Below are 72,089 nucleotides of genomic sequence, written 5' to 3' on the forward strand. Positions count from 1 at the left end.
CACTCACTTTGTTCCATGTAGCAGTTTACAAAAGAATTTAAGTTCATTATACTTTATGTAAGTAAGTTTAATTTTACAATTTGGGTACTTGCAATAATGCTTTTGGACTTTTTGGCGCATGCGCACTAAAACGGTGCATTTTAAGTTATGAATCAGGGTTGAATTAATACTTGATAAAAACAAACCATTTCCTATTTGTTGTCGATTCGTTTCCGAATCAATTCTTTTTTTATATATTTTTTCTATTTATATAAACTTTACTTTAAAAATATTTTTATTCAATCAATTTTGATTGAAAATATTATTTTCGGTCGAAGTTAGTGCAGGATTGCCATAAACTTTGATATGCAAAAATGAACTTTAAACGTTTATTAAACTATTGTTTGTTTTATTTTAAAATATCATTCTTGAGTAAGTTTTGTAAAAAAATTTAAGCAGAGTTTTTAGAAAGCATTACGTTTTGACACTTTCTCCTAACTTTTATTAGGAGAACACATTTCTACTAGCAGTCGATTACTAAAAACAAACAAAATACAACACGCTTGAATAAACAGCTACAATTAGTAAAATACTGATTTAAACTAAAATCTGATCCATATGATTGTTAAATGTATAGGTAGGTTATTCTTAAAAAAAACCTTGCTCTAAGAACTCAATGATTGAATCGCTGTTGTCAAGCTTTAGGTAAATGAAGCAAAATCTAACTGCTCAGTTTTAAATTTCTTTAGTTTTTATAAAACGGAATTGATTGGGAGTTGTAGAAATATGTGTTTTTTTTTATTTTATCGCTGTGTTAAACAATTATTTTTGTTTAAAGCTCTAAAATATACTTTAGGTAATTTTTAAATGTTGTTAAGGTAAATCAGCAATTGTTAACACAAAAAGTTTAAATGAACTGAATTAATTTAAACATGTAAAATATGTTCTAAAAAAAGATTTAAGTTGTTATGTTAATAGTGTATATGTATAATAAAAGATTGTTTTTATTGTTTTTATAAAGTTATACTAATAAGTTACTGACATAAAAAAGCTTTATAAATTCTTGCACGTATAATATTTTATTATTAGATCATAAATTATTTTTAAATTTCTTTTAAACAGTTATTCTCATAATAATTTATAGCTGTGATAGTTAAATTATTGAGTTAATTTTTTGTGCACAATAATTTTCAAAAAGTGTAATATTCAATTTTAACTACGTAATATACCTACTACTGTATAATCTAATCACTCAATGAGTAAAAGAAGTACAGTTTTTTAACTGTATAAAGAAATTTAGTTATCATAAAGAGTAAGTTTTCTAAACAATATGCAAAATTATGCTTTAAAATAACCAAAACTATTAGGGTAGAATTATGTATTAAATAAAAAATTTACTGTGTACTACCTCAAAAAGTGACCCATCGTGCAAAAGTGATACCGTGCTATTCTGACCCGCTCCCAGTAAAACTGCATTAAAAATATAATTAATATGCTCAAGTAGGAACTAAAATTGAATATAAAGAAACACTTCAATGTTTTTTTACGGATTTCATTTAATATGCGCAAGATATTTAAAATAAAGTTTAAACTAGTTTTTTACATAAATAAAGTATTTATTCCACCTTGTCAGCCAAGCAAATGTTTAAATAAATTGTAAGTAAAATAATAATATTTTGTTATGTGAATTAAAATAGTTTATAGCTTAAGAACATTTATTTAAGTATTTTATAGTTTATTTACCAATTATTTTCCTTACTTTTTGTTTTCTAGTACTTATATTAATTGTTAAGTATAGTTCTTTCAAAAGCCTAATAAAGATGTTTTCTAATTTATCGCTAACTACAAATAAATTCTCTAAGTATAATTCGTAATTTACTTTAAATGGCTGCCAAGCTTTGTTTTACAATTTACTCATTACTTAACGATAATTTTAAATAAAAGCAGCTTTGAAAGATGTACTTCCCTTTGAATTCAGACTTTAAAATTCCTAAAATGCGTAATCAACAGGATGCTGACTATATAAAATTAAATTTTAAACATTTTATTAAATATATTCTTAATTAGTATTTAATTCGATTACTTAAAAGTATTGATCGTGCTAAAATGTCAGTCTGTGCTAAAGTGTCATCTGTGCTAAAGAGTCACTTCATGCTAAAGTGTCAGTCTGTGCTTTAGTGTCTTTTCGTGCTAAAGTGACGCTTTGCTTTTCTGACATCTACACGTGTATTGAAAAGTAAAACAAAAGCTCACGTTGTAACTAAAACTACAACTGCGGTCCACAAAAATTTATTTTTAAAACTTGGTCCGCGCCCACGGAATTACTGGTAAATCCTTAGGGTCAAAAATATTACGTATACTTGAGGTTTTTTTGATACATCATTTAAAAAAATTATTTGATAAATAATGCATAATAGGTTATTATGAAAATAGTATATTATTTTAAACAATAACATCATAAAAGATAACTAAGTTTTTTCTTAAAGTTTAAAGAGCCTTAATTTCTTTAAGGGTTTATTTAAATGTAATTGATTATTTACATAATAATAAAAATTAGCTTAATTTAATTGTGTTTTTTTTAATCTGAATAAAAATTTAATAACTGTAAAGCAAGACACATATTAACTTTTTGTTTGTTAAATAATAATCTAGAATTACAAACTTAATTAAACTTCTGTATAAAATTTAATAATTTTTGGTCATAAAAGATATTGTTTTTTGTCTAATCTAAATAAAAAATGTCATATTTATAAAACAAGACGAATGGTTTAAGACATTTCGTATGTCAATTTGATAAGAATTGTAAGTTCTATTGAATGTTTTGTTTGTTTTATATAGATTAAGAAGTAAAAATTAGTAAGACTTTTAAGCCATAAAAGTTAATTATTATTATTTTATTAAAGATAAACAAAAAATCTAAAAAAGCAAAACAAACCGTTCAAGGTGTTTTTTTTTGTAAATTGAATAAAAATTGTTTGTTGCGGTTATGTATTCAAAATACGCGACTGTCTGTTTTTTGATGTTTGCAAAACTTCATCTTTTAAAGATTTAATGTTTTTTTTAAACGAAGTTTTTATTTCTTAGTAATTAAAATTACAATCTTTCATATGAAGGGCATTGTTAAATTTTGTAACAAAAACGCCTTAAACCTAATGATTAAGACATGAAGTATTTAAAATTTATAATGATTATACCGCATGCTTATAAAACTATTTTATAACAGTCTGAAATCATAAAATGTATCAAATTTAACTTAAACTAGTACCATTTGTTTAGCTTTTATAGATTTAGAACATATCTTTTCAATTAAACAAACACAGCTTTGAAAAGTTTTAAAACTACTAATTGTTAAAAATAAACTTTATAATTAATAGATTAGTTAAAGCAAAAAAATCTAGTTATATTGATTCCTTAACTTGATTGTTTAATCTTTGTTTTGATATTTGTAAACAAAAAATATCTTCTTTTGTTTAGCCTTTCAATAGAACATAAAAGTCACTTTGTTGAAAATTTGGTTAATTAATTTTGATTTCAACTAAAAATTTTACTTTATTTTTAACCCAAAAGCTGCACAATATCGCGTTCGCTAATAAATGTTTGTCAAAAACGAAAATTGACGTAGCTGGCTTACAATCAGATTGCAACTATAGCCTAATTCTAATTTTGTATTGTTTATGTTTGTACTTATCAAGTTTTACGACTTAAAAAAGTAAGTTTTAACGCATTTTATAGACGTATTTCATTTACCACGTGATAATCTGATAGATATTTAACTAAAAAATATCCGAATTATAACAATCATATTATAATTAAAAACAAGCAACATTCATAGATAAGCTAGTTTTGAATGAACAATAATTCTAATCATAATTTTTTTTTCTGCTAGTTTTTGTTTTATAAACTCAAAGATACAAACTATAAATTAGTTAGCTGGTGACATAGTTTTCAAAAGGTGCAAAAATAAAGCAATGTTCAATAAAATTCAATAGCATAAGTTTTATGTTCTAATTTACTTTATTATTAGTCGTTTACTGTTTTTAATGTTTCAATAACTGATTATTATCTAAAACTAAACCATGTAAGAGCTATATCATATTAGCAAGATGAATTGAATGTATGCCTGTCATTGGTTAAAATTACACTTATTATGTTGTTATTTGAATTTTTAAACTTTTACTTTATTGCTTTTTTAACATTTATTTGTTACTGTACCTTACATTTTAGATTTTTAGTCTATATAACATTAGAACAAGTTTTTGTTTTAAAAATAAAAAGAGATAATAACTAACAAAGTTTGAAATTAATGTACATTATTAAAGAACTATTTATATTACTTACGTTTATAAGTTAGGTACATAATTTTTAAACCAATTTATTTACAGACATATTTAATTACAGTTTAAATTCCATAAAGAAGTTAGATATTTTGTTTGTTTTCCTAAAATAGTACTTAAAATTCCTTACTTTTCGAATATACTAATTTTAATTGTGAGTTAAAACAGATAAACTACTTTTGTAAAATTTATATTTTTTATACTTAAAAATTCTATTTTTAAACAAACACTTCTTTAAATAAATTATTAAAAATTTATACCTATATTTAAACATACTTATTGACTTTAGAATATAATAAAAGTTTATTATTTTGCAAGGTTTTATAAGTTTTTACGCCAAAGTTATTTAAAGTTCTTATTATATTTATATTGTAATTTTTGTTTGTTTTAGATTTAATGAAAGTTTATTACACTGTGATTTTAAAATTCTAATTAAAAACGTTTGTAGGTTTATTATGTTATTTCGTATAATTATATTAAATTCAATCATCTCGTTGACAACATATTAAAAGGTATCAATGGTGTGCGACTCGATAACCGAAATTTTTTTGTGCACTAGGTCGTAAAATCAAATATTTTAAGCATCTTTTTTGTCGTTGAACAAGCTATAAATATATTACAATTTAAAAGGTTAAGTTTTTCTTCAAATTTTTAGCCTGATTGATTAGGAATTACTAAAAATGTTATGAGATTTTATTTGAATTTTAAATCAAGATTTTATAAAATTTGTTTTATAAGTTAACAGTCCTTACTTTTTGTTTATACTTATTGTGTTATCCCTAAACAAAAATTTATTTTATTATACACTCATAGAAGTTTTATATATTTTTTTTAAAATATATTTATTTAGGATAGCTGTCAAGTTTGCACAAGCTTATAAAAATGCACGAGGGGACAAAACTGCACGAGTGTACAAAAATGCACGAAGAAACTTTTGCACGAGGGGATAAAATTGCACGAAGATAATTTTGCACGAAGGGTCACTTTTGCATGAAGACACTTTTGCACGAGCAGACAATTTTGCACGGAGACATTTTTGCACGGGTTGAATTTATTTATTTATTTACTATCACTGTTACCCCTATCCCTTATCAGCAACTTTTTTTTTATAATTTTTTATTAATTTATCTTTCAGTTTTTTTTTTGTTTGTTTTTGTTTTTATTCATTTTCTTTTTTTATACTCTCGTGCAAAAATGTAACTCGTGCAAAGTTTACTCTTGGTGCAAAATTGTCTTCGTGAAAATTTCTTTTCGTGCAAAAGTATCTTTGTGCAATTTAGTAACCTCGTGAAATTTTGTCTTTGTGCAATTTCGACCCGTTCCCATTTATACAGTATACGCTGTATGTAAATTTTTTTACATATGATATTAATAAATAAATTTTCTAATTAGTCAAACACTAGTGTATTACATTTTTAACAAAAATATTCGAAAATGCGATATATTTGTGTTTAAAATATATAATTTAATTTTAAAAATAACTAAGTAACAAATAAAGAACTAAAACGTTAAGTATATATTTATTCGAGAACAGAAAATTAATTTTTATTTTTTAAGCAGATTTCTAAAACAAGATAAAATCTTAAGTACAGCCAAATTTTACCTGGCTCTGGGGTTGGTAAAATATATTAAAGTATAACAACAATATTTTTTTCTTGTCACTAAATAGTAACTAATTACTAACCGCAAGTTTAAGTCGTATGCAGCCGCTGCAATAATATTTGTCAATAGATTTTATCATTTTTTTTTGAAATTTATCATAAAATCACTGCAGCATTGAGTTATGGCTGAAAGTCACACAAAGTTTAGTATAAAAACAGGTGCCGTAGAGTTTAGTGGTATAAAACTTTCGACTGTGTTTTTCGTGTTTTTCAATATACGCAAATTTTAAATTAGCATTTATGAGAGACTTTGCACAACTTGTAACTTATAGTAGCAATTAGACTTAATTAAACTAATTTAGTTTTTGGTTAATATTTATTTGATTTTTTTTGTTGAAAAATATCAACCTGGAAAAATGTCTTGCAAAGGTTGCTATTACCTTTAAGATAATCTAAAGATTTTCGGTACTTTATATCACTTCATCTTAAAACATGAAAATATTTTGTTTAATAAAAATAAATTTTACTTCAAACTTTGATTTTTTCTATAGGCTTAACTAATATCTAGCATTTTTTGATAGTTTTTTTGTAAAATATTTTGTTAAAAAAAATGGATAAGCTCATATAAATTTTTAGAATTTTTTAAATAATATGGTAATAATTTTAAAAAGTAAGAACCGTTTAAATGTTTTATGTATTTTTTGTAGAGTTTTTAATTATTTAAAGTAAATAGAGTTAGTAAAGTTTAGATATGGTTCGGAAAACTACGACCTAAGGGCAAAAGCTTTGGCCAGCGCTCTAAAGTTTAGCTATAAAACAACTAATGTACAAAGAACAAGTTTAAGATTTTACACAAAAGAAGTTTACAAAATGATCTTTGTTTTGCATGTGAGTGAATTGTTCACTCATTTTTGCTTTACGAAAATACTTTACAGCATTCAGGCCTGTTTTTGTAAAACTAGTTGGTATCTATTGATTTTAGAGTTTTAAGCTTTACTAAAAAATGTTATGTTTGCACCTTCAGACGTGAAATTTATTTTAATTAAGACTACTTTAATTGACATTTTTTTCATATTTAATGAAATAATAGTCGTTTTAGCAGCGCAAGATCAGACTGAGGCTTTATTTTCGCTCTGATCAAAAGTCGTTAGTTAAAGTTCAGTATCAGCCTGGCCGTAATGTATTCATGACGACCCTTAGACACGTTTTATTTTGAACATTTTCGTTTCCGTGTTCTAATAGTTTATCAAGATTAAGTAAAGTGAAACAGGTGTGAAAATACAGCTGATGGTCTTGAAGTCTGATGCGAAGATTGATGATTTTATGACGGAGAAAATAATTTAAGCTAAGTTGATATTTGTCAAATCATTATCATTAGTTAAAGTTAACTTAATTAGAAATTATTTTTGCGTGATTACTTGAAAAAAACAAGATTTTTTTTTTTCACTGAGTCTATTGAAAGACTAAATTTAACCCAGAAAGTTTTATCACATTTAATTTGTAACTTGTTAATAATTCTAGTTGCTATTTTAATTAGTTATTAAAAATGGGAACAGAAGACGTAAAACTGAAATCTTGCAATAAAATTAACCGTAACAGGAAACAAAAAGTAAAACTAAATTCATACATAAAAAATATGTTATATGTTTAGATTTTTTGAAAAAAATAAACAAAGATTTTTACTTCTAGAAGGATCTCTTATCAAAGGATAGTTGACCTTAAATCTCGTTTGACGAAGTTACTGGACTTACGGAAATGAAAATTCGTATACTTGCTCATGATGACCTTAGTAGGTGCACAATTCAATTTAAGGCTATCAATTGAGTAATTATGACGTCACAGCAAAATCACGTTTTTAGCAGGATTAGTCTCGTTTGACTAAGTTAGTGCACGTACAAATATGAAAATTCGTATACTCGCTAATGAAGACCTTAGTAGGTTCACAATTTATTATTTCAGGGGTTGGTAAACTACAAACCGCGGAACAAGGCTCAACAAAAAAATACATCGATGTTCATATTAGGTAAAATGCAACTAACGTAGTAGAAGCAAATTCAAGCTGTTTTATAGTAAAAATTTTATAAGTTTGTTTTTCTTAGCATCAATTTGTTGTCTACTTAGTTGTTTTTCTTACATGTATTTCTTACGTTTTAAAAAACACTGCGACCCGTGAACAACTTTTTTAAGTAAATTTGGCCCGTTTTTAACAACATACTATTAACCTAAATACTTTAAAATAAATAATAAACTCACCAATAATATTTCAAATTTACGCAAACAAATGTTTATGACGTAGTTTTGAAATTTAAAGTTTAAATTTGATTCTTTTCAATTAGATGGAAACAAAAATGCCGTGGTTCGAAAACTACTTGTCTTACCCTCCGTTTTACACTCAGTACGCATGCGCTGAAAGAGGAAGGAGACTGTTCAAGGAACAGTGCGCCAATTGCCACACTGTAACAGATGATGAGAAACACTCGCCGAAAGGTTTGAAAAATTATCAATTTGTTAAATGTATTTTAAGTACACTCTGTTTTTATATCAGAGACTTAAAGCTCAATCTTTTGTATTTAAATTAATTCAGTGCGTGTTAAAAAAAAATGCTCGTCTAATGTTAGTGAATTTGTTTTAAGCATATGATGCAATAAGCAAAACATTAATTAACTAATACAAAAAAATAAACAACACCAACAAAACCTGTCATAAGGCTAACAAAATCAGTAATGAGTAATAAGTTGTTAATTTTCAGGACCAAGTCTGAAGAATGTTTACAAAAGAAGCCCAGCGTCAATTCCGGGGTGGGAATTTAGCGAAGCTAACAAGGATGTGAGCTGCAGGTAAGATAAAAATAATTAAAATCTAATTTAAGCTACCTGTTTTAAACTTTTAAAACTTTTTTTTTAGACAAAGCTTACACATTACAACTTCACAGTGATATTCTATTAAAAAACTCATGTAAAAATTCCTTACATTAAATATTTTAATTATAACGATTATAAGCAGTTTAATGCGTTAAAAAATCTTTAGTTTTTAATTGTTTTGAAAGCCTTCAAACATAAAAAAATTAGGCTTTTTAAGTTTACGTAAAAAGGAAATTTATTTAGTATATTTAAGTGATTAGGTTTATCTTATATTTTTTGAAATATCTTGTATTTACGAATTACGTATCTAAAAATAAGTCTTTCCCATAATGTGCTCTAGTGAAGAGTAATGTGTAGATTTTTTTGTACAGAGATAGTTTTAAACTATGTAAAAGAATTTATTATTGTTATGTAATGTATTCAAAAACTAAAAAAATTTTTTTTTTGAATATCAGATAACGTTTAAACACATTCTATTTTAGTTTACACCTGTATTAAAGTTACGACAATTCAAATTCTGACTAAAATTTAAATAGTTTAAACTCTTATAAATAGTTTGAAAGATCCACATCTCAAAAAAAAATTATATCTGAAAAAAACAGCGTCTAACTAATAAAACTATAACAGTATATTTTTTTTATTTTGAAAAGAAAAAAATTATAATTGCTGAAAATTGTTATACTTTGTTAGGTTTTAAAAAAAAGATAGTAAAATATATAAAAAAAAATTTTTTGGTATATGCCGAAAGATGTAGTGAAAAAAAATTATACGTTATAGTAATTACAAGTTTTAGAAAAGTGTTCGAATTTTTTTGATAATTTTTAAATTACCTTATAAGTTAAGTTTCACAAATCATTTAAAACAGTCATTCTAAATTAGCAGTCATAGTTTATGCAATTTTGTTATTAAGAACTTCGTTATCTACTTGTTTTAAAACTGAAGCTTAATTTAAAGTTAAGTAAATTTTTAAAGTTTATCATTATTTTCATTATTTTACTAAAATATTTTCATTTATAAAATTTATGAAGAAATGTTTATAAGTTTTTATCTTATAATGGAAATGCTTCAAAAGCATAAAACTATAAACTATTTTCGTTTTAAAAAAGATAGAGAGTTTAAAATGCAATATAATTAAAAAGTTTTACAATATAAAGTTTAATATTGTTTGAGTTTGCAGACTGTCTTCATTTGGTTTATAACTTCTCGAAAATTACAAAACTGTTTTTGTTTAGTTATATTTCTAATAAAAAAATTGAGCAAGTCTAAGCTTTGAATGTAGTCAAACTTTTTTAAAGTGCCTTTACTTTGAAATGTTACTCAAAATCAAACTACTCTAAAGTGACATGATTAACATTAAAAATGTTTTAGCCGATATTCAATATATAACATAAAACAAAATATTTTATAAAAAATAAAAGTGCTTTTGATAAGTAGTTTTACTTGGTAACAAACAACGAAACTCTAAGTGTTTGATTTTGTACAGAAAACTATTTTTCTAGATGGGGTGAAAAACAGCTGTTTGAATACCTGAAGGATCCGAAAAAGTTTATGCCTGGCACAACAATGAGACATGATGGGTTGAAAAAAAGCCAAGACAGAGTTGACTTGATTGAATATCTCAAGTCAATATCCGACAAAAAGAAATAAATGATGTATAACAAAACAAACAAATGTTTTGTTATAAATAAATACTGGCACACTTATTGAAAAAGAACCGTTTTTTAAAGCTTAGCGCAATTAGCAATGGTTACAGATTAGAATTAAACATACTTTTAAACTTTTATATCTAATGAGCTTTTAGTTGTACAAGAAAAAAATGAATTTTTTTTCAACTATTACTTAAATTGGTTTAATTGGTTCAAACAGTTATAATAAATATGCTGGATTTCGTAATCTTTAATGTTTTACGAATAGAAAGTTTGAGAGGCAATAGAATAGAAGTATAGAAAAAATCAAGAGTTAAATTTCGTAAACGTTTTCTCTCTGATTAAAACAGAATTAAATACACATCAAGAACGAGAAACTGTTTAAAACTTTAAGAAATAATAAAATATTTAAAAGAAGTTCTACGGCAATAAAAAGTGTGTCATACTGTGTGCGGCTGGTACCAGTTAAGAATAAAAAATTTAACATAGCCTGTAAAAAACATAAATGTCTTTAAAAAAAGAATAATATCTTTTATAATTTAAGTTCTGAACTCTTTATTATATTTCTAAATATATGAATTACACACATATTTGTTGACTAACTGTACTTACGTGCATCAATTTTAATGTACTGTATTTATAAAGTTTACAATGCAGTTATCAATTTCTAATTATGAATTAATTTGAGCCTAATCAACATTATAGTATTTCTATTCAAAAATTAGACTTAATCTATATGCGAACTAAATTAAATATACACATATAAGCTATAGCTGACAAAAATATTTATGAAATGGTCAAATTGTATATACAAACTACTAAAAAGTTATTGATTAAATATATTAATAAACCACAATTCTGAATGGTAGTTATTATTGAAATGTTAACATACTTAAGGTACTTATGTATAGGCGTCTTAAAAAAATTATACAAAACCATAGTTGTTAAAGTTGTTTTTTGAAATTAAAACTTATTTATTTTTTATAAGATTATATAGTTAATATTAGTTGCTGATAAATAAGAAAACTTTGCTACTAAAAATTTATATTGTAAAACCACAAAATAATTTATATTAAAAATATTTTTTGTATGCTATTTAGAAGGACTTATATCTAGTGTAAATATTATTTTATAATTAGCTGTTGTACATAAAATGTTTTAAAATTTTGCTTAATTGTTTAAAACCTATTTTAAATACACATTCTGTTTGCCCAATTAATTATTTCGCATAATAGTTATAAAAGTATAGCTAACTTGCTTTTAAAAAGTATGATTTCAAAATCACAGGACATAGAACATTTTAATGTTTTTTTCAGTTTTTGTATAGTTTTTGTATATAATACGCTTTTTTTTACTATTGTTTGTTTTTCATTAGTAAATTAATTTCAGTAGATAAAAAAGTGTAGCAAGATCATTTAGTTTCAAGACATTTACAAAACTTTATCTAGTTAATAACAAAGAGCAAGAACACAAAAATGAAAATAACTGTTTTTAAAATACCACAGATGTTTTTGCGTTAAAACTTTATTCCAACTAACGGCGTTTCACTGCTTTCAAAAAAACTTAAGAACAGATCTACGGAGTCTATAAAATAATAACACACATTAGAAAAGCATGTACAATTATGTATAATGTTTATATGAGTAAGTAACTATAAACGAACTTTAATGTTTAAAAACGAACTCAATTGAAGCAACATACAAGCAAGCAAATCAATATATTGAATATTGCTTACAAATGCTTATAAATAAATATTGCACACATAAAATAAAAATTAGTTTTATTTAAAATATAATTTATTTTATTTTAAATTTGTGAAAAAAAAAATGTTTCTTAAAGAATCTAAATAGTACTAGAAAAATAGCACTTCATTTATAAGAAGGCAAAACTTATCCATTTGATATAATAAGATTTATTCAAGTTTACAAACCATTTAAAATAAGTTTGACTAAAAAGTGTATTTAAAAATATAAAAGTTGAACTTATAGTATTTAATTCATACTTCGTTATTTCAAAGCAAACATTTCTCATAATTTTTATTTATGAGTACAATAAAAAAGGGCTTAAAGTATAACATAAAAAACTCATTAAAATTTCTTTAAAAAGTTGTTAATGAGGTTGAACAAACACTTTTCAGTTTAAATACTTTGGATATGGATTAAGTGAAAAAAGTTTTAAATACATTTACTAAAAGTTAAATAAAACCATTTTGGTACAATAAGTAGTTAAGCAGTATCAAGCCAAAAACTAAAATAAATAAGTAAAACTGAAAATATTAATACAGAGTATATGTATAAAACTAAATTTATTTTTAAATTAATACCAAATTAAAAAGGATAGTAAACTGTATAATTATTAAAGAAAAAGAAAAGTATTTTATAACTTAAAAGTTGTACTGACTTTTATAGAACATGTTGTTTTAAGTCTAGATATTTTAAATTTTAAAAACTAAACAAATTGAGTATTAACAAAGGTTATGTTTTAGTACATTCTTTTATGTTACCACAGTAAAGTTTATATAATTTTATTTACTAAAACTAACAATCGATCATCGTAATTCTATTTATATGCATTTCAAACGTTTCATATAATTAAATAAAATATGTTTTTATAGTTTGTGGCATCTAGAGCTGTGAATACTTTAAAATGATTTATTAATTATGTTTTAGATATTTTTTTTTCACAAAACTAAATAGTTTAACCTTTTGAAAACAGCTTAGATCTATTATTAACATTTAAAGTAACAAAATAGACCAATTTAGTTTTGTATTTTTATAAAAATGTAGATTAACAATAATTACAGGAGTGTGGGCATCTCTTTTTAATGAAACCGCTCCAATTTCCATCCTCACACAAGTTTTGTTTTTTCCACAAAACACAACTTTTTTTGTATCTGTCGTTGTCGTGACATTTTTCTGTTTTTTTGTTTTAAATCTTTTTTATTAAGTTTTCAAAAGCAATCCATTGAAATTTTTTTATTAATGTCAATTACATTAAATTTTTCATTAAGTTTCAGTGAAACTAAAAGTGGTTTAAATTTTTATTATAAAGTGGAATTATTATTTAAATCATATTTTAAGATCTTTTTAATCACAGACAGTGTAATTAAAAACGTTTAAAAAAGTAAATTAAAAAAAACAACCAAAACATTATAGCCTATGGAAGTTATACAGTTTTTTGAAGTATAAATGAAATTTAAAATACATATAGTTTAAACGAAGTGAAAAAAGTTTTAAACTGTAATTGAGAGATTGATTTAATAAAGTGCAGTAGTTTGACTTATAGATTAACTTGAAAACTAACTTATAAAATCATTTGAGCAAAACTTGCAAGAAAGAGGACAATTTTTCCTCATCCATTTTTCGTACTTTCCTTTGCAGTAATCAACTTTCCAAAGAGAGCATTTTGAAAAACTGTCCTTGCAAGCTACTATGAATTAAGTAGAAATTATTTCGTTTGTAGAAACTTTAAACATAACATAAAAAATAGTAATACTTATTAAATTTTTAATTAATAATTTTTTTTTAATATTTTCAGTTGGATACAAAGTATGTTTTAAAATAAACATACAACCACTTGTTTCTTAACTACTAGAGTTATTAACTTTAATAAAATCAGAGTTTTTGACTAATTACATTTGTTTAAACCAATTTACTTTACTCCTAAAATACTACTGAGCTTAAATTTATAATTTATCAATAAATTTAAAGGGATTTAAAGTACTTTTGTTTGACATTAAATAAGACATGTTTAAGGTACATAATTCGTCAAAGTAGTAAAAAAAACATTTTAATTTTTTATATTAAAAACTATTGGTTTCAAAAAAACATTGTACCTACTTACCGATTTAAAAGTTTAAAATGTTTTATGTTAGATCATTACGCTTACAGGTACAGGGATACTTTTAAGGCATAAGAATATGTTAATATTTTGATTGCCATTTTATATCACATAAAAAAGATGTTTACAGTCGTAGAAGTGAGCATGTTAAAGTTTATTAAACAAAAAAAAAGCGCTCAAAATATTTGGTCCGACGACTAGGTGCTCGAAGAGCCATTCAGTTATCGAGTCGCACACCACGGATACCTTAAAAGGTCTGGACATAAAAAACGTTTACAATCGTAATAGTAAAGGTGAATGAAAAAGCATTAGCCCTGTGACGTTTTACCTACCTACATAAAAACACGAAGAAATGTTATGACATACTTTCTGATTTTTAAATACTAAAAGAAAGCTAAAGGTACTTTAGACTTTATTTTAGACTTTTACAGTCTAATTTATAAAAAAATTAAGATTTAAAAATATATGAAAAAATAGTGTAGAAAGCAAATAAATCTTTATAACTGCTTAAAACAATCATATTTCATTTTAAGTTACTTACGTTTTTTTTATCTAAACTAATTTAGCTTTGATTTTTACCCTTTCTCAATCTAATAAGTATATCATCCCAGATTGATACTTACTTTAAAAAAAATTATAAAGTAAAAATTTATAAATAAAAACACTAATCAATAAATTTTCTGCTTAATGTTAATAAAAAGATTGATGCTTTATAGTATAATCACAAAAAATTGATACAAATTACATTATATTTTTTAATTCAAACAGAAATTCAGTAAGATCGTCAGTTCAATTATAAAACGAACTTTCATCAACAGTAACTACTTTAAATCTCGGAAATATGAGCAACTTCTAAGTACATTTCCCTAATTTAGTTCTAAAACGTTTTAAGTTTTCTGAACATTAAAAATTTCCCTAATTATAGAGATTTACTTAAAAAATAATAAAACTTACCCATGTTTTTACAAATGACACGATACTTTTTCATTATTTTTGAAGTTTCAAAGTATGTTGAAAACCTAAAATTAGTAAAAGTGTATTAAATAGTAAACTTGAGTTTTCAAAAAAGTGTATATATAATCTGTTAGCCTTTGAAATTTTATTTTAACAGTATTAGCTTTAAATAAATGTATGTACCTTACTTTATTTCATATTTTTAATCAGTTAAGAAAATAACTAGTTTATGTGATAAAATAAACTATTTTTGAAAGTTTTTAAAAACTACAATAATATTTTATTAGGAACTTAAAAAGAATTAATTAAAACACCAGGAACTATCTTTTCAACAATAACCAAGTATGTTTTTTTTATACACACTACTTTAAAGAGCTTGTATAAATGTTATTTAAACAAAAAAAGATGAAAAAACTGCTTTTGCCTTGTTTAAATCGTTTTATACTTGTATATATATAACATCTGGTCAATATGTACAAGTTTTTTGTTAATAAGATTTAAAACTCACGTAACATCAGCTTTTGAATTGCAGTTGGCGTGATTGTTAAGAAGTGCACTTATAATTTTACTGGCGTATATAACTCGGTTTTTTAAATTACAAATTACAGCTTCTTCGGCGCTTGACTGTAGCTTTTGCTTGATTTGAGCTAAAAATTAAACAATTTAAATAAAAAAACATTTCGTAAAAACCTTAATACTTCTTGTTGTAAAAAATTGTTACTGTTGCATTTTTTTTTCTTATTGTGTTAAGTTTTGTTTAAATAAAACTAAATTTAAAACCTCTATTTTTCTTATAATTTATAGCTTTCTAATACAAGATTTTACACATTGATATCAGTTATTTTTTTCCTGTTTTATGACAACTTTAATAATAAAGTATACGTCAATAAATATAATGTCTAAAATAAAGTCGACATTGCAAATGAGTTTTGTAACTAATAAAAATAAGTGTTATTACACATAAAACTTGTTCTAGAACAAATTTTCCATATTTTATTTGAAGTATTAAAATAAACAGAAAATGCGTAAAACTTAACTAACTAAAAATTTGCTTATTTCTAAGCTAGTTAAATTTCTACAACAAAAACATATTTTTTCTATTTATTTCTTTAAATCGTACCTAAACTTAAATTAATTCGCCTTAAATTCTTTTACGGAAAAGCGTAATTGTTAAAAACTAATAAATACTGGTTTGAGAAAAAGCATATTTAAAATATTTTTTTTTTAAATTTAAATTTTTAAATAACCTTTTAAGTAAAACCAAATTATAAAAAAGCACTTCCATCCGAAAAAATAAAAACAAATTTACTTTTTGCAGTGAAAAATCTATTAAAAATAATAGATTAGCATGAAAAACTGATTTGTAAACTATCTTTTACATGCAAACTAAATAAAAAACTATAAAGTTTAAAGACTGATTTAATCTAAGCATTAACTGTTTAGCTTGTCAAAAAGTAACACGTTTTAATTACTTGAGGTTGACGTAAATAAACTTTCTTCTACTTTTCTTATTTGCAATCCAGTTTTAAAGCTCAGCTCATCAAGATTTTGACACAAGTCTATCAAAAAACACTTTACATTGACTAAGAATAAAAGTAATACAAAACGATACATTTTAACATTTAATCAGTTTAATAAACATCAACATTAACAAGCATTGCCTAAAGGAGCGACTTGACCGGTATTTTAGCTTACAAACAACTTTTTTCTGTTTGTTCTCTTACTGGTTTCACAAAAAACAACTTTTATTGTATTAATATTAAAGAAAATATTGAGGTTTAACTATTCAATTTTGAATTTTTTTTATTTGTAACACTTTTTCGTAAAAATTGACTTTTTAATGTAGTACTTTGTTGACAAAAGCTCTTTTTTTATTATTATTTTTAGATTTAAAAATAAAGTTTTCATTGCTTGTGTTTTTAGATGAAAAAATACATTTTCTATTCCTTTCAAAAAAAGTCAAATAAACACCTGTTGCTCATAATATTTTTTCCGAATTTAATGTACTTTAAATGTTTTTCTATCAAATAAAGAAAAATTTTAAAAAGTAAAAAATAGTCGAGAATAATAAAAGAAACAATCTATAAATATAAAAACTGTTTGTTGAAAAAAGTCAAAAACCATCGGTATGGTAAAATTTTTCAACCGATGTATACTTCAGTAAGAGTTTTAAAAGATACGCTATAAACTAAAAAAAGCCGATTTCAAAACACTTATCAGTTAATAGTAAAAATTAATGTTATTTATGAACAAATGTTTGTGAACTTCAACAAACTCAAGTTTTTAGTAAACTTCTCTTATAAATTGAGTTTAATTTTTAGTTGTAACAAATCAATTTAAAGTAATATTTCAAAGTATTTTAGCTGCATACTTAATATTCAAAAAATCCTATTTTCAGTCTAATTATAGAAGCATATTTTTTAAGAGTTTTTTTTACTAATAATTTTGTTAATTGTGGAAAATTAAAAATTAGCAGCGGTCGGCAGTATTTTGCAATTTGTTTTTGTAAAAAAATTGCTCGCGGGCCTCGGTTTATAGGAAAAAGTTATTTTCGGGCCGCAGTTACTTGAAATAAATGTAGTAGTAAGTAAAAAATACAGTTTTAAATCAACAGTTAGATAAAATAAGAAAAATTAAACCACTAGCATTTACTTACTTATAAACAAAGAGCTTAATTGTAGTTTTTTATCATAAAAACATTATTTATGTTGTTTTGAAAAATTATGTTTTTAGCTGAAAAATACTTCGTGGCCGAAGTTTTTGATCCCTTAGTTATTATTTTATACTTTACACTTTGAAATGCTTAATATAGTAAAAAAATTGAAAACAAATAAGCATATAGTTATGTTTTTCCTGTTAGATAAAGTTTGTATGAATAATTTACTTAAGATGTAATTGCATAAAGTTTTAGTAATACAAACTATTTAATAAACAAAAGCTAATACTTGTTTTGGATAAAATAATTGATTAAGTGATGTAACTATAAGTATGTAGAAAATATCTTCTTTGTTTTGAATTCGTGATTCAGTGCTTTCACGCAAATTGAAATCTGTGCACACTAAAAAATAATAAAAAAAGTTCCGTGCACCCAAAATTCAAAACTCCCCAAAATTATAATAACTATTTTCCCGTAACATCTATTGTAAATTTTAAAACTCCCCTAAAATGTACCCAAAACTTTTTTTTGCTGTTCATCATAATCTCCACAATACTTGGTGTAAGTATAAAAGCAAATTTTCGCGCACCAAAAAGTTCTCCTGCACACTAGCGTGCAGTGGATTGATGCACACCGTAAACATCACTGGTTTAGAAAATGATTTCGGATTTTAATATTTGTTCAAGGTTTCCTTCTTTCAAAGTTTCCTACTTATTTAAAAAAATTTCTAATTTTTTTATAAATTTACCTTATTTTACTACTTTAAAGTGTTTTCAAAATAAATAATTTTAATACGTTTTAAAGAAGTAAATAAACTAAAAAAAACTAAACCAAAATCCTGTTTATTAAAGTTTTCACTATTAAAATTACGCTTAAACAAATAAAGTATCTTAAAACTTTTTAAATGGCTACTTTTATACAAACATTAAATTAAAATTATTGCGATTTAAAAAAAAGTATTAAAAAGTGATCCATTTATTCACCCATCTTAAAATACTTTTGCAATGTTTCATTCAAAATGTTTCCTTTCTATCGGTCAATAAACTCTAAAACATATTTAAATATTAAACTTGAAGAATAAAAAATAAATATTATATACTTTCAAGTTGAAGTGTTGACCTATTTAAACGACGGTATATATAGTATTTGATTGTTAAAGCAAAACTTTATTTATTTTAAATATTAACATAATAATAAATAAATTTGTATTATTTTAAATATTCTAAACACTATAAATCCTAGAATTAATTTTATTAGGAAGACTAACAACTTGTATAAAGTTGTTTTAAGTACTAACTAATTTTCCAATTTATAACTAGAAAGGTTAATCTTTTTTTATTTCAATAAAGGAAAATATTTCAACGCACGAAAAAAAAAAGTTTAATTTTTATGAATAATCTACGCAAAATTCACTATTCTCTAAATACTTTTTCTTAAAGTATTTACTTTTATTTCTAGCTAAAATATTTCCCTTATTTTCGTTCAGACTTCACTAAAACTATGGCAAAAAAGAATTTAAAATGTTGGTGTACTATTTTAATTCTAATCTGAACTAAATTACGTCACATTTTTCTATGTTCTTAATACCCATCCAATGTTTATGCATGTAAAGTAAAGTTATTTCTACTAGGTTGCACAAGTTTGGTGAAATTAAAAGTTGGACTATTTATTTTTTCATACTTGCCTTCAAAATACCTAAAAGATTAAAAACAACAGAATTCTTGTATAAAGATTAATAGCTGAAATTTTATCGACTAAATGAACAATCACAGCTACTTAATAAAAAAAGATCAAAAAATGTATTAAAATTAACGGTACAGTACAAGCAGTTGGCTATTTAGCTTAGGTGATTTTATTTTGTTTTGTCTGTAGATAATAATATGATTAGCATTTTATAAATTGACATGGTCTGAGCTGTTAAAAAAACACGCCTTTTTAAAATTTATAAAAGTAAAGTAAAATAAGTATTTTATGTCTTAAGCCTTCATCACTGTGGCTTTGTTAAACTGTTAGATCTGATTTTTAATTAATTTTCAACCACACCAGTTAGTGTTTAATCTTTCATTAAAAAAAGTCGAAGCGACAATGGATTGATTATAAATATACAACTCAAAGGAAATTTTTGTTTGATGATATTGCGGAAAGAGCTTATTTTTTGTTCTTTCTTTCATTAATATACAAGCTTAAATTAAAATTAATAAAAATAATATGCCTATTTATAGTACAAAAAAAAAAAAACATTTTAAATAAACATAGCCTGCAGTAAAACTTTTAATAAGGAAGAAAAAATTGTTACAGTGAAATTATAAACGTGATATTTTTTAAAATTTTCTCTCAGAATGTTGAAAAGACAATTTTTTCTTAACATATATTTTCTATTGCGTTGGGAATTAAATATAAACTGAAATATTTTTTTTTGGTATGTTATAGTTTATAAACAAAATCACAACAGTATGTTTTTGAAGCTTTACATCATAAAAACTTTAAACATTATACAACGGATAAGCTTATTAAATAACAGAAAAAAAGCACTCAAAAAAGCACTAGTTGGTCCTAGGACCTGGTGTACGAAAAAACCTTTACTTATCGAGTCGCACACCGGGTCATAGTTTTATGTCTTGATATGATAAAAATATTTAAATTAAAAAAAAATCAAAACTTACCTAATATTGCTTTATTACGTTTTATTTATAAAATAAAATATTTTCTTTTGATGTATATGGTAAAGTTCATAACAAGTTTTACTTTTACATAGAATACGTCAACAACGTTCAAACTAATTTTAAGCTTTAAAAAATTGTACTATACAATCAAAATTTTTTGGTAATAACATGATAGGCTTCAATAAAAGTTACTGAAAAACTTATACATAGTTAAAACATAAAACGAAGTAAAAGTAATTACTTTTAAATTCGGCGACTCCGCAGCAATAATATTTTTGATAAAAGCGAAAAATGGATAATATTACTCGTTTTAACAGAGTTTAGTTCAAACAATTTTGTAATTTTCATTTTGAATGGTAACCAAACTTTTACACGCTAAATTTTTAAGATTGTTTTACAGAGTTTTACTCTTTACTGTAAAGCAATACTTACGATTAAGAAATTACATTCAAACTAAGAACTTATAATTTTGAAACAATTTACCACTATAATACTTTTTTTCTTCTCGTTTTGTTTCTTTTTAATTGTTTTTAACCAAAACAAATTTAATAAAAAAAACTTAATCTTAATTTAAAAAAAAATTCTTAAAATATTTTTATGAATTTATTTTATACAGAATAAAAGCTATCTAAAACACATGTTTATTCTTCTACGAAGTCAACGAGTATCAATAAATTTAACATATATTTTGCTCAATTACGCAGAGACCATAATTTGCCTCTTCGCAGTCTCTATCGTCATAAAAACCGTCGTCAAAAATGACAGCACAGTTGCCGTTGTCTCCGTCTACTATAAGGTTTCCCCAAGCAGTTTTTGTTAAGTCATAATCGAACACTTTTCCCGACGACCAATACATATATGTTCCATCTTGATAAAGATCAGTAAGCCCGATCCAAATTGCTCCTAGTCCGTTGTTCCACGCAGAGTCGACAATTTTTTGCATTTGACCATCAAAATTTGAAGTTATTTTTTTATTAAACTTTTTATTTATGTAATAGTTAGTGAAACCGCTTTTATGGAAGTTAATTTTGGCAGTAGAATTCTTTAAATCAAAGAAAATTATTGACTTCTGTGTGTTGAACTAGTTATACAGTTTTAGAACTTTTAAAATGCTGATGAAAACTTTTTGCTTATTTTTAGCAGATAACGCAATTTGCAATATACAGTGTGCAATACTTGAATTTCAGAGTTTGTTTTTAAAATATTCAAAACGCTATACAAATATCGAGAACTTGTAAAAAAAAGCTTTTAACTTTGTTGAAGTTGTGTTTTGGTAGCTTAAATGTTGTAGCTTAGCTTACAAGATATAAACGAAATAGAAATTATACTAAATGTTATATTAATATTAAAACTCCTGCACAATAGCAAAGGAAACTAATAAGGTTTAAACACCAACAGTTTTGTTGTATTTTTAATAAAAGTAAAGTTTGTTAATCGTCATTTTTATTTTTAATTGCTACATTTATAAATTGATCACTTATGAAAAAAAAAAGAAATTAAATATAAAATAGTTTTTGTAAATATTTTTGTACTTAATATCTATATTAATAAGTTTTATAGCTGAAATTTTGAAAAAGTTGAAATTTTTACAACAATATGAAACACAGAAAAGTTTTATCAAAAACACTTTAAGCCTTGGATAGAAGCCTATTGAAAAAAATTCTTAGCAGAATAAATCTATCCGACCATAATTAAAAAAGGATATCTTATTTTAAAACTAGCAAACGTACCTTTTAAAAACAAATTTAATCTAGTATTGGCCTAATTTGAAACTATTTATTTGCTAACTATAATTTTCCATACGGTTTATTGTGCACAAATTCATGCACTAAAAACACTAAACTATACAATTAAAATGGATTTATAAACAAAGTTTTGCTACTAGCTATAAATTTTTAGTTACAAAAGATGATTTTTATAAAACCAAAATTTATAAATTTCAAGCTAAACAATCAAGCTTAATATTTCAAAAACATTTTTTACTTATTTAGTCAAGTAAATGCTAGAATTAAGCTTAGACTATTGTGTAGATAGCATTATTTACTCAAAGTTTATAAGGTTAAATTTAGCTTTTAATAAATTTTCATAAACAGTTATTTATCAAACATATTAAAATAATCTTATATTTGTTTGATGATATTACATTAGTTCATGAACAACAAAAATAATAGTTTTAATATGCCATATTCTATTTCAAACTACCTTTTGTTAGATAAAAATTTCTTCTTCGTTAACTTTTATAACTTTTTTAGTTTTCAAACTTTTTGCTTAATTCTTACTATTAAAGGTTACATATATTTAAAACCTGTGGTACTTGATACCGGTTTAACTAATTTCAACTTCTTGCACAATATCTCCTCCTAAAGCCAAGCACATTCCACGTGCTTTGTAAAAAGAAGCCTTAGCTGGTGTTAGAATAAACATTTTACCGATACAGGTGTCTGTAATAAGTAGTATCATGTTTAAAAACTAACTAACCTTAATATATAAATAGTTTTTATCTTTTACAAAAACTGGTTGAAATATTTTTTAAAAGTAGAAATGTATATTTGCTATGTTTAAAATGATACGTTGATATATACTTCAAAAAAACTTGTATCTCTATTAAATATAATAAAAAACACTTTTAAGATTTACGGTAGTAAATTTTAATAAAATATTACTCTCACATTTTTTTTAAATTTTAGCATAAAGTAAGTGGTTTTAAAAAGGGATATTTTTTCGGTTCATCACATTAATAGTTTTCAAAGTTATCCATAGCTTACACAATAAATCAGAAAAAATAATATTTTAAGCACTCTTTCTAACTAAGGAGCACAATTTTATACAGTAAGTAAATTTTTTAAAACCTGCATATTGAACATAATTCTAAAAATTTCTATAAACTTTAAAAATCAATTGTTAAAACTATAAAAATATGAAGTATTACTTCCTTAAGATTATTTTCATTACTTATCGATATAGCTGTAAAAAGTAAGTTTGTTTCTGTGCAAGCTTTAAGAAATGCTGCTTAACAATACACTTAAAGTATTGCAGCTTCAAGAAACAGAAACTATTTAAGTTTTAAAACTTGAACAAATAATAATAAACCTATAATTTTATTTTACAAACATAAAAAATACCTTGAACGCAAGAATCCGTACAAACATCCAAACATGAAGAAAACTTAGCAAAAAGTGCAGTAAAAATTAAAAGATGGATCCAAGTTTTCATTTTTTGTATCAAATCTATGCTACATTTTTAGTTTAATCTTATTGTGTTTAAATTAGTTTAATGTTTTATTGTATGAAGTTGATAATAGATTAGTTGTAAAATTCTTCAAACTTAGCTTGAATGAAGTTTTTTTTTATACGTAAGCTTTAATAAAACAATTTGTTATAATATCTAAAAATTATAAATTTAATACCCAAGTTTTAGAAATGACGAATAGTTTAACATAAAATAATACTTTTTAGGTTGAAATGTAAAGTATTAGATTGAACTGGTTTATATACTACTGAAACTACAGTGTAAAAGAACCACATGTTGCTTTTAAAGTAAAGTTTCAGCAGCTTAGTTTCCAAATGAAGTGCGTTTTAGTTTCTACATCTGTCGTTTGCTTTTTAATAGTAACAAAGTAAACATAAATATATATCTAGGTCATGTATAATTTGAGGCTCAGAACATTTTTGTTTCTCTTTTTATAGCTTTTTTTTTTGTTAAAAAAAAATTGATATATGCATTTATTTTCTAGCTTAAAAAATTTTGTTCTCAGTTTTACTAAGCTGTATACAAAATATTAATTTTTCAAACTTAACAAATTAAGTTTGATAAGTAGATAATAAAAAACTGTGTAATTTGCTAAACTTTATATTTGAAAAAAACAAACAATAGTATTTAAAGCTCTGAATGTAAAAATCTATTTACGAATTAAAAATAGTCGACCTTTATAACTTCAAAATTTACCTAATCATTTAAAACTGACACTTGTTTTGTGAAAAAAAAATATTATAAGTAAGTTTTGATAAAAAAGATACTCTGCTTGATAACATATATGTTGATAATAAATGAGGTTTATCAGAATAAACTGTGCTATTTCTAAGATGACTATTTCTAACTGTTTAATGAACATTGATGGTTCAGCAATATATAGAAACTTTAGTGGTTTTAGTGCAATTTAAGTTTTTTTTTAAAGTTTTCTAAAAAATTAAATATTTTAATTAACACTAAAAAAATTAAAACTTAAATAAGTAAAAAAATGTATTTGAAACCAAAATATAGAGTTTAGTTACAGTGATAGTGACCTAAACAACTTGTTTGTAGATGTAAAATATTTTTATTGGTGAAACTTTTTTTTTACAAATATATTGCACTCGATTAAATCGAGAACAATAATAAACAACAAAAGTACTTAATTAGATCAAAAAAATAATAACGAAATATGGTTTTATATGATTGTAAACTAGAGTAAGAGTAAAATTTTCGCAAGTGCAACAACAAAATCAAAGTTTTATTTGAGAAAAGAAGAAAGAAAAAATCTAAAATTGTTTAATAACACTAAACACTGTTTGTATTTGTATACTTTGTTTTTTGAAAACTTTTTAAATCTCAGTGTTAGTAATTTATACACAACAAGTACGGATAACTTGGTTTTGAGGACACTTATGAGTCAAGCAAACAAAAACTCATTTTTGTTAGTGTACTCAAAAAATAGTAATGTTTTAAATTTATACCTTAAAATTTTTATACCTAACTCTTTGAAGACTAAGTACTACAAATTAGAGTCAAAATTTTAAGCTTTTGGTTGTTTTTTAAATATAATTTTCAAATTTATGAAAAGACGTTTTCTTAAAGCATTTTATAGACATTTAAAAGTCGATTAAAAAAGTAAAGCAGTACGAACTCTTGTGAGGAACAAAAAATAACGACTTTGGTTGCAGTAAAAAATAATCTATTTACATAAGGAGCTTGGTTAAAAAATTTAAATAGTTGCAAAGTATAGGAAGATCTAGTGAGATGAGATAGTGAAATACTGAGAAGGAAACAAAGGCATATAGCAGCTATAAAAAAGGAGTTTCTTGTGTACAAGCTAGAGACGAATAAGAAATGATCTCTGTAATGCATAAAAAAGTTTAAGGCATTAGCTATTTGACCAATGTTACCAGAAGTATTTTTGTTTGTTGTAGATTTTGTTTTAATTTGTCATGATAGTCTTTAGCTCCCACTAAAATTTTACGTATATTAGCGTATATTTAAAGTTTAAATAAAATCCTATATAAGCTACCACATTACAATATACAAAAAGTTGTTTGACTTAAGCATTCATCTTTTGTTGGGAGTTTTTTTGAGTCTGTAAAGCTCTTAAACGTTTAACTTTTTAATTTAATTTATTTTTTAATTTATTTTATAAAAAAGATTAAAAGTTTAGTGAGTTTTATTATGAAAACAACCTATACTAACTAATGGTTAATAGTAGAAATATAGTGACAAGTGTTTAAATTTTAACCATTAGTTAGTATAGGTTTTTTTCATAATAAAACTCACTAAATTTTTAATTTTTTTTTAAATTAAATAAGGAAATTATTTTTGACAAAGTTTAGTTTTTATTTTAGTGTTAACTTGATAAAATACATATATCGAGCTGCTATAATAGAATAATTATTTATAGAAAAATTTATGAAAGTATTTGTATACACAAATTAAGTGATATTCGCACAAAATTCTTAACATACTTAAAAATTAAATTTTGGTAAAACTGATACCTAAGAAACCAACACGTTTTTTGAGAAACCAACACGTCAACCGTCAATTTTAAAAAGTGAAGGGTTGCCACTCTATAAGTAAAAGAACTAACTGTAGACAGTCAAGAATTAAAAAAAGAAGTGCGGCTCCGGCTTAAATAGTCTTTTATGTTATTCTAATCAATTTAAAAGTTACTGACCCACTTTGAGCTAGAACAGGAATTATGAAAAACTGTTAGTAATATGATAAGAAATACAAACTAAAAACTGCAGTCTTCCAAGTCACATCTTAATCAAACACAGCAATCTCTTCTTTTCGAATACGTACTTTGAAAACATTGTTAAAGTTTGTACCAGTCTTAATGTAAAATTTCATTTTGAAAAAAGAGTTAGATATTATTATGTAGCGCTGTACCTTTTAATTATTCAAGTTTTAACAACGTTATAACCTTAGTACCTCTCAACCAATAAAGTTTTGACGTTAATGCTAACATTTGTTTTTCTTGTTATATTTTATCACTAACGTGTTCAAAGTGACTCTAATTGTCAACTTTTTTAAGGTTTCTATTTATAAATAGTTTACGGCTTTTTAATCAACAAAAATGCTTTTAGATTCAGAATTTAATTGTTTTTTAATTTTTTACTCTATACTGGACTATTACGACAAATTATAAAATTTTAACGTTGTAAATACAAAATAATTTTATTACAGTTTAAATTACTTAGATATTGTTCTTCAAAAACCTTAGCCGAAAGTATCAAACAATAATTAATGTGCTTTGTTTTATTTTTTGATTAAGTTATGCACCGGAAAATAGTTGTTAAAATTTGAATTGTCGAATTCAAATTGTCAGGTAAGAGCTACAGACATATTCAAGATTTTAAGCTAGCTTACTCATTGTCGAACTTTTAGATTAACATTAACTAAACCAACTTATTTAACTTAAAATAGACCTACTTTTAATTAAAAAAAATTACAGCAAGAAATTTTAGAAAGTAACTTTTAAACTTATAATAAACCTATTTTTCATTAAAAAACTGTAACATCTAATTTAAGACTCGTAATTTTTTTATTATTTGGCCTAAAAATTTGATTCTTATAGAGCCTCTTAAGTTTTTAAGAGTTTGTATCGATAAACCCTGACATTTTGTCAATAGTTCATTAATTTTATGAAATTACTTTTTACTGCAAAAACAATTTTTATAAAAAATATTACAATTTTAAATAACTTTCAAAAAAATGCGGATTTTTTTTAATTCACAAACTTTTCAAGCTTCACAAGCATTTAAACTTTTTTCATAAAGTCACCTTTTATGAAACAATGTAATTTGCGCAAGATATTTTCTCGTAATATTTAGTGTAAGTTTCAAAACTACCCTTAAACACATTTAAGAACTTTTTTTTTGCTTTTCATCTTAAATTCAAAAATATCTAGTATAAGTTTGTAATTGAAGCTTCATGAACCCCTTTTTTAAATAGAGTAACTTACACACAGTTAGTTTCTGTTATCTAAGATAAAACTTACTGTAAGTTGTGCTTGAAGAATTTAACTTAGATAATGCTACAACCACAATCAAAATAAAATAATGCTTATTCACTTATCCGGACAGTTTCAGTCAGAAAAATTGAAAAAAATTCAATCTTAAACTCTAACATTTTTGTATGATACAAGTATTTAGGCTCTTATGCTGTAAGAAATTTTAGAGTGATTTTATAAACTCTACAGTTTTGTTAATTATTATGACGTAATAATACTACTAAAGATTACATTCTATCTTTGTTAAAAACTAGCTTAGTTATCATTAATCTGTAAGCATGTAAAGTAAGTCAGTTTATAATTTTTTTATTTTAATCTATTATTATTTTTAAATTGATATTTTCATTTAATCAAAAAACTATCTTTTTTAAAAAATAATAGTTAGAGCAGTTGGAATTACAAATAATAAATTTTACTTGCTTGACCCTCAAAAAACGTATATCGTTGCAGAGGGATAGTAAGTCTGATGTTTTTCTAAATTGAATAAATTAATCTAAATTTTAGCCTTTATTATTTATAGTTTTATTATGTACTCACAATTACTATGTATTCGTTTTTATTATAACACTTTCATCATGCATTGCATTATATGGGGAAGTTATATTATTTTATGAAAAAATTGATTTTTTGTACTTATCCGGATTTTTGGTTATCCGGTCATGTTTACAGAAAAATCTTGCCCAACGTGTCCGGATAAGTGAATAAGCACTGTAATTATAAAAAAGTAATACATATTTTAGTAGTTTGCGTTTCTAAGAAACATTATTGTCATTGAAGGAAACGTTTTGTATGATTAAATTAGATAATAGGATTAAAAAATATCAGTATTTGTATATAATATCTATTTCTATTTAATTTTAAAGATACAAACCTCATTGTTGGTAATATCATAAGAAAATCTTGATTTTTTTAAGAAAAAACAAAAACGTTTTCAAGCAATAATTGTTATTTATAAAGTTTTATGGTTTGCACAAGTTATTGTTTATTAGACTAACAAAACAATATTGTAAAAGTAAATTATTTTTGGATTTAACACTGTTTTGCAAATAAGGATTTATATCAAATTAATAGCAACATTAATCAAAAGTTTTTTTTTCATAAAAACTTTTACAGAATTTGATATTAAACAAAACTTTGAAGGCATAAATATACAGTACAAAAAAAAAAGTAAAATAAACTAAAAACAAAAATATACAGCAAAATATTTTTGCCAAAAAGTACTGTGAATAAATATTTATATTGTTTTAAATCAAACGTAAAAATGCAATATAAAATTCGACATATGGAGAAATTTGTTAATCTTCGTTGCAACATCTAAAGATTTTAAACTCAAATAAAAAGGTTAAAAAAGTGTAAGTTATGAAAGTCGGGTGAAAAAGGCAAGAAGTTTTCTAAGAAGTAGATTGCATTGCGAGCATGTTGAAAATAAATAGTGTGAATGTAGCGGCTACAACAAAAACAATTTGCACTTTTTCTTTGCCGAACTGACGCATGTTTCTGTGTGTTAAACGAGTTGACACACTTCAACGGAGTTACTTTTTGCAAGGACTTAATTGAATGTACTATCTCGTTTAACACAGAGAAACGTGTCAATAAAGAAAAAGTGCAAATTGTTTTTATCATATATTCCAGCGAACTTGTTTCGCGAGGATCTTTATTAACAAATAGATAAACTTTGAATTTTGAATATTAACACCGGCTATAACGACAAATCGTCCATCTTGGCTTTGAACACCAGCTCCGAGTCGCTGTCTTCGGTGGAGGACGACTTCTCGTCGTTCGAATCTACTGTGACGTCACAATCCGACCTGCTGATCTTGTGCTCGTAATCTTCCTCGGCAATCCGGTCGATCCTCTTCTGCTGCCTCAATATTTTCCTCTGCAGCTTCCTGATGAGCTTGGCCGACTTGTCCGGTTCGATTATTTCCACGGGGGCCACCACTTGGTGGCGTTGTTGATCACCGCCCCCGTCGACTTGAAGGTTCGTTTCCTTGTTGCTATGCGGCGTTGTTTCTGTAGCTTCTTTAAGCTGTTTTTTTTTAAATAATTTTATTTGCATTTAATTATTTTTAGTTTGTAAATGGTGATGAAATTTATCATTAAAAAAAAAAAAGTGAATTTAATTAAATTTTGTGGAACAGAAAAATATTTGTTATTTGTTTACATTTATTTCCTACTTTAAGACCTTTTATAAAAGTTAGGACAATAGGCATGAAATTAACTTTCAAAGTAAAATTATAAGTAAACAATTAAACGTGTATTGTTAACTTTTCTAAAAGTTAGATTATTAAATTAAATTTGAACGCAAAATTGAGTATTTCAATTAAATATTAATAAACTTAAAGTTATTAAGAGATAAATAGTTAGTTGAACTGTTAAATAAACTTGTTATAAAATGCCGAGTATGCTAATTACTGGTAATTAATAATAAACTGGCAAGTAACAAGCAGCTGTTTATTTAACGTATATACGCGTGTTGATACAGATGTACATAAAAACAAATTTTATTAATTTACTACAAAAACAAGTATCTGTGAAATGTTATGTGATCTACTTATTACGTTTATCCAGTTTAGAAAAATTGTTAATTAACATAACATGATGGTGTATTAAAATATATAATGAGAAAATAAAAATTGAGTTAGAAAGTATCGACTTTCCGTTGAGTTACTTATAGTTTGTGGTGACTCAAAGCTTCCAGCTGGTTTCTTTTCTTACTAAATAGTTTTTTTCCTCTGTTCAGAAGCATTAAAATGCAGCTAAAAACTTCACTACATATTATATGTACAGCTCTATTTAGATATGTTAAACATTTTTTTGAAACTGCAGTTTGTAGTTTTCAGTTTATGACGTTACTACGAGTTTCAGAGTGCAAGATTATTTATTTGCACTCTGAATTTAATATAGTGCAACTTTATTTATTAGAAATTACTTATAAAAATTGGTGACTTTTATCAAGTCTGCAATCGTGTTGGATTCTGAAATATTTGCTCAATTTTTTTTATGATTACTTATGCATAGCTTGCGTTTGGTAGAAAAAAATTAAAAAGTGTTTGTCAAAGTGATTATTTTATTAAAAATTGCACCGATATAAAACTATTGATAAGTATTATTAAAACACTTTACAGGTTGTCGATTTTAAATTTAGGTAGACTTATAAAAAATAATGTAAAGATTTATATATACCAATAACTATAAAAAGTGTTTTCAGCTTTAAACTGCTTAGAACTTTTACAATTGTATTTTTTGATGAAAAGTTATTTTAATGTATACTCCTCTTTTTAAACATAATTCATAGAATACTTGCTATGATTCTTACAATATTTGAATATTCTGCTGACAAATGATCTTAAAAATATCTAATATCAGATTTTTTACGACATAACAAGTACATGTTTACAAACACATTAGTTGTATGTCTTTTTACAAACAGTCAAATTAAACTTTCATTTACCTTTGTATTATGTATAATACGTTAAAAAACTTATAAAAAAGGATAAGCACTGAAATTAAATATATATTTGAATACTTTAATAAAGTTTTAAGGCTTTTAAAATTAATAAATCAGCAACATCTAAAATATAAAAGTGGCAACAATAGATTTTTATTTTTAGAAACAACTTAAACAAACCTAGGAATATATAAACTTAAATAAAAAAAATTAGAAAGCATACTATAACTATTACAGACAAAACACTAGTTATTCGTAACTTTGTTATTATTTCGTACAAAAACTAACAGAAGTTGTTGTTAGTGATATTAAAACTAAAAATAATTAGTTGTAGTTCAAATAAGCTTAGTTTAGGAAAAAGCATTAACAAAAAGAAAGGTTTTGTTTAAACTCTTAATGTATACCTCTAAAAAACATGAAGAGTTTGCATTTATGTCCTCCTGTTATCAATTTTTTCTTTTAATTTACAAGAAAATAAGGATTTAATAAACACTAAAACAAAAAACACTTAATTAAAACAACAAGAACAATCAATATATGTAATTTTCCAAATAATTATTATTTGTTCTAAGAAATCACAAAAGTAGTTCATTATATTACAAAATCTAAACATTATTTATGTAATAATAAATAAATACAAACTTTATTTGTTAGATCTTCAATAGTTTGCTGAAATTCTACTTCTTTCATTTCTTTCTCAATTGTTTCTATTTTCAATTTATTCACACATTCTTTTAGCTAAAAGTTATATTCAAAAATTATTTTAGTCACTTGCAAAGGTTGAGAATTAATTACAAAAAATGTTATAACTCTAAAGTTAACGTTTTTAAAATTAAAAAAACATAAATATAAAAATCAATATATTTGTTATCTTAAACCTTATATCAGTCATATAGATTATGTTGTAAAGTATATTAATGTTTGATATATCTATTTAAAACCTTAAGCACTTATTTTTATGCTAAAAAACTAGGCATCTTAAAGGCAAAACATAACAAGGTGGGGAAAAAAACCTAAAGAAAAAGACAATTTTGACTTACAACAAAAACAAACGAGGAACAATTACAAAATACCTGACTCTCCATGGTGGCGATTTTGTCCTGGTACTGGTTGATCTGGTGCTTGCAAGCCATCTTCGTCTTTTCGTTGGCGTCCATGGCGTCTCTGAGCACTGATATTTCCTCCTCGCTTCTGTGGAGTTGCACTTTGCACGAGTGGTTCTGTTTGCAATACAAAACAGTTATATATTTAAGTTTCTCAAATCGCCCTTCTTGTGTTTCAAATAGTATTTGTGTTTTTTTGTCTTTATCTTAATTGCTATTATAAAAAACTATTAAGTTTCAGAAAAAATCAACAAAGTTTTTTCATTTAACTTATTTTATTGCTTGAAGTACTTTTAAATGCGTCGTCGGCAATCAAGTTAAGTTTTTTTTTTTTGAAAATAGAATACAAAAGAGTAAACTATAACTGCGATATTTGTAAACAACTAACTCTTTTTGTTTTTACTTAAGTTAGTTAGATAACATAGTTATTTACGTTAACCTTGCGTTTGAATGATGGAACAAAATATCAATGAACAGTTTTTTAGGTTACTGTAAGTTACAATTATAACAGTATTGAAAACTCATTTTAGCCTTTATTAAGTTTAGATCATAATATAAAGCATAAAACGTTATGCACTGAAAAGTATTGTGGTTTCATAAAGTGAACTTGTCATTAGCCTTTATGTCAACGCGTGAAAGACTACATTAATCATTTCTGCAACGGCAGATTTGTTTACTTTTCTAATTATCACTTTTTATTATTAAAGGGTTTTAATAAACTTAAAAGTGTTCTTGAAGAATTTTTTATTATTTTTAAAAGTCAGAAGTATAACCATTTAAATTTTGTAAAAAATAGATTTTGTCCAAAGCATGACAATTGTTACATAAACTGTTAGATTAGAAAAGAATTAAAGCTTTTTTTGTTTTGAATTGATCAACTGTAAACTTCATACTTTTTTTGTATATAAACACAAAACAGTTTGTAGCTGTAAAAACAAATTTATCACGGAATAAGTTTTTACCAGCCTATTTTTTAAGCATTCAAACTTTATTAAACTAGGTGCTTTATAATACTACAAGTTAATAATTAACAGAATTTGATACAAGAATTAAATTAAATTTTGTATTTAAAAGTTTTATACATAAAATGAACATAAGAATACAAACTCATAGCCAATACACAAAAATACTATTAATCTTAATTGAACTACTACAATATACAACAAGGTAATATTGAAACTGACGCTGGTTTCCAGCATTGTGATCTGCTGCTTGAACTCGGCGTTGTTCAGCAGAACTTGCTGGTGCTGAATGCGCATCTGCATGACCTGCTGCTGCAAGTCGAGTATTATCGACTTGTTCTGCTTGTTCGTGCTGAAGTTGAACGTCTGCGTCATACTACTGTTCATCTTCTCCATGTGTTTCTGTTGATGGGAAATTAATATAAAATAAAAAATGTGTTAAATCTGGTTTGTGAAAACTAACACTGGAAACAGACGTTGTATTTGAATTTTATACCTGATAATTAAATTTTTATTTTAGAAAATGTTTAAAATTAAATTGCTTTCATAGTTTTATTATATGTTAGGTAGCATCTTCTCCATGTGTTTCTGTTGGTGATTTGCATTAAATGAAAGCTGGTTTGTAAAAATAGTACTGAAATAGAAGTTAGACTTGATTTTATGGTAATATAAAGTCTTACTGTTTTTGAATTTAGGAATATTTTTATAATTAACATATATACAAATAGCATTTGTCACTTTAAACTCCTCATCTATGGCTTAAAATATTTCTGATAACAACTTTTAGTTTAATAATTTAGCTTTCTTTATATTAAATTAAGCAGACTTTATATTTAAACAGCATAATAAATTTTTTAAATTCTTTTAAAAAGTAGTATAAAATGATAATAGATCTAAAACATAAAAAGATAATTAAACCTGATTGTACAACTTATTATAATCCAGCAAATACACGCAACAAAACATTTTGAAACTATTAAGTTATACTTATTTTAGTTATAAAACATTGAAGATAATAATTAAAATAAAATTTGAGTATAAATTTAAACAAATCAAACAAATTATTTACAATTATTACATAGCTTTAATAAATAAAATTTTATGTTTGTACCGATTAACAAAACACAAAGTTTTCTTTTTTTGCATTTTTTTTTATTACTCGAAAAGAGTTATTTGAATTTATTATCACTGTTATTATTATCAATGTTTTTAATAGATTTTTGTACCAATGAAAAAAAAACAAACTCAAGTAAAACATACTTTGAAAAATATATAACTGCAAAATTAGTTTTATTTGTTTAAACAAGTGGAATACTTTTAACTTAACATGATTATTTTAAACCTTTTTAATTGATATAACAAATAGACCAGTTAAAAGTTTACACAAATACAAACTATTAGTTTTTATCAATTGTTCACGTAGTATAATGTATTACCTCTTCACTTGTCTACTAAAATAACCAATAAAGAACATGCATATCGCTTTTTCGAGCATAAAACTTCTTAAATAACCATAGTTGTACAGTTTTATAACAAAAGTAAATTCTATATTAGTAAACTTATAAATGCCAGAGACAAATTTTAATCTAAATAAACTTCAAGTTCATTATAGTTTTGATATAAGTGACAAAGCATTTGTTTGAAAGGTTGTTTTTTGTAAAAACTGTGCTTCTTTATATTATGTCAGTATATAGTATAGCACCATAATGGAAATATATATCAATAAATCTTCACTTTTAGTACGAATCTATTGAAGGTTTGTTAAATTTTAAAATCAAATGCTTTTTACATATAGTTAAAAACTTTTAAGATCATCACAAAGTTGTGCTATAATGTATAATTTAATAATAAAACTTAAATAAGCTGATAAAATATATCAAGAGACTGATATTTTATATTAAATATAAACTCGATAAAATCAAGAAATTTCCACAAGTTTACAATAATAAAAAGTGGCATTATTGCCATTTATAAAATAAGTATCCTCTTTAATTACCGATAAAAGTTTTCAAAAATAGTTTTAAAACAAGAAAACAACTGAAATCAATCGAACTAACATTGAAATTATTGTTGAGCTGGGACACATTTTGTTTCAGTTCTTTCAGCAAACTGCAACTCTCAGCTTCCCTAAGTTTCGTAGCAACGAGTTCTTCCTCCAATTCTCTAACTCGTGATTGGTCCGTCAGTTCCCGGTTACGCTCCGATAAATCCACGCACTTTTCCTGTGATTCAATAAGAACTAAATGTGAAAAAGTGCAAAATTGGTCCACGACAGTTTGAATTTTGAATTTTTTAACTCTAATAACTTTAAATTGTTGTGAAATATTTTTTCTAGTAAATATAAAAGCAATGCTGTCAAATTATTATTAATTAGATGTATTTTTTATAACTTTCCAGGTAAAAATATGAATTTCCAATAAGAACTAATAATGATTACCAACTTTTAGGTTTGAGAACTTGTCTTCCAGTTCAGCCTCCTTGTTTTTAAGTAAAACCAATTTTTCCTCCAGTTCCTTCGTGTAACTTCCTTGAATTGAGCCGACATCGGATTTCGTGCAACTTCCCGATTTGTTGCTGATGTCGGATTTCGTGCTGCCCACTGATTTGCAGTCGAACGAGATGTTTCCTGTTAAAACAAACACATAAATGACTTGATAGTTTCAAGCACAAGTATAAACATTAAAATAAAATGTTAAAAAACACAGACAATGTTTTTTTAATTGTTAAATATTTATTTATTTAAACTTTGTTATAAAATGAAACTTGATTGTCTTCTTCAAATTTCCTTAAAGTCTTGAAAATAGTAGAAAGTACGTTAAGTTACACTTATTCACAGATTTATAATTCTTCATAAAAACTAAAATACAAAATGAATTTATGGAGAACAAAAAAACTTTACTTTTGAGTACAGGGCGGCCTTAATAAATTCAAGTTCTGTTTTTAGACAAACAGAAAACATAATATTGATAAAATTTATTTAACTTTTACTAAATAAGTATACAACTAATAAATCTAAAACTTTAAAAAATAATTAAACTAAAAATCAAGTAAAACTAAGTTTTTGTGTTTATTAAAAAATATTTTATAGCTAAGCAGGACTCAGAATTAAAATATTTCATTTTAAAGGTTTACTTTTTTGAACTTAATATACATATTGATAGCTTAATAGTTTAATCAGTAAGTTTAGTTAGCTGATTTTTAAATAATAGTTTAAATCAGTTCACATATACAAACGGAATGTTTGCTTTTTATTTTTCTATTTTAAGTAAAAGTATAAGGAAATTTAAAAAAAACAGACTTCTTTAGTATTTAATTTATTTTTATTTGTTTAATGTAACTATATAAAAAAATTTAAATATTTGTACGCACATTGTAAATAAAATTGACGTATAACACGTGCCGAAGACAAGCGCTTTAAAAGTTTATAATTACAAAAAAGTAAAGTTGATTAAACACAACGTAACATGTTTTTCAAGTAGCTAATAATTGAATTCGCATCATACAAACTGAACAAAAACTATCAATTTAAATGCTAAGCTTGTTTGTATGTAATAACCTGTTTTATCTTCTACAACGTTCTCGTTACTTTTTTCGTCAGTACTTTTTACTTTGCCTATTCTTCCCTGTCTTTTAGCTAGTGCCAATTCTTTTTGAAGACGAATTTTATCTTCAGCATCAATCGCCCTATTTAACCGTTCCTGTGTTTAATAAAATATATATTTAAAAAAATAAAAACAAAATAATTTAGTTTAAAGTTTATATAAGTTTGATTGTTTTTATGATTGTATTTTTAAATAATGCTTCATTTGAAATCTTATATAAAATAATTTGTAATTGATAAAGCTTTTACAAAATATACCTATTGAAATATTGTAGCTGTTATTTTTTTATATTTTAAACAAAAACTCCTTAATTTCAATTTTATACTCATAAGTTATTACCAAAGTTTTCAAAAAAGATCACACTATAGAAGAAAACAGAGTTACAGATTTTGTGCAAAAGATACTTCAACATAAACTAAATCTCAAATAAAGCTTTAATAAGCTAATTAGTTTTTATAAAGTAAGTCTGATGACCAACTGATTTTTATCTGTGTTTCAAAAATTTTGTTAAAACGACTTGGTTTGAATTGAATTTTTCTTACAAACTTCATATTAATCATTTTACAACTACTTTTGAAATCAAGAGATAACAAACAACTGTATTTTTATTTTGAACAAAATTTAACATTTAATGTTTGATTACTAAAACAAACAGAAAATAATGTAAAATAATTTACTAACACTCTAAAAAAAACAGCAAACAGTTTAACTTAACTGTTTTCATTAACTTTTGCACATGTTTACTTAACAAAAGATAAATATAACAACTTGTAAAAAGATCAAAGCGATAGTTTAAAACTATTTTTCAACATTACCTTTTGTATATTTCGTACTAAAGCATAAGTTGGTGTAATAATTCAATTTTATAAGATAAAACTAAGCTTAAAAACAACTTAAAACAGACTCTTGGAAAAACATAAAAATATGTCAACAACAAAAGTAGTTATTGTTTTCTTTATACAGACAATTTAAAAAATTTTAAATGTGTATTCTAAATTTAATTTTAACATTATTTACAAAAACACCAACCATTGGAATTATTTTTTTAAATAAATTGACAATCAAGTGATCTAAAGTTGTAAGCTTGACAAAGAAAACATCAAAACTTACAAAAGTAATCCTAACTAATGGATATTCCCATAACTTACAAGTTAAAAATCAAAATACAACCTGTATGAGTTTGTCGGCCAAATTCAGGTTTTCTTCCTCGAACGCCTGCACTTTTTGCAACAACAACCTGTTCTCCGTCTTCAGTGTTCTCATCTCGATCATGTCTTCAGTTTCCTTCGATCTCGTGTCGCTATATTCCTTCTCCCATCTGTTTTTGATGTTTTAAATAAATTAATTGTGTTCCTTATTATAATAGCTAATAGAAAAAGTTTTTGAGTGTTTTAAAATACCCAACTCGACTGATATATTATTACGTCATTGAGCTTAAAGTACGTATTATTTTAATATTGAAATTTAGAATACACTTTAATCTGAAGCTATAAAACTGAGCTTTTTAAGGCCATAGGGGGGTCCAACACTTTTTTTTACAAAAGTTAACTTTGGCTTTTATACAAAAGCTTTAAGTACAAACTACAAGTCAGTTTTTATAGAATTCAAAAATATCATTTACGTTTAGAGATATTTTATTTTTTATAAAAAGTTTCCGATACAAATGTATGGACTGCAAATTTTTTGGAGTCAATTTTCTTGGAAATTTAGAAAATCACTAAAAATCTATTTCCTTCTTCATTTTTCAAGCAATCTTCTTCAAATTTTAAGGAAATGTTCCTTATAGTATGAAAAAAAACGTTACTTATGAATTAAAATAATTTAAAAAAAAATTTTAATTAAATAAAAAAAAGTCGTTTTTTTTCAAAAAAAATAAATTTTTACTTAAAATTTTTAAAATTCCAAAGTAACATTTTTTTGTCATTGTATAAAGATTAGGCTGTGAAAGTTTGAAAAAGATTGCTAAAAATGTAGGAGGAGATAGATTTATAATGAAATAGTCTTTTTTCGCTGTTTTAGTTTTCCCTTCCCAAAGGGCCTATTATGCGGCCCAACTTTGACTTTTCAATTCTCAAAAAATGTTTTGAATTTTTTAAAACGGTAAAAAGCAACTTGGAGCTTAGTAAAAACTGTATAAAATTAGATCAACTTGTAAAAAACATGGCTTACCCCCCTATGGCCTAAATTCATTAGTTACAATATGCAAAAACGTATACAAAATACTTGTTAAACAACTTGTATAACTTGTACAACAACTATAAATAAACTGATTGTCAATAAATTCTAAGTAAAAATTTAGAAATTATTTGCCTTTAGTGAGACTTAGTACAGACATAATTCAGTGTTTAATATTTTATTTAATATATTCAAAAGAAGACTCGCAGAATAAAAACTTCACGTTTGCTTAATACTAAAATAAATAAATAATTTTGGGCATCAAACGTGCGAGAATAAGTTTGTTTATTTATCACAATTTATCGTACAGTAATACTGTTTTCATTAAGCTTTGATAAGTGTGCTTCAAATTTCTTCATTAGCCGGATCTAATTCTAATTACCGCTATAAAATACTAGAAAACCACATGAACTATTTAACTTTTTATAGTAACGCTAAATGCAAAATAAAGGACTTAATCTAGTAACAGGGCTACCACTGCGTCAAAACGAAACAGATTCATTACAAACTCTACTTGATTTTTTAGGTTTTGCTAAATTAGAAGTCAATTAGAATCTAGTACGACCATTTTTTATAACAAAACTCTAACTTGCGTTTCAATTTTAGTAAGCTTGGGTACTAAGCTCATAAAGTGTAAAAGAATAACTATTTTAGATGATGCAGTCGTTAACTAAAACCTTTCATTGATACTAAGCTCATTTCTATAAAATAAACAAGTTAAATGATAAAAGCTTAACTAATCAAACTATAAAATTTAATCTAAATTACGATTCATATTAAATTAATATAAAAGCTAGTAGCCTGGCATTAAAAAGTAAATTTTAAATAGCCTTAGTTTTTCTAAAACTTAAAACTAGCTTGAGTGGAATTTTTGAAAAAAGTAATATACGAAAAAAGTGAAAATCTAACAGCTCTTCAAACAATATTATTTAAGATGATCAGCAAATTACTTATAAAACATTAATCCATCAAAAAATACTACAACTTTCTAAAGTAGATTGACTCCATGTCACGATAATGAAAGTATAAACAAAAATAACTTAAAAAAAACTTCAAACGTTTCTAAATTAAACAGAGTAGTTTTTAAAAAATGGTGAGTATTTATAGCGGTATTAATTTTATGTTGAAACTTTTCAAAAGCAATTAATAAATATCAACATATGTATGTTCTATATAAATCTGTAGTCACAAACTATCTATTTTATCAAGTATATTTAATACAATGTAACATTTAAAACTAAAAATTAGTTTTACTGCACCTTTTAAAATAGTTTCTTAAATAGTCAAATCTTTAACATATAGACAAAATAGTTTGCCAAATAAAGCTAATAAGTACTTAATTTGGTTTATAAAAGTAATAAATCATATAGAAAACAAAGCAAAAACGTATAAAACAATAAACGAAAATCTAATAAACATAAATAATGTTAAAACAGTAAAATAAAAATACTAGTTTACTAGTATAACTGATTACTATAGTTTACACTTTTCGGGTATTTGTAGAAAACATGATCAAAGAAAAAAAAAACTTACTGTAAAAATCTCATCATAACTTTGACTCTATCAACTTTTTCATACCTTAAACTCACTACTTCTTTTGACAGAAACATGTTACAAATTAAAACCCAGTTACTACCAACAAAAGTTTTCATACGAAATTAAACTTATTTTAAACTTGGTAGTCACTGTTACATCAAACACAATTACTCACAAACATCACTCAATAGTTTGCTTGATAAAAATAGTAAATTTACAACATACATATAAATTTTCAAAAAAGTTGTAAGGTTATTAATTATGAACTACTTAAGTAAGTAAAAGCATAGTACAAAATGTAAACTTATTCTTAATGCTGCCGTTTATAAATACTAATAGTTTAAGTTTATAATTACTAAAGTTAATTAACCGAAAATTATTTTTAATACAATTTACATATTTGGTATGTAAATGTTCTAAGCTTGACTTCATATATATACTATTAAATGTTTTACAAACTTTTTCATTTTTTTCGGGTTGTACTTGACAATTTTGTAAGCTTTTTCAAACAGAATATCTTGATTGTTGTTGTAATACACCGGAACTTCTTTGTGAACCAGCTGTAAAAAATATACACTAGGTTTTGAAAAACTATTCTAAATTTCAGATTATAACAATTTTACAGATGAAAACAATAAAATATTAGATAGAAATAGTAACTGTTTTTTTGTTAATTTACGTTTAAAAACTTTTAAAGAATGGTATACAAAAAAATTGTAAAACAAATCTCATGTTATCATTTTACACTTACTTTTAAACAAGCTAATAATATAACTAACCCTTAACATTCTTTCCATATCCATGTTTAGAAGTTTTTCCTTATTATCAAGAAGTATCGTCAATCCAAGACGAAAAATTATTTCAATTCCCTATAAAGTAATTAAACATAAAGATTGCAATAAATACATAATTTACAATTTAGTTTAGTAGTGGAAATATAACCATCTAATTGTTAGAATATAGCAATAAAACTTTTTATTTTTATCAAGTTCTATAATGTAAAGTTATTTTACAATTATAAACGGTGTATCAAAATTATCACTGTAGAAGTTTTTAAACAAGTATAAAATACATAAATAGTTTACTTTTAATTGAAGCCAGTGGTTCCCTAGAATATTAAAAGCTGTGCACAATAAATCATTTAATAACTATTTATTTGCACACTAGGTGATTAGGTAAACAAATATTTTACACAAAAACTGCTATTATTATGTTTCTGTGTATTTTTACTACACTAAAACTTGCTTAGAAACATCATAAAAAAGGTTTTGAAAGTTAAATAAGATACAATTTCAATATTTTTAAATTATTTATAGTATTAAACTTTATTTGGACAACAAATTGACTTTTGTGCACACTTTGAAAAACACTGCTTAAAAACAAACCCGATGTAATTCATAAATTAACAAATTATTGTTTAAAAAGTAAAACAGTTTTAATAACTAATTACACTTTTTGGTATATATCAATTTAAAAAAATCTAAAACAATTCATGGCAAATAAGAATACTTTTTAACCTCAAATTTTTTTAACCTAAGACTAAACTACATTTATATTACTTTAAAATTAAAATTTTACTGAAAAATATTCATACTCAAATAAAACTAAAACTATAATAAAATTAGTACTTTTAGTTTTTATAAGAGAAATCAGTTTTATTTATGACATGAGCAATTGAATTGCTGTTGTTAATATAAGCTAATACTTTTTATTATGTTTATTATATATTTAAGCAATCTATTTTATCAAAAAAGTAAATAATACCTTTTCAAGTTTTATGAAACTCAGAAGCCACAGAACAATTTTAAAATTTATTCAAGCTTATTATATATACATCTATTAGAATCTAAACTTTTTAAAAACTTTAACAGTTTATTAATGACAAACTGTATACTAGTTTATATATCGAGGAAGATATTCTTAATTTTAAAACTAATTAAAAATAAAGTTATTTTATACATTTGTAATTTAAATATCAAATTTTAATGTCATAGTTTTTGTATTGGTAAAAAGTAAAGTTTAATTTTTTATAACAATTTAACAAAAACAAAAATTTATCGAAAACTAAACTTATTTAAAATGTAATATTTTTAAAACTACTTTAAAAACATTGTTTTTCAATTAAACAACCATGTAAGTTATAATTTTGAGCATTATAAAACAAACATAAACTTGACTGTTTAGATAAGTTAAAAAATTTTCATTAAAACACAAAAGCGCATAAATAAAAAAATTAAACTTTTCTTAACCTACACTTCTAAGCTTACAAAGTTCTTTAAGAAAATAAATTTCCTTAAGAAAATAAAGTTTTTTTACATAAATTATTCAATTTATACTTCAATTTAATTTAAATTACAAGATAAAACTAAACGGGACTAGAAACAATAGAAAACCGCACTGTGTACAAATAAATTTAATTTTTAACTTAAAAAAGACACTCTGATGCGTTTTAAAAAAATACAAATTATCTTCAAGACTTTTATAACTAATATACATAGACTTTTGTTTTATTTTTTTCCTGAACTGTTTTAGTACTATGTCATCAAGTAAAAAGTAATAGCAAGTAGACCTCAAATTGTTAAAGACTACTCAATATTCAAAAAAAAAACTTTACCTCAGATATGAACACGTCAAGTATTCTGGCACTTAGGTTCGTGTCGAATGTGGTGGCCATGAGTGTAAGGAACCAGGACGAAGCGAATGATGAAGTGTGAAAAGCTTGCGCTTGCATGTGCACGAACAAATCGTTGCAATGTTCCTGATAGCAAGTTAAAATTTAATTGGGCTTCATTTCATAAGCACAGTCAAATTATGATTATCGAAAAAGGATGGCAGCAAAAAATATGCCTATAATATTTCCAACTGTTAAAAAGTATAATACAGAGCTTTATGCTTTTAAAACAAATTGGTAAGAAAAAATAAGAAAATAATTTTGTGGAAAAATAAGGATAATTAGCTTAGAAACGCTATCTATAATTAAATATTTTAATTTGTACAAAACAAAAATACCTGCAGCAGCAATTCAAATTGGAACATGCACAGCCCCAGGTAGCTCATGGAGGGTTTGAACAGCTCACGAAGTCCGTAAGAGTGCATCAAGGACACGAACACTTGGAAGCTGTCCTCCTCCGGCAGGTGCATCAGCAGTAATCCTGCTATGAACGCTGATCCCTGGCAGTATCCCACCTCCCTATCCACTAGTGAGTACGCCTGCAAGTTTGTTGCTTACATTTGTTATACAAAAAATATAAGAGCTGCGGTCATAAAGGGTCGAGAAAAATCCAACTTGTGTGGTAAAATTTGGTTACAAATTATTTTATTTTTAACAAAATATTTTAATCTTCATAGTATGATTTTTTTCTGACTTTGAACTGTATTAGCTTATTGAAGTTGAAACTTACAAAGTATAAAATAAGTTAATATGTTTTTAATTTTATGAGCTTTCAATATCTACAAAGCAATGATAAGCTTGGATAAAATCTCGAAAAATAGAACATGATTAATTTATAAGTTTCCCTCATAAAAGGTTGTATGAACTTAGCATTATAAATATTTTTACTGAAGAATTCATAAACTTTAAAACTTAATTTTACAACAGGGTACAATTAGAATTTTTAAACTAAATATACAATAAAATTAACAACTTCGTTAATACACAGAAATTCGGTTTAATAAACTATCTACTAACTTATTTATAATTATACATACAGTTTAATAAGTATTACCGCTGTAAATTATATAACAGTTTAAAAATCTAAGTTTAGAAAAAGCTATTCTTCTATGTAATTTATTAACTAAGAATAAAATAATTAAATATAGAATTCCTAAGCTATACAAACAAGTAAAAAAAACTACTAATCTATCATAAAATCTTTTACAAGATTAAAAAACTTACAAGCAGTCTTTATACAATACTAGCAAGAATCAATTACACTTTGAAAGTAAAAACTAAGAGAATGTCAACATTGTACACTAAAACAAAATTAAACGGATGAATTTAAACTGAAAACCAGTTATATTTAACACACTTGCAGATATTTTTATAAATATTATTATTAAAAACAAATTTTTAGTGTTATTATTAATTTATAGGTTATTAGAAAACCTATAAACTACAACTTAAAGAGAATCATACCTTTATTACGTTGAATAGTACACTCTGTCCATTTTTGTTTTTGAAGAACTTTTCTTCCGGATAAGTTCTGGTGATGTCCCTCCTGATGAGTTTCTCACTGGGGGAAGTTTTTTTGAGAAGGTCCACGTAACTGACGTTGACATGGAAACTGTCCGCCTCACACAGGAGGGGCCACAATAACTTCCTGTACGAGTTGGGAATACCTTTCCGAATTATTTCCTTTAAACAGTGTAGTTATTAATTGGATGCTAAAAACAGTTGTAAAAATATTTCTAATCTAATAAAGTAATTGCTTTAGTACTTTCAATTAAGAATAATTTTTTGTATGTAAAAAATTAAAATACAAATATTTGAAATATTTCTAATAACAATAAGTGAAAATATAAATTCTATTAAAAAACTTAAGTTATTCAGGTTGAAAAAAATTATGTTAAAAAAATGTCATAAAAACATTTAAAACAAACTTTGTCATTTTTTATATTTTCAAAGCAGTCAAAACTTCTTTAGACATATCAAAATCTTCAAAAAAATTTATAAAAATTACTTGAAAACTTATTTATATACTTTAGCAAGCTTTTAGGTATTATAAACCAAAAAAAAAAACAATTACAAAGTAAGGACAAATATTAAATAAATTATTTACAGTTTGGAATAAAATAAGACTTAAATACTTAAAACAAACTTTGAGCTTAGGTTTGTTTTTATTAAAATCGCTCCATTTTGTAATTATTTGTTCCCATTTTTGAATTTTAAGTTCTTCAGAAGTATTTTCATTTGTATGATTGCTTTGTGAAGAAACCTTCCTCTTCTCTATGCACTTCAATGATTTAGTATCCGCTTCGAGTAATCTAAAAAATACAAGTAAAATAGTATTTTAAATAGTGATAACTACTTTAATTACTATAAAATCTGTTTTCTTTTTTAGATTTATTATAATTTGTAAAGTTTGTTTTAATTATTATACAACTAAAGTTGTAAAAAAAACAATTATATGTATAAAATAAAACTAATAAATAAATAGCAAAACTACTAATAGCTAGCTAAGCCAATAAACAAGAAGTAATAATAGATGTAATACTCCATTTAATACTAGAAGTCTAAACAGGTTCAACACGAAAGAACTTGTTTTCTTTTAAATATATTTTTGTATGAAAATTAGAAACAAACGTTAAAATTATAATTAATAAAATATTTCAAATAAATTAGTAACAAAACGAACCTATTTTGTTGTCGAACCTTTTCTAAGATTAACTTTTCTTCGTCGTTTAAATTTTCATCTATTTCTATTTAAGGTTAATGTATAAGTATAAAAAATTTTTTAAAAACAATTTGTAAAATACAATGTGTATAAACCACTACAGACAAAAAATGTAACTAAATTATTTTTATAGAAACATAAACACAAGTTGAATTTATTTAGTACATGCTATGTCTTAAACATTTTTAGAACAAAATAAGGATATAATGCATTATCAAACGATTAAAACTAATATAAAAACTTAAAAAGTGACTTAAAGTAGAATAAACGTGTTTAAAATTTAAGTTCTAGTTTATTTATATTATGATATTAATCTCAAAATTGATTGCATGTGTTAAAAGAACATTTTTTATCAACTAGACTAAATGAAAAATAAAAACATTTGACTTATGAGTAACTGCATACTTAATTCAAGAAATATATTATGAATACTAACCTGAAGTACTCATTTTGCTAGAAGAACCAAAATTATCTTCCCGTAGGTTAGTAGATGAGTTTACCAGATCTTTAACACGTTTTTTAAATGATTCTGTTCAAATTTAAATCAAGTTTTAAACAAATCAGCTTTTGTTTTATTTCTAATCATAGAAAGTAATAGATTTAATTTGCAAGTAAGATACATTTTGAATCTTTTATAGTAAAACTGTTTAATTGCAGTTTAAAAAGTCACAAACAGCAATAAAAAAGTTGAGAAAAAGACAACATAGATGAAACAGAAAACTTAAGTTTATAAAAAATAAAGTAATACCAGTAGTTATTCAAACTCTAATTTTAACTTAAAACCTAAATTAAATTTTTTTATGTGAAGGTTAACCTTATTAGAGCAATAATTGAAGTAGCAGTATTTCTTGTACTTGCATATCAAAACAAAACTATCTATATTTTTACTGGGGTGTACTTTCAAGTATAAATAATAGGAGAAATACTTACAATTATTTTATTTTACTACTTATTAAAAGATATTAAACTATCGAATTGAAAACTAACAAAATATAAATACATAAATTTGAATAAGTTTCAGAATATATTCATAAAACACCAATAAGTGATATATATTAAAACACCTATGTTAAATCTTAGTCAGTACTATTATAAAGAACAAACTTAAAATATAATATTAAACGTTAATCTATAACATAAATACACTTGAATTTTTTTTTAGTCAACTTTGATAATAAAACTAATTTCATAATTAAACAAAATGTTGCTTTTTTAAAAAAATATCTATTTATTTAAAATTATTATTTTTAAGTTATATAATCTTTTCAAGTTATCTTTTTATTTTTTAACTGACATGTTATGTTAATTATAGATAAAGTTATACTCTGTTTCTGGACAACAATAGAAGATAAAACATATTTAACTTTGTATATTTAATTTTGATTATTTAAGGATCAAATTGAAGTTTAAAAATTTCAACAATAAAAAGCTAGAATAACTAGTTTTCTACTGCTGGATCTGACCATAATTTGCCAAGATCTGGTTAAAAAAAAATTTTGAAAAAAAAACATGTATCTGGTCTGGGCAGAATCTAGATTTATTAAAATGGTCCTATATTGAACAAAAATTTATATTAAGGTTCCACATCCAGCAAAGCTTTGCCAGATAAAAAGCTATACCTGGTCCAGAACTTTTATCTAAATTCAAAAAAATAATTCACTTAATTAAAATAGCAAAACTAAATTATTCAAATAAACATGCGCATATAAATACATACTTTAGTAGATCAGCAAAATTTCTACAAGCATATCTGCAATTGTTAAAAGCTTAATCATTCTATAAAAAAATTAAAATTCTGAAATTACTGTTAAATAAAAAAGTTATCCAACAGAATTACAAAATAATTACAAGTAGTAATCAACAAATTCTAATGTTAGTAATTCCCATGCTATATCAAGGCAACATAACCATTTTTCTGAAATTATCTTATGTATAAATATTTGTCATTATAAAGCTAATATAGATTGCAATTATCAATTATAACTGAGTTTTGAAGCTTTAAAACTCCTGAAACTTTACTTAACAGCGTTTGAAACTTTATTAAATACCAGCAAAAATATTATTAATTAATTAACTTTATTGGAAAATTTATACCATTACTGAGTTTTACCACAAATATATTTTCAATGTTCAAATTTCAACTTTAACTTTTCGACAGAACTGGCTTATACACAACTATTCTTATCAAAGTTTTATAAAAATACAAGGAAAGATTAAAATTTTTTGATCTTTAGCAGGAAATTTTTTATAACTAACATTGTTTATTGGTAAAAAACACCAGTAACTTTTATAATAAAAATAAATATACATAAACAATAAGAACTTAAAAAATAAAACAAATGTACAACAAATAGTTTTCACTTAAGAATCATGTATTAAATAATGAGGCATACTTTTGCAAATGTAAAGCTGTTCTTTTTTTTTTGAGTAACAAAACGTTGTTAGATAATAAAGTTTTTGTTATTTACCAAAAACTTCATATTCAAAAACAGTTATTTAAATTTGAAAAATAAGTTTAAAATAACCTATATTTATTAATTTTTACTGAAAATAATATAAAAAATTATTGAGTATTAAAACTTTTTTGCAAAATTGTTCAAGTTATTAGTTTAAAATCTACTATCAGGCATATTATCATACAATTATAACTAAATATATAAACCATACGAAACTATAAATTTTAATTTTTAGTTAAAGAAAACAATAAAAAATCTTACGTAAGTAGGAACTTCTGCCATCATTGTGGTGCATCTTTTGAATTTATACACAAACCACCATTACAATACAACTAAAATTAAAAACATTCTTGTGTTAGTGCACAAAGTTTTATTTAATTACAAAATATTTTAGAAGCAATAATAAAATTAAATAGTGTCTTTTGCATTTTATTTCAAATAGTTAAGTTTATAATTTGTTATAAAAACAATTTAAAACTATTAACACATGCATGCTTTTTGTAACAATTAGCTGTACTTCATAAAACGTTTGCAAAAATCTAACTTTGTAATTCAATACTAAAACATTTTATTAGCTAAACTGTAATAACACACATTCTATGCTTTCTTTGATAAAGTTGTTATTTTGATTTAAAACAAATGCTATTTTTTAAAAAAACATTCAAAAATCATTAATAAATAACATTAATTTAAAAAGCTTTTAGTTGTTAATTGATTAGCAAGTTCTTATTCTATTTCATGCATAAAGATAACAATCTTTTTTTTTCTGCTAATATTAGTTAAAAACATTCACAAAGAATAAGTAATTAATAATATTTTTGCTTAAATTTGATGTCATAACTTTTTATAGAATCTACTTCAAGCAAATTAAATAGAGAAACTTTTTTTAATTTATTCTAATTTAATTTAAACATTATCATAGATTCTAAATAAAGAGTGACTGAAATTTGATTAAATGTAAGAAAGACTAGTCTACTTTTTTACAAAATTAAATAAACTAGCTAGGGCTTTTCTAAACCCTAACATAAGCTAGTGGCAACATAGGGGAGTGTTTTCAAAAAGTAATTTTATTTTATAAAGCAATAACTAAGATACCATTTATGTTGATATTGTTATTTTTTAATCAAAATCAATTTTTTGAGATGTACCAATCAAAGTTGGACAGCTCATTTAGTTGAGTGTAACCTAATCTAAAATCAGAGTGGTAACTATTTTTAAAGAAAAATCTTCAAGGTTTCTGATTTTCTTTGAGGTTTTTATGAAGTATCAACTGTTTCTTTTTTAAATAAAAATAAAATTTAGATAATTTTTTTTTTAAAGTTAATTAAAAAAATAATTTTAATACCACCTTAACTTGTTTTCTAATAATTAAAAATCTGAATAATATTTGACTTCATATTTTGTATAACAGTTATTTACAATCTTACCTAAAGAAACAAAATTTGCTGAAAATTTAAGTCATAATTCCCTTTTTTAAGTCTAAAGTTACATGTTTTTCAATTTTTTACATGTCTTTAAAAATTTTTAGATTTTCCAGGTTTATTGGCCACCCTGGAAGAAGGATATTACAGAAAAATCTTAACTCTTTACAAATTTTTCAAATTTAGTTATTAACCAATTAAAATAACATATTGAAATATTTTGTTGATTGCCTCTCAAACAAAAAGTAGAATACATGTATGTTTAGGCTGGAACAGGGACGTAGCTAGCTCAAAAAAATTACAAATCTGCAAATATCAAAACATCTGAAATGACGCGTGATAAGGGGAACACCAACACAGCAATTTAAACTACCTCTTATGTTATTGAATTATGAAAATATTCTCATATGAAAATATGCAGTTATGTTAGTACTGCAAAAATGGAATGTTAAAGCATGGGTGATAGTTGTATACAACAAAATTTATTTTGCTCCATACCCCCTATGACTTTTATTTTGCTTTATGTGTTGCCACTTGTGTAAACCCATAAAAACTTTTATTGAAAATAAGTATAAAGAAATCACAATTAAACTAAAAAACATTTATATTGTTTTCAAAATCAAACAATTAAGCAGTCAAAAGAAACAACCTTAAATTATCCAAATTTTTGTTACATAAAATTGTTTGATTTTGAAGCTACAGCTTCCATTAGAATCAATTTTGCAATGCAGCTGTTTGACAAACTAATGCTTTAACGCGCTAAATGTATACAATTTAGATGTATTTAATTCGTTTAATATTTACCACAATAAAAATGCTAATGAGTACATATATGTCAAAATTATCTCCCAGGAGTGCATAACTAAGTATCAATTAATACTAAAAGCTAAGAAAGCAAAGTCTTTTCAAGCTGAAAGCAAGTTTTTTTGCTCATAGGTATACGTTTCTACAGATTTGCAGAAACGTACCAAGCCACGTGCCTGGGCTGGAACAATGCACATTGCCATGAACAATTTGAAAATTAACCATTTTTAATTGCTTTATTGAGTAAAGAAGAATGTCATTCAATGGAAATCGAAGGATATTGTGGAAGAAACACTTAATGACAAAGTACTTTCAAAAATGTTCTAGTGCATAAAAAGACATTTATGTTTGATATCATCAGCACTAATCAGCAAAAATGGGACAGGATTATGGATGTGCCAATACAAAATCAAATGTCATATTTGATGGTTTTTCAAAGACTCGGTAAGAGTTTTTTTTTTATATGAAGTTTTTAAGGTTGACCATAAAATTTCAATCAAATAATTAATTGTATTCATTCAAAGGCATACCATTGTAGTCATATTGGTGAACAAATTAAGTGTCCAGTAAATACCCCTTAGTAGCCCCTTCAAACTGATGTATCAACAGGAAAAATTAATATAAATTTAGGAGCAACAGTTGAACCGAGCTTGAAGGTAAGTAAACAGTAAGATGAACACACAATAGAATTTTTTAACTAACCAGGATGAATTTAACATGGAATTCAAGATAGTTCAAAATTTATTTTTGTCTGCATTCTTAAAGTTTTTAAATAAAATCTTATTTGAACTTTCTTTTATAATATAGCAATGTTAAAACTCTATTCAAGTACTTTAAATTATAATTCTGTGTTAAAAGATTTGATACTTAATCAATTTAGTTTAAAATAATCTAGGAGTGATGTAGAGTTATGCATTGTAATTTAGTATATATTATTATTTTTACAGATTGTTTGTTGTTCAATAACAAAATAAAATTGCTAAACAAGGAAATATTCTTTACATTCTTTGAGGCAAAAAAGCCATTCTGAAAGACTATAAAATGAGTTACATCTAATAGCCTGAGTTTATAAGAAAATTAAAGACAAAATTAATATAAACCAATATCTGAAAAAAACAAAACTTAAATACCTTAGATAACTAAATTAATAACACAAGTACTTAATAAAAACATATATTTTATGAAAAATGATCATGTAAACTAGATTGAGAGTTATGAATAATATAAGTAGTCTGATTAAAAAAAAAATCATTAAGGCTTAGTTTAAAAAAAATTCAAGCTAGTATGAACTATCCTGAGTAGTCTGAATGTTTTGCAACAACAATTTTATATAAATATATTAAATATTAATTTTTTAGTGATACTAACCTCTCAACTATAAACAAAACTATAATTAAACAGAGCATGTCATTTCAAGTATTGATTAATAGAAAAAAGTAGTCGTTGCTTCGAAGTTAATGATATCTATATAAAAAACCTGACTACAAAACAATCATGACTTGAGTTACAGCTAAATAAAATTATAAAAGAACTACCAGGGTTGAGGTAAAAAGGCCAGACTGTGTTACATCAAACTAATCTGAGTTTATGATAAACTGAATAATAACTTATATGAGCCAAAAACAAAAAAATTCTTATTTTAATCAAGCTTAGATATTTTAAGAATACCAAACAACAACGCAAAAGGATTTAATAAAAACAGAGCTATTAAGAAACAAAAAATCATAAAATAAAATATAAACTATAATTTTAAAAAATATCTAAACTAGTTAGAGCTTTTGAAAAAATGTTTAAACTAACATAAGTTTATCAAGAATTTCAAACTATCCTAAGTAGTCTAAGTGTGTGGCAACCCTGAACTAATCTGTGTTTTATAAGAGAAGACAAAATTTGCAATAGTTTAACAGATAATAAAAATAGTATTATTTGTTTTCCACCACAGACTTATTTAACTGTATAACATAGAATTAATATATTATTTCTTTATATGATTTTAAATGTATTACATTTTACAACAAAAACAAAACTTCAAATGGTAACAAATAAAAATCTATAGCTAAACATTACTTGTTTTTATTTTCATCTAAAAATGTTTAAATATACAGTATCAATATATGCTAACCTAAATACTATGCATTACAGTTAAATAGTAAATAGTTACAATACAACATAAAAAGGTTCACTATATATTTAATTTACCTAGTGTTAATATTAAGTTAGTGATTGACAGACTGTCCGCTAGGTTGTGTTAAAGACACTATTTTCAACACAGGTAGTTTTTCTAAACTTTAGTGTCATTTTTTTATGAATGACTAAAGATAATTAGTGAGATGCTCATAAGTCTGAAAGTATAACAAAAACATTTAAAACAATTCTGCAGTTTAAAAAAAAGTTACGGTTACAATTCCTAAGAGCTATATTAAAAAATAAATTTGTCTGAACTACTTAACAATGCCTTTGAGTTTCCAATGTAGATTTTTCAAGGACGTTTTCAAAAAAAATATTAATTTAAACTAGGTAAACTTATTTTTTAACAACTAACTTTTAAAGAACTATTAATTACACCACTTTGAAATAATTTCTAAGTGTTGACAAAACTTTTTCAAATTTTTTTAATTTTAATCATAGCTTCTGTGGAGCTCTTGAAACGAGTTCTAAGAAAAACACTTTACAAAATATATTTAACAGTTTGACTTAAAATTTATAGGCAATTTTCAAGTTTGTAATTATATTTAACTGTTCGAACGTTCCACAAACTTTATTTTAACGACGTAAATCGTTTTAATAAAGTTTTAAATAATAATTTATCGTAATTAGATTTTGCAGCTTCGTTCTTATATTTATAGTGCTTTGATGTTTTTAATATTTAAATTAACTTGCAATGGTATTTTTTAAATTTATTGAAATAAAACTTCATAATAAACTTTAAGCTTGATTAAGTTGTTATGATATTTTCATAGCTTGCATATTACTCTAATAATTTCTGGTTCTAATTATAAATAAATTCTAATAAATATTTTTATATGAAATACTAAACGTATTTTGCTTTAATATATAGTAAGTTAACTATTTAAGTACTTAATTGATACAAATAAGTTTATATCTTTTTAGTTTGTGCATTTGTGCAATTTTCAAATAGAATGTAATTATACTAGACTCTATTACAAATTATAGTTTATTTAACAAGCAAAAAATACTCAAAAATTTTTGGTTTAACGACATGGATACACGAAAAGACCTTCCGATCATCGAGTTGTATAGTGTATACCCAATTTTAATCAAAACTGTAATGAGCTTAAACATAAAAAAATTTACACTTAAAACTTAACTCTAAAACAAAAACTCTATGAAAAATGAGACTACTAAACTTTACAACATTAAAAGTTTCACTAAAGAAAATTTTCCAAGTAAATTGAAAAAAAAATAATTAAAAGTTAATGTCTAAAGTTAAACTAAATAAATGTTTATTTAACTCAACATTAACTAATCTTAGTAATTTTTTAGCAAATGCTTACTTTGATGTGCTTAAAATGCTTTGAAAAAAAAAATCAGCATTGTACAGAAATTTTGTTGTAAAAGAATGAAGTTTAAACATAGTTAAGTATTAAATTAAGTAAATTTAACGCAAATTTAAAAAGAAGTCTTTTTACATTGTAAGGTAGTTTGCTTATTACCTTACAACGTTTAAGCGTGATCATTATGGAAATTATTATGAAAAAAATATCAAAACAACAAGTTATAACAAATGTACGACTTGATTACTTCAAGGTTTTTCGTACACCAGGTCCTTAGACCAAACTTTTTTGTTATCGTTCAATAAACAATAACATATTATTATGAAACTTAATGTATTGATATATATTCTGGTCTTGAAATTTTATAGTGGTAAAATTACACGCTAAAGTTTTAAAACTGAAGTGAAGCAAATGCAAGCAAAACTGTTTTTTTGTATTTAAGTTTTAATCATTCCTGTGAGTTTATTATTCCTACTAAAGGAGTAAAAAAAAACTCATTAAATTGATCATTAAATTCACAGGTTTTTCTTTTGTAAACGTATAGTTTGTAAACACAATAAACTTTAAAGAATAAAAAATATTAATCTAAAAAGTATAAAAGATCTAATGATAATCAATAAAGTTATACTTTAAAGAAACTTAATTAAAACGTTAATTAACATTTTAAGGCTTCTAATTATGACAAAAAAATAAACTTAATTTTATTGAACTGATTTGTATAAAATAAAGCATATTCACTATTTAAATGGCAACTGAAGTTAAAGATTTAAAAACATTTTTAATTTAAAGTTAAGTAAAGTTAAGCTTCTTAAACTTAAGTAAAGATTGCTGAATTTACTAATAATCAAAAGATTATCAGTTCGTTAAACTTTAAATAGCTAGTTAAGTATAAAGCCCCTTCAAATAAAAGCTGTTGTTATATTCATTTTATTTTACAAACTAATCGTAAGCTCTTAGAACTTTATTAGTTTCTTTAATTTATCTATTTCATTTGTATATACTTATATAACATCAAAGTAAATTAGTGTTTTAAAAGTAAGTAACAACACATTAAATACTTTAAGAATAATGTTATTATTTTAGTTAAGTAGTATTAATTTTAAAACATATATTATCTTGAACATTTTAGTAATTGTTTTATATCAACCATAAATATTTAAATTGTCTGCTAAATTTTAAAAATTTATTTAGTATTTGCATAAATCATTTCAGGTAAACTTGACTTTTGCAAGAAAAAAAGCTGTTTGCTACATTAAATATTTTATTATTTAGAGTGTAAGATATTAGTCTTTAAAATGTTAAACATTCTTACAATAAATATAATTTTGAAATTGTACCCATAAAATGTGAAAAAAAGATAGGAGTATTATGATGTCGTGTTATAACTTAATTTAAAGATGGTTAATATGGAATAATATTTAGTGCGTTACATCTACTACAACGGTTACAAAATATAATAGTGTTTCGAAATGTAAGCTAAAACATACATTCAAAATATATAAGCTACTAAGTATTTTGAAAACTATAAAAGTGATTAAATGGTTATTCATATATCTTCAGAAAAAAAAGTTTCTAAGTATATCCACTTTTTGTTGTAACCACTTTTTGTTATAACCACTTTTTGCCCATTTTGAATCCTTTATTCAAATCAACCTAACTCTTACTTAATTTCATAAAAGCAGTAACTGAAGTTAAAACATGCTTTTGTTAATAAATTTTTCACAGATCACTGATAATTCACAAATTAACTGTTTAAAATTTAAATTTAAGCGTTTGTTAACAAATATCTGAGCGAAACAAGTTCACTGGAATATATAACAATAACAATTTAAACAGTATTCTTTATTTATTTCACTAACACATGTTTCTTTATGTTTTTTTATATTATGAGTTGTTATATCTTTTTGTATTTTACTTTACTTAATTTAGATTTAATATTTACAAATAATATATATGTTTGTAACAGATGATTTACCACATTATGTATTGTATTTATTATTAACATAAATCTACAATAATTTTTAGTGTTCATTATATTTATACCTATTTTAGCTTGTATTCTTTCCTTACAGTATTCATATTTTTACAGAGCTCCGTTAAAGTGTGTTAACCCGTTAACACATAGAAACATGTGTTAGTGTTATAAAGAAAGAATACTGTTTAGTTTAATTACATGTTTTCTGAATTTTTGTTTTAAAGAGCTTAGAAGAAAAATTGTATATAACTGTAGTATACATTTTGAAACTTTTATAAGGTATACGATATTTTTTTTAGCTGCAGCTGAGACAGCTATAAAAACTATCCCAAAACTAAATTTAGTATTATTTCCTTTATTAAAAGTAATCAAAAAAGAAAAAAGGACCATAAAAAACCTTTGCTAATTTATAAGTTTTAAAACTTTTACAGTGAAACTCGTTATCAAGCTTTACTAAGTACTTTTGTAACTCAGATAGCAATATAGTTTTGAAGCATTTGATTTTCGAAATCTAGGCTAAAACGCAATATGTTGGTAAAATGTTGAATTTTTTTAGTCATAATTTGAATAAAAGGTGATGTTAATCTATTTGTTTGTGATTCTATTATTAAAAAAAAAGTTTGAGGTAAAAATGCTCTTCTAATTTTCTGTTCGTTTTGAATTGCACAAGTTTAAAGAATTGTAAGTGTTTTTTTACGAATACTTCTATCATAACTTCTAAAACTCGTTCAAATTTTTAACACTTTTTATTGTCTTTTTTTTTTATTAGGACCAGTACATCAATCTTTCGAACCTATTTTCACTTACTAATATAATAAACATTTTTACTGCTAAACAATAGTGCAAAAATTATTATTTTTATTTGGTAATTAAATTAAGACATGAGACACCCAATTTAAGTAGTTCAGAAAAAAAGTTATGCTTTTTTATACAATATCAAAAGATTTACCTTAGGTTACGCTTTTTTTAGCATTTAATTTTATTGTCTACATGATTTTCTTTTGAAACTAAAGATTTTTGAAAGACGTAAATAAAAACTGTTGTACCAAAACTTGTAATATTATTTATAACAATTTTTACGTAGGCTTACTCATTTATTGATTGACAATTTTTTTTATAAAACAATGTTTCACTCAATTAATAATGCATACTTAGTTATAACAAGCTACCTATTTAAAAAGAATACATACTCAAGGCGTACTCATTTAGCCTTATCTATGGTTTTGATGAACACAATAAAACCTGTGCCTAAAATACTTGTTAGGTTTTGAAAACAAACAATATAAATTGTCTAGTTTGCATGATAAAATAACATGCATCATAGATTATTATATAAAAAGTACTTTTTTAAAAACTTGTTTTTGTTTCAATATATATGCAGGTACGTTTTCAGCTTTTGAAACGATACTTTAGAAAAAGAAATATTGTATTAAGATTTTGTACGAGTAAAATTGTATTAATAAACTAGAAAAGAGAAAAAGGAGCGTTCAAGCTGCTACGTTGTTTTATTAAACTATTAAGAAAATTTAATGTTTCAAAAAATATTTTATTAGTTTTAGAACGCATATAACAGTACTTGTTTTTAAAACTTATGTTTTTCAAAGTTTAAAAGAAATATATGATACATGCTAGTTATAAATAAATTTAATTAATTTAAATTTTTTTTTAAATGGATTTTGAGAAAATAGGGTAAAAGTTGAATGATAGTATTGAATATTTTATAACTTACTTAATTTAACATGAGTTTGACAATTAATTTTGTTTTTTGACACTTTCCTTAGCTTCTAGATATTTTCAACATTTTAATGAGTTCTAAACTTTTATAAATACAATAAGTCAAAATAGAATATTTAAAATAGTTTAATATCTTACTCATAAAAAGTGAGAAATTACGAACAAACTTTAATTAAAATCATCTCCTCATAAAACTTTAACGCTTATTTGCAACTCAAGTTTTACTGCTAACAAGTTTTTAAATCTACAAATTATATTTACCAACTTCACCATAAAAAGTTATCATTTTAACATTTTTGTACAAATAAAAAAATTATTCTTATAGTTTTAAGTTCATAGATAATTAAAACCAGTAGAAAGCAGTCTGAATAATTTCTAAAACTTTAAAAAACTGAAGACAATAAAAAACTGACCAAAATACTTTTGTATCAAAAATTAAAAAAAGCTAAACAATTTACCTTTATAACATTATTGAAACTTTTAAAAACAGCATTAGCAAAAAAAGTTACTGTAATCATCTAATAAATAAGACAAATGGATGGATATGTAGGCACATTAAAAAAAAATCATAGTATTTTATACTTTAAACCCATTAAAAAGTTATAACTCTAAAAACTACAGCCTTTGATATGATATGAACTTATCGGACGAAATAAAATAAGTGCAAAAAAAAAGTTTTTTAACCTGATTAAAGCAAACAAATGATTCTTCTGAAAATAGTATACGAATTAAAATTTTAACACAATAAAAAAATTAAACCATAATTTTTAAATTAAAAAATTTAATTATGACTCTAGTTAACGCTTTGTCTTAAAGAAGAGAAATCTCTTTCTTTGAAGTGAGCCTGCCTGAGCACATGTTCGATCACACCGATCCTCACATCCATCTGCGTCGTCTCAGTCTTCAACCTCCCCAGCGTCTGCTTTATCTTCACCAGCGGCGTTCCGTCCGTCATGCTGCTTCCCTTCTCCTCCATCTCTATCTTCACCTTCTCCAGCTCCTCACTCACCTCCGCCAGCAACCTAGACCTCTCAGTCACTCCGCTGCTGCCCTCACCGTACTTTTCCTTGGTTTCACACAACTTCTCCTGCGCCCTCCTGAAATCCTGCACCAGGTTTTCCAGCTGCCCGTTGATGTACTTCTCCCTGCTGCCAATCTTTTCAAGTGTCTTCTGAATTTCAGCTTGAATTTTCCCCAGCTGCTGCTTTGATTCAGCAAAAGTTGTTTCGATTCCGCTCTTGTGCTTGTCAATCTGCCCCTGATGGGCTCTCCAGTCCCTGTTGTTGCTCTTCACCGTCACCTTCAGCAATGGAGTCACTCGCTCGATCTCCAGCTGCCACTCCTTGCTGCTTGTATTTGACACCATTATCTCCTTCTGCTTCAAAACTTCTTTATTGGTTTGCTCGGTTGATTTGAGGTCGAGAAAAATGTCAGCTTCTTCATCCGAGTCTTCAGCAGCAACCAAATTGTCTTCAATGTTGTCCAGCTTGACCTCAGAGTCATCTTCATGCTGCATGACCTCCTCTTCTTCGTCTGCCTCCACTTCATACAAGGGTTTTCCCCAAGAAAACTTGGTCTTCACCAGCGCGTTTTCAGCCAGTTTATCCAGCAAAAAGCAAACGTTCGGCCCGCTGCCAGACTTGAGCTTGTTTGGTGGAAAGTCAGTGTCAATGTCCATGGACCTGGCTTCATTCAAAATTCTGGTTATTGTTACGTTGGGGTCATCATACTCCTGGGGTTGGTCGAAACTCCTGTCAGCGATTGAGATGAGCCAGGCACAAAGGGAAGTGAACATGTGGAACTGCTCGCCAGGGTTGGTGGGTATGGCAAAGTAGTGCCTTGAAATGGGCTTCATTTTGTTGGCCTCGATGAAAAGCTCCTCAAAGTTGAGCAGTTTCAGCTTATCCAGCAGATCGGACATGACGTTGAAAATTTTGTACGTTGCTCCTGGGCCTCCGTCACGATCTTCTCCCATGTTTTTCTGAAAGTAAAAATATATTATATGCAGCTTCAATAAAAGTTTAGAAACAAAATAGTTGAAATAGTTTGTTAAGGGTGATTAAGATTTGGATATTAAAAAATTCACAATATATTTGTTAAAAACATTTAACAAAAAATTATTACAAACAAATAACACAATTTAACAACTAACTTATAATTTTTTGTTTCTGTTTATTATCAAGTTCACTCTTGGCCAACAGTAATTAGTCTTAGGAAATGTTATAAAAACTTTAATAATGAATTGAAATATAAATGTTTTTAAAGCCTGTCAAATTTTATTAAAGTATACGTTTGCTTATAATAATCTTAACTGAGGAATATTAAAACTTAGTCTTCTATATTTGGTTTAACTTTATACTATTTACAACTTTAGAAAACAAACATGAAAAAAAGTAATTATCTTTTGATAAAACACTTTAGTAAACTACATTTAAGGAAAACAAAAACCTTATAAACATATATAATACATTCTAAGTTGTCTAAAACAGATTCCTTTATAGTAACTTAAAAGTATGTTTACAAAAATAAACAATACTAAAACAAAACTTAAATATTAAATAAAATTATGGTAGTTATTATTTATAAATTGAATAAACGACGAAAAATAAATTCAGCTTAAGTATTCATGCTGATAAATCAAAACTATATCAAAGCTAACTTTTATAAGTGAATAAGTATATGTATAAAAGTAATTGTAAATGAGTATTTTAAAATATCATTATAACAACATTTAATCCAACAACAAACTTAATGTCTACTAAAGTTTCAGTAATTAACATGAACTGTTTTATATTGAAATAAAATATTTTATTAACTTAGTATGTAGTTATGAGTACTGTAATTTTTATTCATTATTTTGGAAGATTAAAGATAAAACACACAAAAACTGTTTGAATTTTACACAAGTAAATAAAAACAATAAACAAGTAAAGTTTTAAAGGTAACCTTTATAAACTTGTACCACCTACTAGCTGTAGGGTTGCTACTCTTATAAAAAAAATTATCTTGAGTGACTGAAAACTAGTCTGAGTTACAATAATTTATAACTAGATAAAAAATTTAAAAAAAAGTTAAAGCTTTAGAGAGAACCACCATTATTCTATAAGTATTGGCTCTTAAACAAATGCTAAAGGTACAAACAGTAAAATTTATACAAATTGCTCTTTCAAAATTGAAAAATATCAATGAAGTTTTAAAGTGTAATTATTACAACAGTTTCAATTACAAACATGAACATATGTATTGTAATTATTGTTTTTTAAGTTCTTAGAAGTTTAAAATTTAATTAAAACCCTATTTTTGATCTAAAGCTTTTAAGCTTTTAAGTTTGTAAAAAATACTAGTAGTTTGTAGTATCCTTAAGTAGTTATTGCAAGATTAAAAACTAAAAGTTTAAATAATCTAACGGAATAAAGAAATATTTTTACTATTAAAATAATTTACATTGTTAAAATAGATAAACATGAAACAAAAGTTTAAAAATAATACTACGAATACTTTATATTACTTGGTTTGAGATCTTTTACGAATAACAGTATTTGATATTGTAAATCATAAGCCTTATATGTACATGTTCACTAGAGTTCTTACATGTGGAAAAAACCACAAAAACACTCAATGAAAAACTTTAAGTAATCTAAAGAAGCGTAGATTGAGGCCTTGTCAATTTTGCTGAAAACAATCACTTTGTAAATTGTATGAAACCATAAAAATTTGACTTTCAGGTTTTTGGTATAAAATATATCAACATGTAACAACTATCACAAAAACATATTCTACCAGTTTTAAGACCGTTTAAAGAGTGTTTCACGGAAACATTTTTGTTTTTATGTAATTTTTTATCATTTATCATTATTTATTTTTTTTCAGAAATTCAAGAGGTATAAACATGAAACTTTATTCATTTAGAATGTGTTTTTGTGATAATTGCTATATGTAGAAAAATTTCCAACCAAAAATAAAAGGTTGATTTTTTAAGGTCCCATACAAATTACATAAGGGTTATTCTTAGAAAATTTTATGAAATCTCTTGATCTGCTTATTGAAACAATCTAAAATTTTACACAGGGTGTTTTTGTGATATTTGCACTGTTAATATTGATGCAATGTAAAAAAAATGAGCTGAAAAAACAAAGGTGGCAATATTTATAAGCAACTCAATGTACACTATCAATTTTAATAGATGTAATAATAAAAAAAAATATTATGTTTATAACATTCACTTAAATTTTACAGAAAAATTGTTATTCATTTTAGTTTAATTTTAAGAATGTATATTTGTTTAGTTTCTGTAAAAATATTTAGTAAAACAAAACCAAAAAATTATTTTAAAATATTCGAAGTAGAATTAAATTTTAAACTTAAGTACTAATAAAGTAAAAACATTTTTTTAAGTTTTTGACTTTATCACTTTAATATTATAGTTAAGAAATACATAGAAATATTGTTAAACAAATATTAATGTTTTTAAAGTTTTTTAGTAGAACTTGATTGTATAGGGGTCATAGAGATGTTAAGTGACCCCATGGTGCAAAAATGTTTTCATGCAAATTTGACCTTTAATAATTTATTTAATCCTCTTTAATAATTACTAATTGATTTATATATTTCAAATTTTAAGAATTCTAAATGATTTTGTAAATTATTTAACATTTTTTTACAGTCATAACTTTAATAAGACCTACATAATTTTTACTTTTTTCTCAAGTTTTAGTTTTTCAAAATTTATGGGTAAAATAACTTTTTAACTTATTAAAATGTGGTCAAAAAGTCAGTTATGCTTAACTTTAGGTGAGCACCAATATCAAACTGAAATTATAATACATTTGATGATGTCTTATTTAAGCATAACTTTAGGCTTAATATACGATACTTAGTTTTAAACAAGCTATATAAATACAAAGAAAGAACTAAATAAAGATATTACAAACTTAAATATTTAATCAATTTTATTTTACAATACAATAATCAATATGTATTATTGTATGGATATAATCACTTTATAATGTAAAATATAAGCAGTTACATATTTAAGTTTATTAGTTTATGATATATAAGTTTAATTTTACACATGTATTTATAAAAGATAAACTTTTAGCCTAAAATTATTATTAAATAAGACATAAAATGTATTATAATTTCAGCTTGATATTGGTGCTCACCTAAAGTTAAGCATAACTGATAAGTTTTATAATTATCTGAATTAAACAATGCAAGATCTAAACCCAGTGGTGATCACATATACAAAAAAGGGTGTTTTAAGTATACTGTTTCTCTTAATTTTTCTTTGTTAAAATTGTTTAATATCATAATCTTTTCAATTAGAATCTATAATATAACTTTTATTCTTAGTTTATTTTTGACAAGATTTTCGTAAGAATTCAAATTGTTGTAATTTATTTCATGTAACTTTTCATAACTGTTTTTACTGTTTTGTATTAGTAAATCTCACATGTTTTGTATACTTGGTTCTTTCCTTAATAAGAGCTGTTTGAATAAAATGGATTTTTAATAACAACTTTTTATAAAAATGAAGCACAACGAATTAAAAAAGCTAACTGTTTTCTTAAATTACGTAAAGTTTGTTACAACTAAATAAAATTTACTGTTTAGAATTCAAACATTTTAAAATAAAAAGACAATATTAATCAAAAGTGCAAACTAAATTTTTTATCATTAAATTCTATATAAAATGACTAGTAATCAAATTAAACATGAGTAAATAGTAATAAACATCAAATAATTTATTTGTAAATGAGTTATTTTAGCTAGACTGTGAAACTAAATAATATAAAAACAAAAACTTAAGGTATTTTTGTGATACTTAAGATTATTCTAAAACAGACCAAGCTAAACTGATTAACAATAAAACTACTATTGATTCTCAAACTTTCTTTAAACCTTATGAAAATAATTACTCACTCAGAGGTAATAATAGAAAATATACATGCAAATATCATTTCAACTATGTTGGTTGGCACGAATCTTTTTTCTATCGTTCGGTAAAAATGTGGAACAAACTTCCAAATGAACTAGTATCGTGCAAAAATCTTATACATTTTCGTTTAAACTTAAAAAGATTTGATTTAAATAAAATATTTACCAGTAAAATTTATAAGTGATTAGTTTTGTTCATCTCTTTAGCCATTGATTTGGTGTGTGGTACGTAGTTTATTGGTAGTTTAATCTGTAACTACACCTTCCCCTTATAGATTTTAGGTACTTTTCAACTTTGATTTTTTTGGAAGGGCTGTTGTTAATGTGCTTTGGGCTTTATATTTTGAAATTATTGGATACTCAGTTGATTCCTAAGATAGATTTGTTTACTGCTCCTCATTTTTGAAGTGATTTTTGACTAAATTTGCCGTCATAACGAGTGGCAAATAGTAGCTCAGATCAATGTTCTGCGAGATGAAGACAGGTTCTGAAGATTTGACAGAAATGCTTGTTACAGGTATTTGTTGCTTTAGAACGTATAATTGGAGATTGGTGACGTTGGAATCGTTGAATTGTGAAAGTTTTAATTTATTCAGTTTGTACCTTGTATAAGTTATATGTTTATGTTTATTTAATCACTGTAATTTGTTTTTTCTTTTTATGTTAGTGTCTTTCAGTTTAAATGGCTTAGGTTTTAATGCCTAGGTCCTTCGTTGGACAATAAACTTAATAATAATAATAATAATGATAATAATAATAATAATAAATAATGTTGGAGTACTATATCTAGAGTTATATACAAAATCTGTAGTTTTCTGAAACTATGACTTTTAGAATAAATTTAATGCTGTTTTTAACTTTAACTAAAAATCTAAAACTTTGTTTAACCAGGTTCCTTGATTTTTAAATACATTCTTTCAGAAATTTAGGTTTTACAAGCACAGACAAGCTCTTTAAAGCGAATCATTATTTGTTATATTTAACTTAAGAAAAAACAAATAACGTATTAGTTTTCCTTTACAAAATAAGGAACTCTAACTTTTTTCTTAGCAAATAAATGAATAACTACTTTATAAGTTCAAATATTGTTATTTATTTAGTCACGTTTTGTCAAAAAATCACAATGCTAATAGTATTCTCAAGAATTTTTTGTTTCTTTTTGATATAATAACAATGTGCTTAGCAAACAGTTTGATATTTAGGTTTAGACGTCATTAAATTTACCTAATTTTTAATATATGTTTAGACTTTACAAACTGCAATTTAAAACATTGTTTGTCTAACCAAATACATTTTATACCATCTTCTAGTTCTAAAGTGTATTATTTCAAAATATTTTTTTTTATTTAATGTACTTTTCAATGACCTAAAACATGATTTTAATGATTGACTATATTGACATAGTGCAGTGTTACTAAGCAGCATAAAATTGCGGGTAATTGTCTAAATTGCGCGAGCGTACAAAATTGCACGAGGGGATAAAATTGCACGAGTTAAAAAAATTTCACGAAGATACTTTTACACGAGGGCATAAATTTGCACGAGGGGATAAAATTGCACGAAGGGTCATTTTTGAGACACTTTTGTATGAGTAGATAATTCTGCACGGGTTGATTTTTTTTTGATTTAAAAATTTTTTTTATTTTTAACTATTACTGTTACCCCTAACCCTTACCCTCGGTCAGTAATTTTTTTTTTATCAATTTGTTTTCTAGTGTTTTTTTATGTTTTTTTTTAATTTTTATCTTTATTATTTTACTCTCAAGCAAAAAGGTAAATTGTGCAAAATTAACTTTTTTAGCAAAATCGTCTTCGTATAATTAAGTTACCTCGTGCAAATTTGGCTTCTCGCAATTTTGTCCACTGTGCAATTTTGTTTTGGTGCAATTTAGTCCTCTCGTGCAATTTAGTAACTTGTTTCAATTTTATCTTCGTTCAATTTAGACTTGTTTCCCAAAAATGCAGTTCTTAATTGAAGAACACACATCAATTTTTTTATTATTTACGTACTTAATTGCTATATAAGAAAAAAAAACATCAATAAGTTGTTTTCAGCTTTCACCTGTGAAATAAAACAAAAAAAAATCGTTTAATACAAATCTAACAATAAATTTTGAATAAACATAAAATGTCTTCTACAAACTACAACTTGACATAAAGTATTTTTTACGTATTCAAAACTGATAAAACTTTATAATCTTACCCAGGGTTTCCCAAAGTAGGCCAAGTTGTGCCTTGGGGCTATGACAGATACTCAGGGGGCTACGAGCAGTATAGGAGCCACAGGGGGCTATGAGGTCACAATTTGATGCACAGACATTCTTGAAGTTCAGATGAAGAGCATAAAAAAAAGGTCTAAGTGTTTTTAAATGGTAGTTTTTAGACTAGTTTTGTTGAAGGGGGCTATAGCTTTTTTTAATTTCTATTTGAAAAAGTTTGAATAAATATTTTGTCTACTTTGTCTTACCTGTCAGGTTTTAAAATACATGTACATATAAGAATAATATTAGTAATAAATGACTACATTTTTAGTAATTAAATTTATTTATACTGAAACATCTAGAAAAACGTGCTCCTAGCAACCAGAAGCTTCTTCTACGGGTTTCTTCTTCAATACTGGATCCCAAGGCAAATGAAGTCTCCTGAAATGCGGATCGCTTCCACGAAATGACCTCCTACAAATGGAACACTCCCGGTTACCTTGAGTAGAAATTGCAACCGCGCAAACTTGGCAGTAAATGTGGCCGCATTGGGTGAAAACAAGGTGGTTTCCCTCCAACAAGATTTCCTTCCACGAAGAGAGACAAACTCCGCACGTTTTTTTGTCGAGAAACTTGATGTCCTGGTTCGAATCCGGCCTCGCTTTTATCGAATCTATAATTTGCTGAGTCGACATAATTTTCAGAGGTTTGTTGCCAGGCTTTTGTGTCACACGCTTTTTAATTCTGTTAATTTCATTATACAAGCGTGCTCTTTTCCTTCTAGCTGCTACCTCTCGGCGTTCTCTTGCTTGATTTGCTCTTTCAGTATTCATAACTTTTTAAGAGACCTGCTTATGATGAATATTATTATAAACTTTTTGTTTGTATAATTAAACAAAATTAAATGTAAGAGTTTATACTTTTTTATTGTTAAAGCAACCATTTTCCTTAAATATTTATTTTGAACTCTTTTAAAAACTAAAATTCTTTATTATTAGTTAAGAACTAGGCTCTTTAATGTTACACTTCTACTCTTAATATTTATTTTACAGTATTAATTTGAATAACAATTATTTTGGAATTAAACTCATAAACAATTTTTTTAAAACATAAACTATTTGATATAAAATGGCTTTAAAAAAAAGTTATAAATCTAAAAGAGCAAATAAAAAAGACACCAAAACTATTTTATACTAAAATACATATTTAATTATAAACTATTTATCAATTAAAGTACTATAAGTATATTATACATTTAGATGATCTGAAACCAATCTATGTTTAACTTTTTAAACTTGTGGTAAAACATTAAAAAAACACTTACTATTTTACAGCATTCAGAACAAATTAAAAATTTTATATATATCATGTGTTTAATTTTTACATTTTCAAGCTGTCTTTTATATTTCAAATAGATTTCCAAGCCTCTTTACCATTTAACTTTTTTTTCAAATTGATCATAGTTGAAAGGTTAAGTAATACTTTTAAATAAAATTTTGATTGTTAATAAAAAAGAAATGAATTAGCAAATGTTTAGAATTACTGTAAAAATTTTTTAAACAAGTTTTTAGGAGATCATTTATCAAGATATAAATTTATTAATAAGTAACATTGCAACAGTTTAAAAAAATACTAAAACCTATAACTATGATAAGATTAAAAAAATAAGTTTTTTGATATGTTCTATATCAGCAAAAATAGAAAACAGTATATAGTAACTATCAGATAAATAAAAAAACTGCTGTAAAATTTTAAAGATGAATATTAAACTGACATGTTGTTCTAAGTTATTTTTTCAAGTACTTTTATTTAGCCTATTTTATAAATTTTTTTTTATCAAATACTTTGAATTGCAAAAAAAATTCATAAGTAGTCAGTTATTCTCAAAGCTTTTTTTTAATAGAAGTATCATGTGAACAATTTATTGAAGTGAAGTTTTTAGATTTTGCCTAAAACAAACATTACTATGTAAATATTTTTCTAAATTACTAATAAAAAGTTAATATCTAAAAAAAAAAAAAAACTCATACAGGGTTAAGGATCTGTAAAACTACATGAAAATTATAATTTCATATTCTAAAAAAACAAGGGGCAGTTATAACTTGAGTCTTTACTACCACTAAAATAAAATTATTTTAAGGCTTAGATTTAGAAACAAAACATATAGCTTATTTTAAATTAAATACAGGTATGTATATGTTTACAAAAAACTTTTTATTTTGTACTATACCTTTTTTAAATTCTAAAAGTCTTTAAAAAGTTTCTACATTATTTTAAACATAATAAAAATTCTACATCTATATTTTAAACTTTAAAGTTATTTCTTTCAGATAAAATTCTTAAAAAAAAAAATTTGTTATAAATAGAAATCGCTTACAGGTATAACAAACAAGATTTAATAAATTATTCAATCAGTATAGCAAGAATAATGTTTTAGCAGGACTAGTTCCCACTAGACTTAAGTTCTTAGATTAGCTACATTTTTGCCTGAGTTCTTAAAAAAATTATCTTATAATCAGTCGAACATAAAAAATTCAATTTACTTTAATTGGCTTTTATTCAGTATACTGTAGATATACTTATGTTTGTTATTCAAAACAACAATACAAAAATAAATTTTAGCAAATACTAGAACAATCAAAATTGTATAATGAAACTATAGTTTCTATGTAAAAATAAAAAACTTCAATTAAACTAAAAGAAGAGTAGATTAAGTAAAAATACAAACTGTTTCTAATTTTAAGTTTCAATTGTTATACGCACGTTAATTAGCAATAAGTTTAAAGTAAGTAATTTAAGTTACTTTGTCAACAAATAAAAAAAGTGTTAAGTTTTTCCGTTCCTTATGTTATGTTATCTCTTAAAGTTGTTCTAAAATATTCAATTAAAAACGTACTTAGTTGCACGTGCTTTGGGTTTCCATCCTTTGAAGCATAACAATATCCAGCCTAAGGGTCCAAAACTAATCTGATTAATAAAACTTAGTCTGAAATAGATCTAATGGTCATGCATATTAGTGTAAATAATTATATATTTTAGGCAATCAAATATATTTTTTATATTCTTCATTAAACTTCTTTTATTTTTTTTAGTTGTTAACAAGCTTAATTATGTTTGCTAAATAAAATAAACTATACTTAAGTTATTAAATTAGAAAAAAAATATTATTTGAAATTAAAATAACGAGTACTACTAAAACTTCTATCAGTAATATACGCCGCACATTTTTTCAGCAAATTAATCTGCCCAGTTTTTAAGATGTATCTAATAGTGGTAAATTTTCTTTTTACTAATATTTTAGGGGATTTACAAAAGCAAAGCTACTGTAAATGTAAATTAACTTTTTCTCAGGATAATGGATAATGGATCTGGATAATAAATGTTTAATTGTTTATTGAGCTCAAAATGTTTGGCCTAAGGACCTGGTGTACATAGGACCTTTCGGTTATCGAGTTGTACACCACATTCTCATAAAGTTTCTTGGGCTGAATATTCTACACATGTGTCGCTGATTGGCTGATCTATTTTCATAGAGATAAAACTATCCAACCGTAAATTTTGATGCTATTTATCATATTTTAGAGCCATAAGTTGTTACAAGTTAGCAAAAGACTTAGTTTAAAATTCAAAAGTCTATTCTCAAATATTAAGCCTTACTAGTTTCAGAAATTTGTATACAATTTAACTGTAATACATCTGTAGGATGAGAAAAAATTATTAAATAATAATTTAACTTAGGATTATTTATTTTTACTGCTAATATAAGATTATGAGTGATGGGGTTCATTAGTTTGGTTTACAAATTCACAGTAATTACCTAGGATGAAGTTGCATTAATGTCAAGCTGAAATTATATTGAATTTAATGTCTTTCTAACTATTATTTTAGGCTTAAAATCAATGTTTTATGCTAACTATGTTTAGCCTGAAATATAGTTTGTTTTAAACAAGATTTAAATACATAGTGAGAATAAAATTTATTTATGACAAACTAAAGTATTCGATTGATTATGTTTTACAATATCATAATTAATTTAAAAATTGAAAAGATATAATTGCTTTATATTGTTTAATAAAAGCAACTATATATTTAAATTTTATTAATTTATGATATATAACTCAATTTATGTACTTATAAATATAAGTTTTTAGCCAAAAATTATGGTTAAGAATACATCAATTACAATATAATTTCAATTAGATATTGGTGCAACATCATACTAGATAATTATCAAATTCTTATTGGTTTTTATGTAATAAAATATATATAGGATTGCCACACAATAATGAGCTCAGAGAAACTAAAAATAATAGAAAATCTCAGGGAAACTAACGAAATTTTTAATTTTCTTAAACTCTGGGAAACTCAAAGCAGTTTTAAGATTTTTAAGAAAACCTCAGGATTTTTTTTTAAATAGTTTATTAAAAGTATTTAAGGATTTGAAAAAAACTCCGGGAAGGTTAAGGTTACTCACAGAAGATTTTATGACTCAAAGGATGGCAAACAAAAATAGAATTTATTAGGATTTAATTTATATTATTTCTTGAAGTATTAGCTTATAATATTTACAGTTTTAGTTAGTTTTAATTAAGTTCAGGTTAAATGTATAAAATAAAGTTCACAGGGTAACTTAGGCCTCTGATTGTTTTATAACTTTGTTTTGGATCTAAAACATTGTTTGAACAACAGATATCTAATTTGCCACAAGAACTTTTTTAAGGGTATAGGGGGTAAAAGCCAATAACTTCTATGTTTTGTTATTTATATAACTATGATTCTTTCATTAAATAACCATAAGGAAATTACAGTTGAGGCCAGGGGGTTACATCCATGTAAGATACTCACTAAATCTTTAAAACATTTATGTTTTATATATGAAGGGTATCTTTAAGAAGTACGCATCCGTGTAAGGTACGCACAAATTTTTCAAAATATTCATCTATTACATTTAAAGAGTATCTTTAAGAAGTGTGCATCCGTGTAAGGTAAGAATAAACTTAGGGGCATAGGGGGGTTAAAACACTTTTTTTAGAAATAAATATTAGTTAAAGGTCAGTTATTCATTAAGAAAAAGTGTAACCCCCCTGTAAAAAAAAATTAGGGGCATAGGGGGGTTAAAACACTTTTTTTGTAATGTGATCTTGTTTTGTATAGTTTTTAATCAGCTACAAGTTGCTTTTTACAGACTTTAAAAATTCAAAATAACTTTTGAGATATAGCCGGTCAAATTCGGAGGCAACAATAGGTTCCATTTGGGAGGCACAAATAAAACAGCAAATAACTAGAATTCACTAAAGATAAATCTCCTAGCATTTTTGAAATTACTATCACAAATTTTAAGAAAAGTTCCTTGCAATATTTAAAATACTGGTGCAAGGAATTATTAAAATTATTAAAAAAATATATATAAAAAATAAAACAATTTTTTTTTTGTTTTTTTGTTATAAAATTTTTTTTTATGCAAATGACTTTTCTAAACATTGCAAGGAACATTTCCTAAAAATTTGAGGTAGTTATCTCAAAAAACCTAGGAAAAGATATATTCTTAATGATTTCTAGTTATTTGCTGTTTTAGTTGTGCCTCCCATAAAGAACTTATTGTTGCCTCCGACTTTGACCGGCTATATCTCAAAGATTGTTTTGAATTAAAATCTGTAAATAGCATCTGGTAGCTCAGTAAAAACTATATAAAATAAGATCACATTCTAAAAAAAGTGTTTTAACCCTCCTATGCACTTAAACTTATCCTTATCTTACACGGATGCATACTTCTAAAAGATACTCTTTGAATGTAATAGATAAATAATAATTGGCTTTTTATTATTTTTCCATAATTATTTGTGGTTACTTACATAATTATATAAATAAATAAAAATATGGAAGTGGTGGGCTTTGAACCCTAACACAGGTGTTCCTGAGCAAAAATGCACAGCCTTACTTAACCACTCGTCCATGTTACCTGTGGTACAGTAGCACATTTTGCGTTTATTAATGTAAAAATTTTAACAATTTTTCAAAAGTTTTTGCATTGA

The 72,089-nt window shown here is 24.8% G+C and overlaps 2 protein-coding genes and 1 pseudogene across 3 annotated transcripts; 1 reads left to right on the forward strand and 2 right to left on the reverse strand.

The window, feature by feature from the left end:
- Positions 1-8,262: 8,262 nt before the first annotated feature.
- Positions 8,263-10,422, forward strand: LOC145842839 (cytochrome c 2-like). Its single transcript, XM_082950319.1, has 3 exons — positions 8,263-8,401; positions 8,664-8,751; positions 10,275-10,422. Exons 1-3 carry the CDS (start codon positions 8,263-8,265, stop codon positions 10,420-10,422), a joined length of 375 nt encoding a protein of 124 aa, XP_082806445.1.
- An 18,512-nt stretch (positions 10,423-28,934) lies between these two features.
- Positions 28,935-48,803, reverse strand: LOC145841861 (EVI5-like protein). Its single transcript, XM_082949148.1, has 17 exons — positions 48,732-48,803; positions 46,451-46,543; positions 45,976-46,039; positions 45,439-45,604; positions 44,757-44,975; positions 43,631-43,831; positions 43,236-43,379; positions 41,401-41,490; positions 41,081-41,181; positions 38,081-38,228; positions 36,865-37,006; positions 35,750-35,934; positions 35,366-35,530; positions 33,531-33,710; positions 32,317-32,463; positions 31,886-31,981; positions 28,935-29,821 (listed from the first exon to the last, which is right to left on the reverse strand). The coding sequence occupies exons 1-17, from the start codon at positions 48,763-48,765 to the stop codon at positions 29,492-29,494; spliced, it is 2,505 nt and encodes an 834-aa protein (XP_082805274.1). The 5' UTR covers positions 48,766-48,803; the 3' UTR covers positions 28,935-29,491.
- A 9,630-nt stretch (positions 48,804-58,433) lies between these two features.
- LOC145842211 (intraflagellar transport protein 57 homolog pseudogene) lies at positions 58,434-60,184 on the reverse strand (annotated as a pseudogene). Its single transcript, XR_014370192.1, has 2 exons — positions 60,072-60,184; positions 58,434-59,900 (listed from the first exon to the last, which is right to left on the reverse strand). The product of XR_014370192.1 is annotated as an intraflagellar transport protein 57 homolog pseudogene (transcript).
- Positions 60,185-72,089: the final 11,905 nt, after the last annotated feature.

This window comes from Thalia democratica, chromosome 8 (genome assembly GCF_965202585.1).
Source record: "Thalia democratica chromosome 8, ktThaDemo2.hap1.1, whole genome shotgun sequence".
In the NCBI taxonomy this organism is placed as follows: Eukaryota; Metazoa; Chordata; class Thaliacea; order Salpida; family Salpidae; genus Thalia; species Thalia democratica.

Bases quoted from the DNA above. Each gene is read 5' to 3' on its own strand.
- LOC145842839 (XM_082950319.1), top strand. From the start codon at position 8,263: ATGCCGTGGTTCGAAAACTACTTGTCTTACCCTCCGTTTTACACTCAG. The intron at 8,402-8,663 runs GTTTGAAAAATT...GTTAATTTTCAG, and splicing joins TGAGAAACACTCGCCGAAAG to GACCAAGTCTGAAGAATGTT. The intron at 8,752-10,274 runs GTAAGATAAAAA...CTATTTTTCTAG, and splicing joins AACAAGGATGTGAGCTGCAG to ATGGGGTGAAAAACAGCTGT.
- LOC145841861 (XM_082949148.1), bottom strand. From the start codon at position 48,765: ATGCACCACAATGATGGCAGAAGTTCCTACTTAC. The intron at 46,040-46,450 runs GTTAGTATTCAT...AACCTTAAATAG, and splicing joins TAGCAAAATGAGTACTTCAG to AAATAGATGAAAATTTAAAC. The intron at 37,007-38,080 runs GTTGTATTTTGA...TATTAAACACAG, and splicing joins TGGCCGACAAACTCATACAG to GAACGGTTAAATAGGGCGAT.